At 38.0% G+C, this 70,292-nt stretch overlaps 1 protein-coding gene across 1 annotated transcript; it reads right to left on the reverse strand.

Annotated features, from left to right (window-relative positions):
* Positions 1-3,042: 3,042 nt before the first annotated feature.
* On the reverse strand, positions 3,043-46,663 carry LOC6031728 (zinc finger protein Elbow). The gene is made up of 2 exons (XM_038255657.1): positions 45,261-46,663; positions 3,043-4,551 (listed from the first exon to the last, which is right to left on the reverse strand). Exons 1-2 carry the CDS (start codon positions 45,318-45,320, stop codon positions 3,217-3,219), a joined length of 1,395 nt encoding a protein of 464 aa, XP_038111585.1. The 5' UTR covers positions 45,321-46,663; the 3' UTR covers positions 3,043-3,216.
* Between the last annotated feature and the right edge of the window lie 23,629 nt (positions 46,664-70,292).

The raw sequence follows: 70,292 nt of genomic DNA on the forward strand, positions 1-70,292 counted from the left end.
TTTAAATTTTAGAATTTTAGAATTTTAGAATTTTAAATTTTAAATTTTAAATTTTAAATTTTAAATTTTAAATTTTAGAATTTTAAATTTTAAATTTTAGAATTTTAAATTTTAAATTTTAAATTTTAGAATTTTAAATTTTAGAATTTTAAATTTTAGAATTTTAAATTTTAAATTTTAAATTTTAGAATTTTAAATTTTAAAATTTAGAATTTTAGAATTTTAGAATTTTAGAATTTTAGAATTTTAAATTTTAGAATTTTAAATTTTAAATTTTAGAATTTTAGAATTTTAGAATTTTAGAATTTTAGAATTTTAGAATTTTAATTTGTCGGTTTCTCAGTAAAGCGGTGCACTAGTTTTCAAAAATTTACTTTTTTTGAAACAATTGTATGTTTTGGCTAAAATTGGTATAGAACGGTAAACGGTTAACAAATGTATTTGAAATCTTTTCAAATCTGTTCTAAAATTACCCAAAAAATTATCGAATTCATCAGCATTTTTGTAAACGTAAAGCAATCAACAAATTACCGTTTTGAAAAGTGTTTCAGCTTATATTCGCTAAATCCTGATCTACAATGGCAAATCGCAGAATGTTGCGTTTGAAAACTCGATGATTGTTTTCGCAAGAGTTTGCGTAAGTTTGATTGTAGATGAAGTGCTTTGGGAAAAGTACATTGGTTTTGTTTTTGAAACAACATGCACAGATAGAAATCTTATGAGCAAATCCGTAAAATCTATGTTGACGACATCTCTCAAATCATTCGCTGATGCCTCTGTGCTCTTGTACTAAGCTTACTGATTTTCCTAGAGAGCACAGTGGTATAGATAAAACGATGTCGATTTAGAAAAATAATGCATCTAAATCCAGAAAATTGTAAACGATTTTGTTCAAAAAATTTCAGCGATTTCGAAAACAACAAATGTTTTTGAACTATTTTACGGATTCGCTTACAAGAATTCTATCCGTGTGTCAAACAATGTTCCATTTATGTTTTAGATATTATTTTCAATTATTTCCTTTTTTTTATATTTTATATAAGAATATTTTTCTTCCAAAATTTCTGGGGGGGCACAATGTATGGTCTGCCCCCCCAGCCAAATTTTAGGGGGGGCAAAAAGTACCGTGCCCCCCCAGAGTCGGCGCCCCTGGTGCCAAATATCAGACATATCGATTTTTTTTATTATTAGTTTGTTCTAAAAAACACACCGTGACCTACCTGAATTGAATGTAGCAGCAAACCCCATGTCTAATGAGTTAGCAGGTTCCAGTATTCGACTAACATTCCTTCCATTTGCTTAACTGCAGGCAGTGTTGCGATTTTGAGCGCTCATCCGCTCATGAGCGAGCATTTTTCACTCATTCGTGAGGAGGAGCGCGACGCGAGCTAGCTCACGTTTGCTCGTGCTCGTGTTTGCTCATTTATTTTATGAGCGAAAATGCTCATTGCTCGCGCTCGCGCTCATTTTTGCTCATTGAGCAAAATGAGCGGTATTTTTTTACCTGTAACGGGTAAACGATAATAACTTTTTTTTTCAGCAGAGCTTCGAGGTTGTTTTTTTTATGGAGGCTGGAATAGGCTAATCTTAATAATATTGGATGAAGTTATTTGTCATATTTTTTTGTTTTGAAACTTGTTTTGGAGTCAGAGTTAGGGTTAAGGTGTTACATTAAGATCTGTACACAGTTAAAAAAAACCATAGAAATATTACATCTGGGGAGTACGTCTTTTATGTTAGAAAAATGCGTAATTTTACTTCTGAAAATGTGTAATTTTGCCACTTTTCTAGTGTAATGCAACTTTTTCAGTCTAAATCGAGGTAAAATTATAACATTCAAGAGGTAATATTCAACCTTACAAAATTACAACTTCCAAATGTACACTTTTTTACTGTGCAGAAATAATTCGATTAATAAAAAAAGTTGATAATAGAGTGACACGTGAAAGTGAACTATTTAATAAAGCTGAAAAGTATCTTTTAAGGAACACAAATATGTTTTTTGGTAATACGTTTAGTCATGTTTTAATTCCTGGGCACCTCATCTTGTTTAGTCAATTATTTGTAAATAATTTTGCATAATAAATGTCAAATCTGTGTCTTAGATAATTTTCACATCAATTATCTTATTTATATGCTGGAGTCGATCCAAATAAATAAATGAGAGTTAAGCGTGCTCACAAGTAAAAACATGTTTTAATATAAAAAAATCGATTAAAAATCGAGGATGCTATTTACAGCTTATGTAAGACCTAAAAATTCCGTTCCTTGACGGTTTACTCTAAATTTGAAAGTGAAATAAGCTAAAAAGAGTGTCTGGAATTCTTAGCAAATTAAGACACTTTACTTGCGTGTCAGCCATTTTTCATTTATCGGGAAATTAATCAAAACTTTTCTAAATTATCAAACTCTGAAAAAAATATATAGGCTGACAACATTAAAGTTTCATAAATTTACCATTACCACATCCCCTGAAATCCACCGCGATCAATTTTTGACAGTTCGACGCCAACGAATAATTTGATGAATTTACCGCGGTTAACCAAAATTAAATTATAAATGCAACTTTGATGAGTTCATGTCCCTTTTTCGCGATGAAATTATCTTCAAAAGTGGCAATCCAATTGGCCTGTGCCAGATTCATAAACAATACTAAAAATCTACCTGATTTGCTAATGAGCGCTCATTGAGCGCGAGCGCATGCGTTGAGCATGAGCGAGCACGAGCTACCTGTTAAGTCCTCATGCTCATGAATGAGCGAGCACGGATTCTGGCTCGCTCGCTCATTCGCAACCCTGACTGCAGGCTTGTTGGGAGGGCACCGATATTGGCTTATAAAGGGATCGTCGAGGATTAAGTAAATTATGGTTGGCACTAACTAGTAATTTTTGTTTCATTGTTTAACTTCAACTGATCGCCAATTACGGATTAGCGCCGCACTGACAGCAAACCATGCTCAATTCCAGTATTTGATTTTCGGTCCCACACATTTAAACACTGATTTCGTGTGGAAGATGTGATATAAAGAAGTAGAAACGGGAATTTTAATTCCAAGAAAATAGTTTTATTTTTTAGCCTTCTTTCCAAATATTGTAATAGAGTACCTATAGCTCGTCAATGTTATTTCTGTGACTTAAACTTGATACGAAGAAAAACAGAGTAAAAATATGTACAAACTGATAGCGACTACACAGGGCATGAGATCTTCAGACAACCTCATGGGTGCATATTATTTGACCCGTTTAAACGCGCTCCGTAGAACGCGTACGGAGAGAAATACTGCGCTAACGATGGATGCGGCATCGGCAGTCCGGCCATGGACGGTGGCAGCGGCAGCGATGGCTTACCGTACGGGTGGTACCGCGCCGAGGAGAGCGGACTCAGAGGAGGTGTCGGGTAGGTTCTTTGGAACAGTGGATGAGTGGGTGGCAGCGATGCGGCGGCCGCAGCTGCAGTCGCCGGATTGAGTAGAGCCTCGGACATTGATGCAGCGGCGGCATGTTGCGTTCGGAGGTGCTGGAACAGCTCGTCGGAAGCTGCGAACCGTTTGCCGCAGTAGGACGAATCACTTCCGATCCAGTTGCACACGTAAGGCAGCTGGGAGGCCGCGGCCAGGGCCGCAAGCTGAGCATGTGCGTACATTGCAGCTGAGGATTGACTTACGGTGAGGGACGCAGCCGCTGCGGCAGACGATTGGTAGTTTTTGCTTCCTGGATGATCACACTGAGTACAACCCGCGGGGCAGCCGGACGATCCGACTTTACCCAGCATGTGAGAGCTTAAGGCACACCCGGTACAGTATGGATCTCGACACACGGGCATCAACGAATCAGCAGCCTTCATTTTGGAGTAGTTGTAGTAGGAGTTCATTGTGGCTGCTTTCAGCATCTGATGGTGGGGAGACATTAGCGCACTGGCGGTCATTACGTCCATCGGGAAGCTCCCGTACGGTGAGTAGTAAGGTGGACCAATGGATACCGAAGTTGGAACCGTTGAGGTTGCTGGCTTCGGAAGGCTTTCACTGCTCGTCGTACTCCTGGTTGCGTTTTCGGCTTTGGAAGTCGAAGCGTACTCTGTGGCCATATCGTTGTGGGCCGAATTCGGCGATTCTTTGGATGGGGTTCGGTTCGGACTTGAGTGACGCTCCTTGGCACCGCTAGGAGTTCTTCGGCTGTTGTGCGCCAGCGAGGGTGAAGCTCGTGACGACGTTGCACTTTGGTTCGACTCACAGCGCCCATTTGTGGGAGGTTGCGCCGTGCTGGTATTGGGATGTTTTGGAGATTTGTTCCTTGTAATAGGTTGATGGCGTCCGTCTTCCGGTTGTGACTTTGCCAGATCGTGCACCACCGATGAGGTTGATTCGTATGGCTTAAAGCTTGACTTGGGTGTATCGTTGGATGATCCGCTCGACAGCGTACCCGGAGACAACTTGTCGCGACTACCCTTTGTACTCTTCTCTATGTTGGCTAGCAGCTTCGGGTTGGGTGAATCCGATCCGATGGCACTACACGTCTGCGCCAAAAGCGCCAGCGGGCTAGTTTTGGAATCAAACTGCAAAAAGAAAGAGAAAAGGAAAAAGTTCTAATTATAAAACTGACAAAACGACTTTTCGCGCAAAACTGAAACGTGTTTATGTCTTGTAGGTCAGTCTGAAAGATCATCGAGTGACACCTCAGTGTCTTGCGAACCTTCGTGGTGAACGGACACTAGAGCTGCGGTATTTTTTATTACCTAAGCTCATGGCCTATCTACAATCACTTAGCTTAGAAAATTAAACTTAGCTTAGGAATTTGAATCAATGGAAATGAATCTGAGTTTCTACAATGGAAAAGTAATCAAATTAGAAACTGACGTTTGGTTTGGAAAATTTCAAAATCTACGGTAAGTTGACGTTTCCATATCAAAGGTAAACAAACAACTGCATAGCAACGTATATCATCCCAGCAAGTTTTCTAAGTTGATTGTGGATGACGAACGTAAGTTGCAGACTTTCCTAAGTAACTACTTTACTTAGATGTTCTAAGCTAAGTGATTGTAGATAGGCCATCAGAGTTATTTCAAAACAAAATTCACAGTCTTTTTAAAGACTACCTGAGTTATTTTCCAAAATTCTAAACAGTCTTTTCAAGACTAACCCCACCTGAAATTTTGTTGTATTTTACAAACGAAGCCATCTTTTTAAGAGAACTTTGCTTGCAAAATGCGTCAAAACAAAGGTAAACGCAAATCTTCTGAAGATTTGGTCGTTACGTCGGTGAAGCGTTTGAACGCTAAACCGGCTAACGGAAACAGAAAAGAAAACAGCCTCTTCTGAGGTCTGATTCTGATTCTGAATGTGAGGTCAATCCTCCAATTCCATTGACAAACAGTTTCGGTGTTTTATCCGAAACTGATGACAAGGAACCTTCTCCTCGTACTGAGCCTTCTGCCGTCGAGAAACGAGTAAAGGCTCCGCCAATTGTAGTGACTTCCGTCTCCGATTTGGCCAGCTTTCGAACGCAACTGAAGAATTGCAAGGAAACTTGCAATTTGAAGGTTTCGTTCCAGCTTGGTCGAAGAGGAGAATGTCGCTTGTTGACGGAATCTTTACAAGATCACCAAACTTTTGTTGGTTATTTAAAAACCACAAACACAATTTCTACACGTATGAGACCAAGAATGCTCGTCCATTCAAGGCGGTCCTGAAAGGTCTCTCCAACGACTTGTCGGTGGATGAGATCAAAAACGAACTTAAGGTGTTGCTTGGCTTTGCCCCATCCCAAGTAATACCAATGAAGAAAAAATCAAACGGGAATATTTCTCGCTTTGGTTTGACTTCACAATTTTATCTGATTCATTTCAACAGAAATGAAATCAACAATTTGAAACTTTTGGACAAAGTTCAGTTTTTGTTCCATGTACGGGTAAAGTGGGAGCATTTTAAGAAACATGGCGGTAATGGCCAGAATCTGACCCAGTGCCGGCGTTGCCAGGCATTCGGTCACGGTACTGATCATTGCGCCATGGTTCCAAAATGCATGGTTTGCGGGGATTCTTCTCACGACAAGGACAATTGTCCCGTGAAAGAAGTCACCCAATTTAAATGTGCAAATTGTGGTGGAAATCACAAATCAAATTTCTGGGATTGCCCCATCAGAAAAAAGGTTTTGGATTCTCGTGCTAAGCATCAGCCGAAATCGAAACCGAAATTTTCTCAAAGTCAGGTTGTACCTGCATCTTTAAATCAAACGTTCGTGCTGTCTCACTCGAACAATTCTAGAAATACCCCTACCGTGGAAAAGTTAGGTAACAACAATGGCATTTCTTATGCTAACGTCGTTTCGGGTTCGGGTTCATCCACGAATTTTAAATCCTCTACCAATCTTTCTGAAATTGGGCAGGTACCTCAAATCTCATTTGAAAATTTTTCTGCTGGCAACGCTTTGGGATCTTCTGATCTCGGCGATGTTACGTTTGAAAAATGACTTTTTGCAAAACTCACTGTTTGGTTTGATTCAAACAATGAGTAATGCTACATCCATGATGGAAGTAATCCAGATTGGATTAAAATTTGCGAATGATGTTGTTCTTACCCTGAAGTTTAATCATGGATCTAAGTAATTCCATCAATATTATGAATTTTAATGCTCGCTCTTTAAAAGCGAAAGAAAATGAATTTTTCAACTTTTACGAGTTCATAACGTGCATGTTGCTGTTATAACCGAAACATTTTTAAAACTGGCACTTATTTGAAAAGTGATCCAGATTATAAAGTTATAACTAATAACCGAATGAATCGAAATGGCGGTGGAGTTGCAATAGTTATCCACCGTAGTATGACTTATAGCACGTTACGTGACTTTAAGTTAAAAGTTATTGAAAGTTTGGGCATTGAACTTGAAACTTCTTTTGGAAAATTATGATTGCAGCTGCATATTTGCCATTCCAATGCACTGGGGAAAATAAAAATTATTTCAAAGGGGATTTGAATAAACTTACTCGGCATAGATCTCGATTTTTGATCATCGGTGATTTTAATGCCAAACACCAATCTTGGAATAATTCAAAAGTAAATTCCAATGGTAAAATTCTGTTCAGAGATTGCACTTCTGGTCTTTATTCGGTTTTATACCCGAATGGGCCAACTTGCTTTTCTTCTGTTAGAAATCCATCAACAATTGATTTGGTTTTGACAAATCAAAGTCAGTATTGTGGTCCTTTAGTGACTCATGCTGATTTTGATTCTGATCACCTTCCAGTAACTTTTTCACTTTCTCATGAAGCAGTTACCAGACCCAATAGTTCTGTGTTTAATTACCACAAAGCTAATTGGGACAGGTATCAGCATCATATTGAGAATAATTTAAATCATGATTTTGTTTTAGAAACCAAAGCTGATATTGATTCAGCCTTGGAATCTTTAACTAATGCAATTTTGGATGCTAGGAATATTGCTATTCCTAAAGTCCAAGTCAAATTTGATTCTCCCATTATTGATGACGATCTTCAGCTTCTGATTCGTCTGAAAATGTTCGCCGAAGACAGTATCAACGTTCTCGTGATCCTGCACTGAAGCGAATTCAAAAGATTTGCAAAAGGTTATTGACCACAGATTCACTCTCCTGCGAAATGAAAAGTTCGCAAGAGATGTCGAACAAATTAAACCTTATTCCAAACCTTTTTGGAAACTTTCAAAGGTTCTTAAGAAACCTCAAAAACCCATCCCTTCTTTAAAAGATGGTGATAATATTCTATTAACTAATGGGGAAAAAGCTCAAACTAATGGGGAAAAAGCTCAAAAGCTGCTCAGCAGTTTGAGAGTGCTCATAATTTCAACTTGAATGTTTTGAGTCCTATTGAAAATCAAATTTCAATAGAATTTCAGAATATTGTTGAACAAGAATTTTCATCAGATGAAGTTTTTAATACGGATCTGAATGAAATAAAATCTATTATCAAAAAAATTAAAAATATGAAAGCCCCTGGTGAGGATGGCATTTTTACATTTTAATTAAAAATTACCAGAAGCAACTTTAAGTTGCTTGGTCAAAATTTTCAACAAATGTTTTGATTTGGCATATTTTCCCAGTAGTTGGAAAAATGCCAAAGTAATTCCGATTTTGAAACCGGATAAAAATCCTGCTGAAGCCTCAAGCTATCGGCCCATTAGTTTGCTTTCATCTATTAGTAAATTATTCGAAAGAATAATTCTTAATAGAATGATGACGCACATTAATGAAAATTCAATTTTCGCTGATGAGCAGTTTGGATTTCGCCTTGGGCATTCAACTACTCATCAGTTGTTGAGAGTTTCAAATTTAATTCGAAGCAACAAATCTGAGGGCTATTCTACTGGCGCTGCTCTTCTAGACATAGAAAAAGCATTTGACAGTGTTTGGCATAAAGGTTTGATTGCGAAATTGAAAAGGTTTAATTTTCCGATTTATATCGTGAAAATTATTCAAAATTATTTGACGGATCGTACTCTGCAGGTATGTTATCAGAATAGCAAATCTGATCAACTACCTGTACGTGCTGGCGTCCCTCAAGGAAGCATTTTGGGTCCAATTTTATACAATATTTTTACTTCTGACTTGCCTGATTTGCCCCAGGATGTCAGAAATCACTTTTGCTGATGACACAAGCATCTCCGCCAAAGGCAGAAGCCTTCGTGTCATCACAAGAAGATTACAAAAGCTTGGATATTTTCAATTCTTATTTGAAAGAATGGAAAATTACTCCAAATGCTGCAAAACTCAACTTATTATTTTCCCTCACAAACCAAGGGCTGATTTTCTTAAACCAAAAGTCATCACATTATAAAGATGAATGAGGTAAATTTAAAGTGGGAGGATCAAGTGAAATATCTTGGACTTGGTTTTGACAAAAACCTTACTTACAAGGATCACATTGAAAGTATCCAGGTTAAATGTAACAAATATATTAAATGTTTGTATCCACTTATAAACAGGAATTCTAGACTTTGTCTCAAGAATAAACTGTTAATTTATAAACAAATTTTCAGACCTGCCATGCTTTATGCTGTGCCGATCTGGACAAGCTGTTGCTTAACCAGGAAGAAAAACTTCAGAGGATTCAGAACAAAATTCTGAAAATGATTCTGAAACTTCCTCCCTGGTTCAGCACCAGTGAACTTCATCAATTAGCCGAAGTTGACACTTTGGATGTTATGTCCAATAAGATAATTGATGCATTTCGACAAAAATCATTGCAGTCTTCAGCTGCATTGATCCGCTCTTTATATAGTTTATAAGTTAGTTTTAAGGTATCCCTTTTCCCTTTTGTACATGTAGGACCTCCTACATTTGAAATCACTGAATAGCGAAAGCTACAATATTTCATGAATAAATGAAAGTTGCTAGTATTTAAAATTGAGGTGAAAAGTCATCGTTTGTGATTGGACACTCAATAATATTTTAACTGAATGAATGTACATGGAAAAGAAATTTGAATAAATATAAATTAAAAAAAAAAAAAAAATCGAGTGACACCGACTGTCGGCATTGCGGCGTCCCAGGGTTAAGTAAAACTTGTCAAGTCATTTGATATGGTGGTGTCCATCAACTAGACGAGACAAGACGTATTCCGTGATATAGGGTTAAACGAGGCGATAATTTGACTTTTGATCATTTTCCGCTTTGATTGTGGCGCGCCGGCAGCCTCTTTCTTTTATTTCATCACATCTCTGAACTGAACGGACCACATAATGACCGCTCGTTGACTTGCTCGCAACCCGACCCCGGCGGATGGCATTAAAGCGCGAACAGGCAAGGGACACACAAATAAAGTTATTTCCATTTCATTCTTGCTCTTGGCGGCGGCTGCGGCCGAGAAAAAGATTTGCCGCCGGCTCGGGACGACTTTCGGACACTTTGGAGAGCGGAAACACTGACTGTTAGTGAGTGACGGTATTTTTTTTTTGCGCAATCTTCACTCTTTGCTGTGTGCGAATCCACAACCCGAGCGAGCGCCGACGACGACAGTTTGGACAGCTGACGAATGACGGTTGGGGCTCGTGAAGGCGTGAAATTAAATTGGACAGCACGGAGAGGGAAACAAGGCTTCACCCGGCCACCACCGGATTCTACAAAGCAGCATGGCCAGACCGGTCGACAGTTCAAAGCTAAGCCTGTCAAAGCGAGCTGTTATGACATTTTGTTGGATGACGAGATTTCGAGTGTCAGAAACTTATTACATGCTGCGGGATGACGACGATGATGATGGCGGTGTCGCGGCAAAGGTGATCCTTGTCACTGTTTCCGACTGACATCGTGTGTCCCGGCCTCAGGTATGACAGGATGAACCGACTTTTGGTAAGTGTTAAGTCATCAGAACGTTGTGTAATATTAAAATTGGTTCAATATTGGATCTATAATTGTAAATCATTTTTTTCTAATTTACCCAAATTTGTTTCATACTGTTTTGCAAATTGTAAATTTGTAATGTTAAGTTTACTGCCCATGATCGCAAAAATTACCTATATGTAAAAACAGGAAATTGAGAAAAACACAAGACAAGTTTGTCCCATACATAAGGCTACGCGTTAAGTTTTTCCGAAACAAACTATTTTTTTTAGATTTCCAGAACAAAAAATTACATATTTTTTTCAGAAAGGTCACACGACTTTGAGCCAAACTGCATCAATAATTCCAAATCTGATGAAAATGCCCCCTTATTTTTGTTACCCCCATAGATAAACAATTTTATTTATTAGCACAAAATCATTCTGTCGGTAAGACCGTTTTCAGGGAGCCCAAATCTATCAAACCTTGACGAAGCTGAAGCGTTTACTGACACCAACAACAAAAATTGCAAGTTGTGTTTTAATCACTTGGTAATGTAACAGAAAATCAACTCCTCGAATTTTGATAAATGCGCTGAACTCGGATTTGACCCATTCCAATCTACAAAGTGAACACACATTCCCTGTCACATTAACACCTAAACTATTAAGCTAGATATACATTCCCTCTAGTTTTAGAGCTTTAGGTGTTAATAAAGAAATGCTAATTGGTCGCAATATTGGATATTCTTATATAGATCTATAACCCACTGAGAATTTTGGCTCGAGCCTCGATTAAGGATCGTGCCAAAATTCTCTCTGAGAAGAAGCAGTCTTTGAACGACTTTGAGCTCAACGATCCAAAATCGGGGTTTTTTTTTGATTTCGTAATTGGATAATACGAATTATGAATAATCGACTCAGAGTTTTACTTTAATTGTTATGCACATTATTCTGAATGCTGTCCGTACAAATTTTCAGGGCTTAGAGGCAAGGCGTTATATTCTAAGCTCAGACCGTTAAGATCTACAAGAACTAAAAGTTTTTTGATACCGCAACATTCGACTTTTTATTATAGTCAATCTTTCTTTGCAAGAGGGGTTGTGAATTGGAATCAATTAAGCATTAGTATAAAAAATAGTCATTCTTATAGAAACTTGAAAGAAAACCTACTGTCCGAACTCTTCAGCGTTAATTAGAATTAGGATAAAGAGAAGCATAGTATTAATTTAAATCCCGCATTCTGCACACTTTTTAACAAATTATGAGGCTAAGCCTTAATTTACATTAGGCCGTTGCAAATATTTTTCAAAAGTTATGTAGCCTCCCCACCTTTTCAAAGTTGGCCTGAATGATCAGGGGACAAAAAAATATTTTTTCGAAAAACTTTTAATGCAAATTAAAGTTCAATCAACTGAAAAAAATTTCCCCGCGTTTATAATCTTATATAGCGCGTTTGAACTCCTTTGAAAACATTTTAAATTTTCATGAAATACCAATGTACAGTCCCACGAAAAGTTTTTTATTTGCGAAAAAAAAATCTCTTTGCCTTGATATTTTCAAAACTAATGATTGGAAAGCAACTGTACGCCTGTAAAATGCATTTCAAAACACTTTTTTCATCCAAATGTTGAAACCTAGTCTTGTAATTCCAATTTTTATATTTTTTTGCCCCACCCCTCGACTTTGGTCAGAGCCGAGGGACATAAACTTCAAAAAATATTTGCAGCGGCCTTATTTGAATTAAATAAATAAATAAATAAAGGTTCCCGTGGTCAGAATGAGATAAAATTTGGAATATAGCCTAATGATTGGTGAAATATATAACTCCTTTATTTCAAGACCACTTGGGCCATTTTAGAACCCTGGGGCAAATGTGAGCAAAATCGGTCAACATTAGGGTGACAAGAAAATTGAAAATCTCAAGAGATACCCCCTGGTATGATTCTTTAGGCAATAATAAGTAACTGTGCCAATTTTGAGCCAAATCGGTTAAGGTTTTATCGTTGAAGATTATATGGGGAAAATCGCGAAAATGTATGGGGAAAACATCGCTTCAGGATTTAGGCTACAGGTAGCGCAGGTCTCGCCCCAAATTGCCCAAGTGTGAGATTCTTGTAGGAAATTAAATTTCCTACAACTTTGTCGCAAGGTGCAAGAAGATCCGAGTTGATCCTGATGAGTTATTAGCAATGCGATGAAAAGAAATCGAAGAAAATATTTATTTTTTTAAATCACCAAAAATTAGGATTAACACGGATCGTTTTGCACCGTTCGACAAAGTTGTAGGGAATTACAGCTTTATCGCTGTTTGGCGAGGAAGCCGAAAACTGGAATATATCGATTGCGTTCAGTTTTATTCATGGTCCCTGGAGAAGCCCTGAAATATCCCCCTAGGCGGTCAAAACGTCAGTCATCTATCCCATCACTTCTAGTGAAAATAACATAAGTAGCAAAGCTAGTTGGTAGTTCCTACAATGTAAACACAAATCACTCGAAACAGATATATTTCATTTCGGTTTTTTCGGTCCATTTCATCTCACATTATGCGGCTGTCTTTTGCGGCAGACACACTCACACACATACATTAAGAACAACAATAACAACGCACTAAGCCGGGAGCATTATGAAAGGGAGTGACGGCTCAGCTCAGTGGTTCAGCTCGGCAAAGTGCTCTGAGTTGGCCGGGTTGGTGGCGGATGATCAAAGGCCCGGAACGCCGAGTAAACAAATGCGATTCATCCGCACCACTTTCGGCGCTGGTTGTGGCCGCGTACGTCCTTCATGGCCACATCGGATCACCACTCCTAGTGGGTCGGTTTGGGCGGAGCGCGCTCATAATACATATTCTGTGAAGAAGATCCATCCATCGTACAGAGAGAGAGAGTGAGAAAGCAAACTCGCTGAATGATGAGTGATGAAGAAAAGGAGAAGCCGCGTCACTTCTTCTTCTTCTTCTTCTTCTTCTTCTTCTTCTTCCAGGGATCACCGGCGGACCGCCCGGGAGAGCATAAAAGCGCCGTCGCCGCCGCTGCCGACAGCCGCCATCACTATCGGCCAAGCCGCCACCGACTTTTCACTTTCAACGCCCGATTAACCTTTCTGCTTGCCGCCGCCAAACGGTGCGCGATTGATATGCGCTCTATAAACATCGTAATACAAACTTGACAGGCTACCAGGTTGATTTCCTTTCAGAGTTCAACGCGTTGGTTTGGTTGGAAGCAACGCGCGCCCACAACGAAGATTAATTGGGAGCTGACGAACGGATGGACGGACGGAAAATTGAGCCGAAAACGACGCAGTGATGAAAGTGGTGCGGTAAATTAACTCGTGTTGGTAGTGATGAAGAGCATCCGGGAAGGCTTCCCTACTGAATGTTGAGGGATATTTTATGCATATCTTATTGCAAATTCGGAACCCACTGTCAAAAAAGAATCTTGAAAAATGGAATCATGGAAGTCAGGTATTTTTGAGGAGTCGAGCCCCCCTCCCCCCTTTGTCACATCTTGTCACACCTACGATAACCCCTCCTCCTCCCCCCCAAGAGCGTACGTTCGTGGATGACGCCGAATACTAAAACATTTCACGAATAAAGCGGTTTTTGTTGATGTTCATTTTAATAATAATTCTTTATAAAAGGCAATACATTGATAAATAAATGGCAATTACTCTACAACAGTGTGCTCATACGAGCGAGATGAATTGTTTGTTTACATCCAACGTTACGTCGATTTTAGCGATTTGAAAATGTATCAAAATTTATCAAAAAGTAATACAAATTGCTGAATCATTTTCGAATCGAATGGAACATTATTCGGCACGATCCGATTTGGGGGAAGGAAGATATAAGCGTTTGAAATCTTACAAGTTATTTCTGGGCCTGCGGCCCGTTTTTTTGGAATGGCACTCCAGTACCTTTGAGAAGGACGTAGTCATCGGCACTCAATAGCACTTGATAGTTTTTCTAAGGCCATGGCTTGGAAAAGGCACCATATCAATTTCTTTTGTGCCAAAAATATGTTTTTTTCAATGCACTATGAGGTTCTGAACGACCAAAACCTTTATCTTCACTTATTCGCGAGTTTTAGTGATGAAGTGCTATTTGAGTGCTAAATAGCACATTTAGCACTTGAAGTTTTTGTGACATTCAAATCATTATTAATTTTTTGCTAATCCAAATTGCATAGTGAACAACGATTATTAAAAGCATCGAACTAAAGCTTGTTTTGATGCACAATGAGCAAAGATTCACTCTGCCGGTTTACGAAGGCCATCATCTCAAAATGTGGTGAAGTGCTATTGAGTGCTGATGCACGTCTGACCACGGGTGCTTAAAATTACAAAAAAAGCTTCCGCTTGAGGAGCTGCTTGGGATCATTTTTCTGTGTACCCTAGGGGGCACTCGCATGGATTTTTTAAGATTACGGTAATTGTATATATAACCCGGCCAAATATAGAACCACTTTCTGCCAATTTGTTGATGTTCTTGGCTTTCCTAGGCAAATAAACAATGCTCAAACGATTTGTTGCTCGGAAATTTGGGCATTTCAAACAACAAATACTTTGAACTTTGTTTATTTGACTTAGAAAGTCAAAAAAAAGATATCAAATCTACGCCAAGATCTTTAAGAAGTAGCTGGGTTACTTCTTTTTTTTTGTGATCCATACCTCCTTGTCGAAAAACAATAATAATCGAATTTCTGGCATTGCAAAGTTACTCCGACCCTCTTCGATTTGCGTGAAACTTGGTTCTAAGGGTTAATTTGTTTCCTGATTACAAATCTGAGGTGTAATTTTGATATCTCTTGACTGAAGAGCTGTACGGCCACTTTAATTTTTGAACATTTTGGTGTCTAAGGGACTTTGGCGTAAAATTGGACGCTCGATTTGACGGCGTATTCAAAATTGTATTTTTTATCGATTTTTTTAAACCTATGCTATTTTTCATAACTCATCTGATAAAAAACTTTCCGATATCCGTTTTCGATTTTTCAAAATGTGTTGGGTAGAAAGTGGCAAGAAGTCGGCGCAGTGCGCTCACTTGATCGAAATTCGGTTTTTTAATTAGGGATCATCGTAATTAGGGTACGATGCTGGATTTGTGGAGAATTGTGAGTCTCTATCTTCAGTTATAAATTTCCACACTTCACTTACTTCCTTAGATTCAGATTGTGTCATAATTTATTCTCCTTTTCACGCGCGGAGCAAGAAACCATATAGATGTGCAGGATGCTGATGCTGAGATTGTGGCTAATATTTTATAGATGATTTATAACATCAATTACAACCTTCACAAATAACTGACATTCAGTAATCATGAAGAAAAACTGGTTTCGTTCTACTAAACTGCCCCTGTTCGCATTTGCATCACTTTTGAGTTAATGATCCAGTTTTGTTCAAAATCGAAATATATCAGAAAATCCCAAAACATCCGGTACTTTGCTTTAGAAATCAGGGATGTGGGATGAGAAATGTGGGACAAACTTGCCTTGCGTTTTTCTCAGTTTGCTGTTTTTGCAAATGGGACATGTATGCCAACATGGGTAGTAAAAATCAGTTACCGATTTTTTTTATTTGAAATCTAAAATTCAAAATACTTTTGAAATCGGCTGTTTTTTTATGAGCATATAGGAAATATGTTTCTAAATTATAAAAATATAACTCATATCAATTTAATAGCGAACAAACTTAAAGCTTTTACTATGGTACAACGTAAAATCAATTTCCTCAGCTTATAAGAACAACAGGCCTAATGTTAATAACCAACTAAATTGTTCAAATATAATTTATGATGGCAGGTACATATAGTTTATCGTTTTTCGAGTTTAGATATTATTTTTGCAGTTATTCGCTCGAAAACGCAACGCTTCATCGAATGCTAATTACGTGCCCAAAAGGTGTTAACAAACCAATTAACACAGTCTGCTCGCATGAGTGCGGTCGGAATGCACTGCAGTTATTGAACACTGATTGCAGACACCCGATAATGAAGCGAAACGCAAGCTGACTGCATTGTGTGAATGAGCTGTCGTACAAGGGTTGAACTTCCACCCGCGCTCATTCACACTCTTGTTTGGCTTTGGTTGCTAGACTTTGAAGGCAAAAACGGCACTTTGAGCGGGGGCTCAGTTCAGTGTATTGAATTTCCTGAGACCGCCGGCGAACATGCCTTACATCAAGTTCACACGCGGCTCCCACAGTCAGCTCCAAGTCAGAAGCGATAAAAAATTACATCACTTGTTGATAGACGAATGATTAATGTTTTCCTTTCAACCTAATTGTAAGAACTGAGAAACCGCCGTCGTGGCGGTGCAGCGAGTTGTTTATTTCTCCTTCGAATAAATCATAACCGATATTTCACGGTTCGCCGAGGCTGATTTCCTTTAATCTATCCTGGCGAAAACCAAAACCACAACCGACAGACAGACTGGCCGACCCCGGCAAATCTTTCCACGGTTTATCGCACGCGTCAATTTCACTTGCCTTGTGGTGTGAAGTTTCCGTTCCTTTGGCGAATGAACGTGCTGCTTGTTGTAGAGCAGTTCTCTATGAAACAGCAATTTTTACTATACTTTTTTGTATTATAACCTCAACAACACTTAACATATGTTTAGAAAACTAAGTTCCATCGAAATCAAATCAAATCAAACATAAAATTTGCAAAAATGTCTTACTTCTTTACGAACTCGTCAGCTGTGTGCTATCTTGTGACATAAAACATTTTGGTCGAAAATGAGTTAATGATGACGTTTTGCTATACTTAACAAACACTACAAGATGCTTTAATCCGATTTTGGAAACTCGCTTCCGTTTCCCGGATATCGCAATACACACTTGTGACATAGACCAATTTATCATCAAAATGATTGTGCACACTTGTGACACGTCATACATGTTGTTGAAAAATGTGGAAAATTTTTCTTGTTTTTCACAAATTTATGTACACACATACTTTCTAAAGGCAATGCAATCTTTTGTTTTTGAAAATATACTGATTAAGTCGGTAAAACTATTGATTTAAGTCTATTTTAGTTTGTATGGAAATTCTGTGCACACTTGTGACACGTAGTACAATTTTACTTTCGAAACACACTTGTGACACGTGGTTTTCAGATTTTTGATCACATAATTTACTGTATCTTTTGACTGGTGTAACCAAATTAGTTGAAACTTGGAGCGTTTGTTAAGCGATAGTATACAAACCGATTGCTTCAAAAAGTTTGGCTCAATCATTCAAAGTTTTGAAAATATTTATTATCAAACTTTAAAAATCGATTTTCTCGAAAAGTACTAAATGGTCGTTGTCACAAGATAGCACACAGCTGACGATCTGTTATCATGATAAAACCTTCAAATCAAGAGTTTTGCCTTCCTCACGTTACTGAGGAAAGGCTATAAAATCACTCGAAAAATGAACTTCTCAATTAGAGCTCCTAGACCCACCTTCATGTATACCTATCGACTCATAATCAAATTCTGAGCAAATGTCTGTGTGTGTGGTGGGATGTTGATCAAAAAATTGTCACTCGATTATCTCGACATTGGCTGAACCGATTTTGTCCGTTTTGGCCCCATTCGATCCGTCTTGGGGTCCCATAAGTCGCTATTAAAAATCATGCAGTTTAGTTCAGTACTTCAAAAGTTATGCTTAAAAAACGATTTTAACAAAAGTCCGGAAGATTGTAAAAAGGGTGGTTTTTGTAAGAAAACCCGTCATGCTATACATTAGAATGGTATTTAAAAGACCTTTCCAGCGCGTCCAAGACATTGAAGATCTGACAAATCTATCAAAAGTTATAAGCACTTAATTGTTATTTATACGCTTTTTGCAGGCCGGATCTCAGATATGTTCATGAAAACGTTGTCCGGATCTCTCATGCGACCTATCGTTGGATAGGTATTCAAAAGACCTTTCCAAAGCGTTCAAAACATTGAAGATCTGACAACCCTATCAAAAGTTATATGCAATTAAGTGTTATTTACGCACTTTTTGCATTTTGGATAACACCCTTTAAATGTGAGGAAGGCGCCAACCACCTAAGAGTGGATTAAGTAACGTTTTTTTTCTTGAAAAGGTCCTATAAACGTGGGCCTCGTGGCGCGGTGGTTAGCGGCTTCGGCTGCCGATCCCTAAGTTGCCAAGGGGCGCAGGTTCGATTCCCGCCTTATTCCCCTGGCCTTCTATCGGTCCATTTGCGTAAAAGAGGATTTGGGTGACTCACCACACATAACCTTCGGACGCCTAGGAACTAGCAGAAACTGGCAACAGAGACCACAAAAGACCCGGGGGTCGTTAAAGTGGATTGCTTTGCTTTTTTGCTATAAACGTAGGAATGCCAATAGCTTATAGGACCTTTACAAATTTACTCTAGAAATGTTCAAATTGGTCCATTATACTTTAATAAATTCTTTATCTATAACTGAAATACCTTATATTATAAAATTCTGTTCGAACTTAATAATTTAGTTTCAATGGTATTTTCTACAATTCATATATGTGTGCCATATATTTTAAAATGCCTTTTTTCACCTTTATGGAAAAAAAATATATAAATATCGCTTTTACAGAGAACTGCTCTTGTAGGAATGCATGTAAGTTCGTCTGTTTGCATTGCATTGCCAGTGCGGCGACTACATTGATGTTTACACCTCGGTTTGCTGAATTCTTATGAATTCGAACCGCCAACCGCGGGCTGGGCCGGCCGCTTTCCAAACCTCGGAATTAACAAGTCATAAATTTAATGCTTATTAATGAAGCGCGTTGTTGGACTGAGTTTGCTTGCCTTTATTTATTCCGCCATAAAACAGCAGAAAGTTTATGAAATGGTACAATAATCGTTAATGAGAGATTCGTGTTTTTCGGCCCCGCGGGCAGTACAAATGAGGCGAGGAAAGATAAAAGTCGGGCCGAACGTGGGCGGGTCGTTTGATCTATCGGTTCTAATTACATAAACTAATTAACTTTCATTGAAATAGAACGCCCTGGGTCGGTGCTGCGGTCGGACCGCGTGGTTTTATTTGTATACACATCCCAGTCAGTGGAGGTACGTGTAGTTGCATGCTTGGAAAGTAGAGGGTGGCATGAATGGAACAGCTCAAATTGATGGTATGTTTTGTGTACAAACATTCTCATTCACGCTGGTTCTTAAAATTTCATGTTGGTGATGACGGAGCGAGGATTTGTTTTGCTTTTCATTGCGCCTCCCCCGTTGTTGGTCGGTGTTGGGTGCAATTTGTGTGGAAATCGATGGTTTTGGAAGGTGGCGTGAGAATATCTTGTTATCTTTTTTTTTTGAGAATCGTTTTTCACATATCTTTTGGTACACATTTTATTTAAAGTTTTTGTCACCCCCTCCTTCCCTAAAAAATTGACCCAAAAACCAGAAGGCAAAAAAAATTCAAAAAAAAAAAAAACTCCAAAATTGCAATGGAGATTTATGTGCAATCAGCTGAAATCAATTAAAAATGCATTCCCCTGCGTTTAGAATTATTTTGAGGATGTTTGAGTTGATTTAAAAATATGTTGGATTCTTGAAAATTTTCGTTGTTTAGTATCGCAAAAAGCTTTGTTTTCGCTAAAATTATTGTGTTCGTCAAATCTTACGTTTTTCTGAAAACAAATGATTGCAAAACAACTGAATTAGTGTAAAATGCATTTTAAGACACTTTTTGCATTCAAATGTTTAGACTATTGTTTTACATTTTTTTATTCCCTTAATATTTGCATCGGCCTTTTTAAATCATAAACATGCACTTGTTATTGAAACTTTATTAATAAACTGATTTTTATAAACGCAAAGTTTGTCAGATGATTGTTACTTTATAATATTTAAAATATATTTGATTCTTAATTTGCAACAGTCTTCCGTTGATGAGCTTTGCAGTTAAAACTTACTTTGCAAGAAAGCATTTTAGAAATATTTGAAACTCGGTGTAAAAAAATAAATAAAAAAAAAATCAAATAAATGAAAAATAGAATAAATAGTTTGGCTGAGTCACTCAACATATTTTTAAAGCTTGAATTGCTTGGTAAACTTTATAACCGTTACACTGCATTGCATTTTTCTGTTTCGCTATTAATACAATCACTTATCGAAAATAGTACATTGCAGGAGACTTGAGACCCTGAACTTTTTATAGACTGATTTTTTTTAAATTTTAGAAAAAGGATTTCTCAAAAATGAGTACTGAGCTCCATCAGTGAGGAATTAGTGTTGTAGATGATGTTTAATTACAGTTTTATTTGTTTTTAAATGTTATACAAAATTTCAGTTTTTGCAGGCATGTCTAAAATTGACCTTAAATGATTATGTCAAAATATTGTCTATTGTGTGATATTTTGTGACGACGACCATTTAGTACTTTTCGAGAAAATCGATTTTTTAGGTTTGATAATAAATATTTTCAAAACTATGAATGACTTTTTCAATGAAAAACCTTTTTTGATGCAATCGGTTATACTATCGCCAAACAAACGCTCCAAGTATCAACTAATTTGGTTACACCAGTTAAAAGATACAGTAAATAATGTAAACAAAAATCAGAAAAGCACGTGTTACAAGTGTGCCTTGAAAGTAAAAATGTACTACGTGTCACAAGTGTGAAAAGAATTCTTATACAAACTAAAATAAGCTTTAATTAACCGACCTAATCAGTATATTTTGAAAAACAAATGATGGCATTACTCCTAAAAAAATGTGTATCAACAATTGTATGACGTGTCACAAGTGTGCACGACGATTTTGATGAGAATTTGGTCTTTGTCTTAAGTGTGTATCGCGATATCCGGGAAACGGAAGAGAATTTACAAAATCGGTTTAAAGCATCTGGTAGGGTTTATTAACTCATGTTCGACCAAAATGGTCGTTGTCACAAGAGAGCACACAGGAGACGATATATTGTTTTAAAACTTCAAATTTCAATCAGGTGCTATCAAGTTGATTTAAAAAACTGTTAAGTCCTACACAATTCAATCCTACATTAGTATTCAAACAGCCATATTTGAATCATCCTATATGTGAACATTCAAACTTTACATATTGTTCTTAATCCAATATCATAGAGAAAATCCACTACCTTGTTAAGCTTGGATTAATTATTAGCAAAAGAGAAAACACTTTCAGCTAGAAATATAGTTCAACGCTAAACTTCTGATAAGCTGAGTGAGAACAAAATAGACACATTCCCCCTACTAACTCAGCAGTGAAATCATCCGATCGTACAAAGTAGCGCAGCTTCCTGACGATGTTCAATTTATAATAACCGTCAGCAATGCGCCAAAAGGTTGCGCGATTAAATTCTCCTTTCAGCTGTCATCGTAAACGTTAATTTATGACTTATGAAAATGAAAATATAATACCAAAAACAAGATTTACGTCGGTCGTGAAACACCTTGAAGTGGTTTATTCGCTGGCAGCAACTGGGAGCAACTCCATGGTGGGCAAGGCCTGCTTGGATCCGATGGCTAGTCCGGCGATGGTTGGTGGGGTGGTGGCACCAAAAAAAACCGCCTGCTTTGACACGATCTCCTTCGATTCGGTGCATTTGGTTGCATGCACCACCGGTACCGCTGCACCTTCGTAGTAGGCCAAACTGACTGGCTATGGCCGCATATCGTGATCATGGCTCAAATTGGATGCTAATTTATTCAGCAGTGCTGCGTTTCACAGTCGGTTGTCGGTCCGCTGAGCTCTGTAGCAGCATAAATGCCGCCCCGTCGTATCGGTATCTACTTATTATGATCGTAAAAATCTAGTTACGTTAATTGACACATTTTGATTGATACGTTTCGTGTGTAATTCAATTAAAGTGCAGACCAGTGGAGTTGAAATGTTTTTCATTATTTTTTTGCTGCTACTGCTAGACATCTTGTCAGTTATAGTATTCGTGGTGGTTGAACGGGTTTTTGGTAGGGTGGTTATTTAACTAAGTAGGATAAGAAGGGACCAAATTTAAAAGTATTCATATAATTTCGTCCTATTTGACCAACAGGAAAGTGCCCCTCGGTAAACAAACGTTTATGCGAAGTTCGATATCGGAAGGTTTTATTGACACTTCGGATAAAGGAATCATGAACAAAACAACTTTTCTCACTTTTAACACAAAATACAAGTTTAGCGACCGATTTAACGGCGTGTATCGTACATGTTTTAACCTAAGTGTAAAGGCACGGCACATGAAGAGGGCACCGAATACCTAAATTTACACCAAAATCAATTTGTAGATCTGCGCAAGAAGGATCATTTGCTTTCAAAAGAACGCAAAAATGTTGCGTTGTTCCAGAGAAATCGACAAAATACACGCCTGGGCGTATTCGGGGGTTTTAGTGTACACATATTATCCGCCTCGGGATTCAAACCGGCGACCCCACTATTCATAATCCAGTGCGTGGATTCGATTCATCCACACAGGCAGACTGGTTGGGAGTCGCTGAACTTAAATTTGACTTTAAAAGTTTTAGTAAAAAGAATCTTAAGAAGAAGAAAATTAAATTGTTTATGAAAAGAAAAAAGACATTGAGTCTAAGTAAAAAATCGGCAAACCTGGTTGGTCGTATCCTAAGAGAGCATTTTTCACGACGCTGATGATAATAATAAAATGATAAAAGGACTTTAAAAACAATTATACAATATGGGTAATTCTCTACCAACTCACACGAAATCGGGAAAAGTTGCCCCGACCCCTCTTCGATTTGCGTGAAACTTTGTCCTAAGAGGTAACTTTTGTCCCTGATCACGAATCCGAGGTCCGTTTTTTGATATCTCGTGACGGAGGGGCGGTACGACCCCTTCCATTTTGAACATGCGAAAAAGAGGTGTTTTTCAATAATTTGCAGCCTGAAACGGTGATGAGATAGAAATTTGGTGTCAAAGGGACTTTTATGTAAAATTAGACGCCCGATTTGATGGCGTACTCAGAATTCCGAAAAACGTATTTTCATCGAAAAAACACTAAAAAGTTTTAAAATCCTCCCATTTTCCGTTACTCGACTGTAAAAATTTTGGAACATGTCATTTTATGGGAAATTTAATGTACTTTTCGAATCTACATTGTCCCAGAAGGGTCATTTTTTCATTTAGAACAAAATTTTTCATTTTAAAATTTCGTGTTTTTTCTAACTTTGCAGGGTTATTTTTTAGAGAGTTTTAATGTTCTACAAAGTTGTAGAGCAGACAATTACAAAAATTTTGATATATAGACATAAGGGGTTTGCTTATAAACATCACAAGTTATCGCGATTTTACGAAAAAAAGTTTTGAAAAAGTTACTTTTTGCGTTTCTCTTTGTTTCGTCGTCCGTGTCTGTCGCGGGTGACCATGAACGGCCATGATCGATGACGACCAACTTTTTCAAAACTTTTTTTCGTAAAATCGCGATAACTCGTGATGTTTATAAGCAAACCCCTTATGTCTATATATCAAAATTTTTGTAATTGTCTGCTCTACAACTTTGTAGAACATTGTTACACTCTAAAAATAACCCTGCAAAGTTAGAAAAACACGAAATTTTAAAATGAAAAATTTTGTTCTAAATGAAAAATGACCCTTCTGGGACAATGTAGATTCGAAAAGTACATTAAATTTCCCATAAAATGACATGTTCCAAAATTTTTACAGTCGAGTAACGGAAAATGGGAGGATTTTAAAACTTTTTAGTGTTTTTCGATGAAAATACGTTTTTCGGAATTCTGAGTACGCCATCAAATCGGGCGTCTAATTTTACATAAAAGTCCCTTTGACACCAAATTTCTATCTCATCACCGTTTTAGGCTGCAAATTATTGAAAAACACCTCTTTTTCGCATGTTCAAAATGGAAGGGGTCGTACCGCCCTCCGTCACGAGATATCAAAAAACGGACCTCGGATTCGTGATCAGGGACAAAAGTTACCCCTTAGGACAAAGTTTCACGCAAATCGAAGAGGGGTCGGGGCAACTGCTGTGTGAGTTGGCGGAGAATTACCCATATTATATAATTATATTTTATCTGTGTTGGTGTTTGACTCTAATCAATTACTATGGAATGTTTAACAAGGTGTTGTATTTTGCACATGAGCAATTCTCTGAGATTTCGGTCATTTGATTTTTTTTTTGTATTTTTTAATCAGGCCTAAACTTTTTTGGTGCATTCGGTATGCCCAAAGAAGCCATTTTGCATCATTAGTTTGTCCATATAATTTACATACAAATTTGGCAGCTGTCCATACAAAAATGATGTATGAAAATTCAAAAATCTGTATCTTTTAAAGGATTTTTTTGTCGATTTGGTGTCTTCGGCAAAATTAGGTATGGATAAGGACTGCACTGAAAAAAAATTATACACTTGACTAAAATCACTAATTTTTTTGTTTTGTAATGTTTTAGGGGACATTAAATGCCAACTTTTCAGGAATTTCCAGGTTGTGCCAAAAATGTTTGACCGAGTTATGAGTTTTATGAATTAATACTGAATTTAATATTAATACTGAAATTAAAAATAAATGTTGCAATCAAAAAGTACTTCAGCGAAATTTTGATAAAGTGCACCGTTTTCAAGTTATAACCATTTTTAGGTAACTTTTTTGAAATTAGTCGCAGTTTTTCATTTTTTTAAATTAATGCAAATTTCGAAAAAAATATTTTTGAGATGCTGAGAAAATTCACTAAATTTTTCCTTTTTAAAGTTTGTTGATACGACCATGAGTTGCTCAGATATTGCAATGAAAATGTTTAAAAACAGGAAAATTGATGTTTTCTAAGTCTCACCCAAACAACCCACCATTTCCAACGTCGATATCTCAGCAACAAATGGTCCGATTAAAAATGTTAAAATATGAAACATTCGTGAAATTTTCCGATGATTTCGAAAACAATATTCTTTAAATTTTCAAATCAGGACTAACATCTCAAAAGGGCGTAATATTGAATATTTAACCCTTTTGATATGTTAGTCTTCATTTGAAAATTTTGAAAATATTGTTTTCGAAAAGATCGGAAAACTGGAGAGTTATTTTGACCGAATTTACATGAATAGGAATTTTAAAGGCTTGTTTGAACAAATTTTAGACACTTAAGCTGAAATTTAATCAATTTTTACGGGATTGGCATATCTGATAGGGTGTATCAAACTCTACCACATTTTGGGAATTTATTTACGTCAAAAGCATATCTTTGTGTGATTTTAAATTTATGGAATTAAAATAAAAACAACAAAATCATAAACATAGCAAAGAGACACCCCGTCCTATCCCGACAGATCGTGTCTGTGAACATTTTCAGCTGCGTGTGAGTGGTTTGATTGACATCACGTTTCACAAGCGTTATGTTGGAGGTGCTCAGCTCTCGCTGCAACAACATTAGCACACGTATCACTCGTTATGGCATGTAACGTTGACGGTGATAGTATCTCGAGGCTTGTTTTAGAGCCTAATTTGCCATAAAATGTGTGTTGACTGCAATTTACAGCCTCGAAGTTTAGCTGTCAGACCCGCAGCTTTTGTGTGACCAATAGGGCGATATTTTGGCTTTTCAAATATTACTCTCAAGTTGCGGCAAAAAAGGCCCTGCAAGTCATAGTTTTCTGCACCACGCAAACATTCCGTCGGCAACAGAATGCAAAGCAATTCCGACAATTTGTTCAGCATTTCGCATTATTTATGACTTTTAATAATTTATACGGTGTATGGAACATGTTATGCACGTTCGTTTTTTAATTGAAACACAAATTGAAAATCGTCCAAGCCTTACTACTGACACACATTCGCACTCCACAAGCATGCTGCTGCTGCGGTCGGAATAAGTTGTTAAAAGCGCTTTGGGTTGGTGCAAACAACAAGCTGCCACTGACTTTTGCTGGTTAGTGCAATAACGACGGCGGCGGCGGCTGCGGCGGAAAATCCACACAAACGACAACACGCGCGGCGAACGGAGGAAACATAATCCGCACAAAAGCGCAATATCAATAATACACAATACATTAACCACTCGATATTGTCTGGTTTGTGAACGAGAAGTGCATAAAGCACACACCGACACACAAACCGACACCCATTCTGCCGTGCGAGTGTCTGTGTGTATGTGTGCGAAACCGAAACGACGAGACCCTTTGCATACAAAAGCCATAAAACATCGCATTTAAATAATATATACGGCCATAATTTATTGATAATAGCTTTTAATGTGGCACATTCAACGGTAGAAAACTGCAATATATTAATAGATTTTATTGAAATCTCTGCCGTATAAATTATTGGATAAACGATGCTGGCGACGAGGCTTCCGGAGAGGACTTGGAGTCCCACGGTTTGTGGCCATTGTAGTGTGCGCAGTGGCCAGAGGTAGAATGGATGAAATATTGACCACGCCAATGAGCGCGCCCGGTACGCGATCATATTCGCGTCTTTAGCGCGGGCGTGCAATCTTTCAGCGATCGCTAACATTTTCACACTAGGTGGCATTTTCGCTGATTGCAGCTACAACTCACAGGTCCATTTGGGGTCACCCTCCAAGCAGGAAAGCCGTCGTTTGGAGTTGGGATTTCGTTAAAAAATATAAGAATTTGTTATTAAACTTGTTTGATATTTGATATTATGGAATTGTACAGCCCAACTACAATATGTTAAAATCAATCGGTTTTCCAAATTTATGAACTTTTTAGACTCTAATGACTTTTTTTTTATCATAGAAAATCATAGCCGAGAGAAAAAAAGATTACATGAAATTTTGGAGGAATGGAACTGACTTGAAATTGTAATCTTTTGTCCATTCTATTTTGCAACTTTCACTCTTAAATATTGAAACCATGGTATGAAATTTTAATATTTGTTTGAAGAGTTGAGGTTGACCATATTACAGTTTAGCTCAAAAATGTGCTAAAACATTTATACAAAAATATAATTTACTTAAATAACAATAAAGCTTTTAAAAATTGAGATCTGCGAACCCTGCTCAAAGTTATGACCACTTATGTGGTACGTATCTATGTGTTTTTAAAGCTGGATCTAACTAATTTGAAACTATGTCATGATCCATCATCTGATCTATCGATAAATACTCGGTGGGATAGGTAATTTATAGACCTTCCAAATGTTTTCTCAATTCGTAGAAGATCTGGCAACCCAGACCACTTAAGTGACTGCCTACCAGCGACTATACCGAAACAGGACCCAGGGAGACGACTCCTACACCTGGACTGAGCTAACGACCTAACCTTCAGGTTAGTCCGGGGCCAACATTTACTTCCCGTCCGACGGAAGGCGTGATCAGACAAATCTCGTCTCGAAAAATGCCACCGGGACCTTCTGGGATCAAACCCAGGCAGACTGGGTGAGAGGCAATAACGCTTACCCCTAAACCACGGGTCCCGGTTTCTAGATGATGTTACGATTTTCTTTTTGCTCTCCTTAAAAATTACAAAAATCATTTACCAAAACTGTTTATCGTAAGAAATTTCAAAAATTCGATAGTTGGAATTGATTTTCCAGACAATTTTACTTAAAAGTCCCATATTGGACCATTGTCCTAAGTTCAATCCTTGTGAAGATACAGCGGTTTTAAAAATAAAAGTGTTGAACAAATAAGGGTTTTGGCCATTTCTATACGACGTAATGATATGGATGGTAACAGCCAGGATAGTTAATAAGCTTACATAAATAATAATACCAGTAACGAATTGACTTTTTTTTTCAAAAAATAGTGCATGAACCTTGTGTGGTCTACCCCAGTACATGTTTTAAAAATAATAATCTTGAAAAAAAACCTTACCAGTTGGAGGATACATAAAAAAATGAAATCCTACCAATGTCACTCCAGTTTACGGTACGTATTTATTAACAAATTTAGTAAAAAAAAACACCACTATTGCTTTGAGGTATGCATGATTTTCAATTTTCAGGCTAGAAAATAAATCATTAATTCACAATTTCAAACAATTATTAAGCCAGATGAATTGGTGCTTAAGAATCGAACAGAGGCCCATCGATGATTTATGCCGCTTTATCGAAAATAAAGTCTCATTCGACCAATTGTGCCAAAGCCACGCTGCTGCCCAATGATGATGGGTTGGGCCCCGTTTCTGTTATCGATTTCCCATTGTTGTATCCCACGGCATGAATTAAAATAAACGACCCAACTGTCATTATCTGTGGCGAAACCAATTTGTTTTAATGAATGGCGGTCATAAATCATATGATTTATGGGTGTTTACAAAAATATTGCCATTTTTACCGCTCACTTCCAGACCCCAGAAATGAGCTGTGAGAATAAATTATTTCATTAATTCGTCATTTATATTCATTTGGTGGCGCGGGCAAACCGAAAAGCAGCAGCGGCCGACCCTGCCAACAGTTTGTTGGCGGCAGTCGAGAACCAAGCCAGTCCAATCATTCTCGACACTGCCTGACGGGACTGGTTGACTGATTGAATGGCTGACTGACTGACTGCGCAAGTTTTGAATCGTTTCGGTGTGTTAATGGTGAAATTCATCAATAATTATTACCGCGCAACACGGTGAAGGCGTAACCAGACGAACGAGAATTTAATTCAATAGCTTCATCAGCAAGGTGATGCTACACTCCTCCGCAAGGCCGAACCCTAAATTTATCTAGGAAGAGGTTTCTTCTCATGACGACGTCGTCGTGCTATCTTGTCGCACCCGCCATTTTGACGTTCCGAGAAAAACGCGTTTTAATGTTTGACCTTGAATATTCAAAAACGAGAGCACGCAATGTAAACAATAACAAACACGTTTTGTTTGGCTCACCATTCTGTGCACTGTCCCAAAGTTTGGTTGAAGTTGGTTGCTGGAGTCCCGAGTTATAATTACAAATGTTTACGGTAGTCTAGCTTGCACGTGCGACAAACGCATCCTGACTTTCCTGGCCTGAAATCCCTTTGGCCTTTTGTCGCACTTACATCAATTTCCATGGAGTGACAAGATAGCACGACAAGATTGAAACTACTTTCATATGTAAAGTGACAAAAATGCACGGAGTTTTTTCGGTTTTTGTTGAATATCTCAGGATTGAAATCGAATTTTGGGGATCTGTGAAGGTCAAAAGGTGAGGCATTGTGAGCTGCACAAAATGGCGTTCTTAACTCAATTTGGCCCAAAATGCACGTACGACAAGTTAGCACGATGGCGACGATGAGAAGTTAATCTACACTCAGTCTCATGGAAAAAGTCTATAATAGGGAAAATAAATAAAAAATATGATTTAGATCAACAAAGTCTCTCTCTATTATGCATAAAGAAAAAAAAATGCTTTGAAAATATTATAAATGTATGATAATAAAAACAAATCATGATAAAACATGCTGTAGGTGTCTTGAAGATCTCTTGTAGTACTCCTGAAACTTTTTGCAGCTTGAGTAATTCTCTGAAATTAATGATTTAAAAATCCTGTGGCAATGTTTTTTTTTCATTTCAGTGGTCGTGAAGTCTGCGCATGAGCATGATCATGGTTGACTTCCAAATGAGTTGCTACTCCGTTATTGACAGATCAGCTGAAGTTAAACAATGAAACAATAATAATCAGTGGGAGCCAATAATCCGTTCACTGTTTAACCCCTGAAGATCCCTACTTTATTAGTCAATATCTCCGCCTTCCCAAGAAGCCAGCAGTTCAACAAAAAGGAGGAATGTTAGACCAATACTTGAATTTGCAGACTCTTCAGACATGGAGTTATTAGTTCCATTCCTGGATTGTTATCCGAGCATTCGTTGGTGAAGGTTGTCTGAATCAACATGACTCGTCGCGTGCCGGCGCAAAACGCCGGCAATATTGCCCTACCTGCGGCTCAAGCAGGCAAAAAAGTGGGAATTTCCAAAAGGAAGGTTGAGGCCTCAACTGATGGCCAAAAACCGGGGATTTCCAAAAGGAAGGTGCTTTTGGAAGTGACATCGAACAGCAAAAAGACGAAAAAGAGCGACGGTACTGTACCGATGGATGAGGAGGAGGAGAACTCTTCGTCGCACGAGGAGCAGCTATTGAAGAACAACAAGTTCGCTGGACTGCCTGACGAGGACCAGGTAGCGGAAGCAAAGGAGAATGAAGTGAAACAGCGAAAGGAGAAACTGCCTCCTTTTATGTGCGGCAATCAGCAGCAACGATCGACTTTCGAGCGGGGCTGGTTGAACTCATCAAGTCTGGGAAAGTCCTAGGCAACATTCGTCTGTGTCAGGACGGATTTAAGGTGCTGGTGCAATCCAGGCAGCACTATCAACTGGTCAAGGATTACTTGACCGAAAACGAGGCGGAGTATTTTACCCATGATGTCGTCATGGATAAGCCGTACAAAATCGTCGTCAGAGGTCTGTACGACATGCCAGTGGAGGAATTAGCTGCCGAGCTAAAAGTTTTGAAACTGGATGTGTTGGCCGTGCACAAAATGAGCCGACGCAACAAAGACATCAAGTACCGTGACCAGCTCTACCTGCTGCATTTGGCTAAGGGATCGACGACGCTTCCTGAGCTGAAGGCAATTCGAGCGGTTTTCAACATTATCGTGTCGTGGGAGCGATACCGACCAGTGCATCGTGACGTCACACAATGCTTCAACTGCCTGGGTTTCGGGCACGGAGGTAAGAACTGCCACCTGAAGCGTCGTTGCGCCAAATGTGGTACCGATGCGCACATCACATCCCAGTGCATCCAAGATTCGCTGGTGAAGTGCCTCAACTGCAACGGTGAGCACTCGTCAACCGACCGAAAGTGCCCCAAGAGAGCTGAGTTCGTGAAAATTCGGCAGCAAGCATCGACGAAGAATCAGCCTCAGCGTCGTAGAACTCCTCCAGCCCTGGTGGAGGAAAATTTTCCACCTCTTCAACCGCGACGCCAGGTCCCGAACTTGGCACCGTTGCCGTTGGATCCCAGGAAGAGAGCTGAGATGAATCATCCACGGCCGGGTTCCAGCCAGGAGCCGAGAACGCCACCACCGGGCTTCAGCCAGGAGCCAAGACCAACCCAAGAACCAGCAGTTGAGGAAAATGGTAATGATCTTTACACCTCAACCGAACTCCTCAATATTTTCAAACAGATGTCCGCTGCACTGCGTGGATGCAAAACCAAGACCCAGCAGATTGAAGTGCTGACCTCGTTCGTCATCCAGTATGGATCGTAGGTCCCTCAAGCTGCTGAATTGGAACGCTTGCTCCATTAGGAGGAAGAATTTAGAGCTGGTGGATTTTCTTCGCGAGAAGGAGATCGACGTAGCCGCCATCACGGAAACTCATCTGAAGCCCGGTGAAAAAGTTTATCTGCAAAACTACAAGATCGCGACGCAGCTCGATAGGACCACCTCTGAAGGAGGAGGTGTGCTTGTCGCTGTTCATCGTGATCTCAAGCCACGCCGGCTGCCACACTTTAAGCTGGACATCATCGAGGCCGTTGGAGTGGAAATTCCCACTTCGGTTGGCCCAGTACTCTTCATTGCTGCATACTGTCCACGTCAGGTGAATGCCAGAGATGGTTCAGCAGCAAAACTGAAGAGCGATATCCAGAAGCTGACACGGCGGAGCGCAAAGTACATCATCGCTGGTGACCTCAACGCGAAGCATGAAGTTTGGGGCAACAGCAGGAGGAATCGGAACGGAGTGATTCTGCACAACGATCTGCAAAACGGATACTACAACGTTGTGAGTCCGGATCGTCCAACGAGGGTGGCTCGGTCTGGGAATCACTCAATCATCGACTTCTTCATTACCAATATGGCTGAGAACGTGGCTCATCCTGAGGTGTTTGAAGAGTTGAGTTCTGATCACTATCCGGTGGTTGTGGAGGTTGGAGCTTCCGTTACTCCGCAGCGGCAACCAACCCGGAAAGATTACCACAACGTTGACTGGCAGCAGTTTCAGCAAGTGGTAGACAGCAACATCGACTATGATCAACACCCGGAAACTTCTGCTGATATTGATCGTTCGCTGGAGGTGATCCAGCAGGCTATCAACCAAGCAGAGGCTGCCAACGTTCGAGAGGTTCCTGTTAATTTTAAGGTAACTGATATTGACGTAGATACTAAACACTTGATTAGACTTAGGAATGTTTATAGGAGACAATATCAACGGACTGGGGACTATGACAAAAGATTTCAGTGAACAATTTGAACAAAATCATACAAGACCGACTTGACAATATCAGAAATCAAGAATTTTCAAAACATGTAAGCCAGCTTGGGAATTATTCAAAACCATTTTGGAAACTTTCAAAAGTTCTTAAAAACAAACCAAAGCCTATTCCTCCTCTTATTGTTGAGGATTCTCCTTTGATTACATCCGAGGAAAAGGCAAATGCACTTGGGCTTCATTTTGTTAGTTCACATAATCTTGGCGCTTCCATGACCAGCCGTAAAGAAACATCAGTTGCCAATAGTATTTCAACAATCAATGACTCTACCTTTGAATTTCCTGCAGATTCCCATGTTTCTGGTGAGGAAGTCAAAGTTGCAGTAAAACAAATGAAAAATATGAAAGCTCCTGGCTTTGATAACATTTTTAATCTGGTGTTGAAAAAACAGAGTGATCAGTTCTTTCAACATCTAGCCAATATTTTCAATAAATGTTTGCAACTTGGTTACTTCCCCACCAATTGGAAACTGGGCAAAGTCATACCAATTTTGAAGCCTCAAAAAGATCCAACATCGCCAACAAGTTATCGTCCCATTAGTCTTTTGAGTAGTCTGTCCAAACTCTTTGAGAAGGTCATCTATTCAAGGCTTTTGGATTTTACCAACGATAATAATATAATTTTGAATGAACAGTTTGGCTTCCGAAAGGGACATAATACTGCTCATCAGCTCACGAGAGTAACTAAAATCATCAAGCAGAACAAGCTTGAGTCTAAATCAACTGCTATGGCTTTGTTGGATGTTGAGAAGGCTTTTGACAATGTTTGGCATGATGGTTTGATACATAAACTGTATTTATACGGTTTTCCAATGTATCAAAATTATCCAGCACTATCTTTCGGAGAGATCGTTCAGGGTTTTTCTGAATGGGATTGCTTCTGGATTATTCAACATTGATGCTGGGGTTCCCCAAGGAAGTATTCTTGGCCCACTTCTGTACAATATTTTTACATCTGATTTGCCTACTCTTCCTGGTAATGGTGTGTTGTCACTTTTTGCTGATGACACTGCCGTTATTTATAAGGGTAAAATAACCAGATATTTAGTTGGCCGTCTTCAGAAGGGTCTTGACGTTCTTTCCGAATACTTTGGCGACTGGAAAATTCGCATAAATGCAGCCAAAACTCAAACCATCATTTTTCCACTTTCCAAATCGGCCAGATTTGTCCCAAAGGATGATGTTTTGATTAAAATGAATGATGTTTCGATACCCTGGTCAAAGGAAGTTGTCTATTTAGGTCTCATACTTGACTCGAAACTTTTGTTTCGGCAGCATGTAGATAAAATATTGAACAAGTGCAGCATTCTCATCAGGTGTTTGTATCCTTTAATTAACAGAAAATCAAAGCTATCTTTGAAAAATAAGTTAGCAGTTTACAAACAAATAATTTACCCCGTTATTGAGTATGCAGTACCTGTTTGGGAGTGTTGCGCTAGAACTCATAAATTGAAGCTCCAGCGTGTCCAAAACAAGGTACTCAAAATGGTTTTGAATGTTCCTGGCTGGACAAGATCAAGTGAGGTTCATGAATTAGCAGAAGTAAAAATGTTGGATCAGAAGATTCAAGAAAAATGTTTGAAATTCAGGGAAAAATGTGCTATATCTGAATACCCCTTGATTCAAGGATTGGTTTAGTTTATGGTAAGATTAAGTTAGTTTTAGGTTAGGTTATGTTTTCTTAACATTTTTTCCTCATTGTACCTAGTGTTACAAAAATGATAAATCATATACTTTTAAAGTTATAAAAATGAACAGTGTTTAAATCACGAAAAGCAAACTAAAGCTGAAGAGCCACAGCTGACCACTTATTATGTAAACCAAATGTAATTATTATAAGAAAGATTCAATAAAGTATATTTAATTAAAAAAAAAAAATTAATTAGTTCCATTCCTGACGACACCGCATGAGACCGTTGAATCCACAGCACCTCATCCAAGCATCACTTGAATAATATGTTTCTTTTCGTCTTGTTAGTTGGACAAGATATTGGTTTTTCGATGCCTCCCGAGCTACAATGCTATGGGGAGGACTTTTATCATATAAACCCAACGTCGAGCCTTTCGAGCTACGATGCTAAGGGAATGTCTTTTAAGCACTAAAACACTCGCGCATTTTGAAGTCTAATACAAATAATTTGCACCAAGAGCGAGTTGTGGCGCTATAACCACGGCAAATAGTGTCCAGGGCATTCGTGGAAATACAATGTCCCATCCCAGAGGGTCCCGGAGTACCAAACCTTCTTATCATGGTGCTCCCAACGAATACAACCAAATCTCGGAGCGTATGGTGGTGTGTCCCCACGCTTCTTCCTCCCCTGTCGATTCAGAATTGTGTGGTTGTTCCAACACTCATTGCTCAAACTCAACCCAATTACGAATCATCTCTGCGATACGGCTTTACGCAGTAGGCCTGGCCGCTTTAACACTTGTGATGTTTCAATGCATTCTCATGCAATGGCGCACTACAAATGTTAATAAATGACAAGAAGAGTGCTAGGCGTCATCTAACCTAAGGCACTCTCCAGGATCCCTTCGAAAGATTGGCTGCGCTAGGGTCTGATTAGATTAGATTAGATCTAATATAAATAATTTGCACCACGAATAACTCGACGACCCAATCGTCAGCGTTCTCTGTTCTGAAGTCTGTTCAATGATTATTTTTATGTGCATACCTGTAAGCCAGTTGGGTTTAATGTTTTATCGAAAAGGGTTATAAGTAAAGCTAGAAAATTTATATTGGACAACTTTTTGCAACGGACTGTATCTGCCCGACAAAGCTCATAAATAATTTACGGCTAACTGTTACGGATAAATTGCGCTTGAAAGACATTTGTTACGCTTCCGTTGAAAGGCATTCTATATTTTCTTTCTCCCAGAATCGTCGGAATTTCGGTTAGAAGCGGGCGTTTCAAATAACTCACAGCAACATGACTTAATTTAACGGCGAATTAAACCTTCGCCTAATGTTTCGACTCTTTTTACTGGCCGTGGCGTGGTGGGGCGAACGTGTTAACTGCTGCATGGCGAAGGATTAGACTTTTATTTATTCTCAAACTGCTGCTGCTGCTGGCATCGTGACAAGATTGCCACACAAACATCAAAGCCGCGGCTCAGTGAATGCTCTCGGCGAGATTTGAGATTAGTGCTTTCAAAGGAACATACACCAGATTAACTGCCATCAGCGAAAAACAAAACTGCCAGCTTGTCTGCTCGCGGTCGGTCGTGGTGACGGCGACGCAGAAGATTAATCAAAATTTATTGACCGTCAAACATTTCATCTTGGCCGCCCCAGCTCAACAACGACAAACGGAATCTCGGCGAGCCTTAAGGCGGATGCGCACGAATTTGAGCCAAATGGATTTATGGTTGTGTTTGCTCATTAGCTGTGTAAATTAATTAAGTCGAAGTTAAAGTGTTTCGCTAGGCAAAGCGCACCGAACTGTTTGCTAACGCTGACTGTTTGTGTGAATTTGGTGTGGCATTTATTTTCACCAAGAATTTGATCATTTTATCAGCTATTTATTTGCGCTATCATGTTTGTTTTTTTTTCGATTTGTTATTTTTTTGACCATGGGTGAAACATGTGCTGAGAGTAATTTTTTAATCTCAATAGAAAGATTTTTCTGGTAAAAAAAACAAAAAAATTATCCGCTCTACAGCATTGCATTGGCGTTCTCGATTGCGAGATTCCTACTCGAAACTAGGTATGCGAAACCCTGATTGTTGAAGCAATTGCAAACCTCTTTTTACACCTGAGCAGTTCTCTGAGATTTCGGTCATTCGATTTTTTTTGTATTTTTTAATCCGGCTGAAATTTTTTTGGTGCCTTCGGTATGCCCAAAGAAGCCATTTTGCATCATTAGTTTGTCCATATAATTTTCCATACAAATTTGGCAGCTGTCCATACAAAAATGATATGTGAAAATTCAAAAATCTGTATCTTTTGAAGGAATTTTTTGATCGATTTGGTGTCTTGGGCAAAGTTGTAGGTATGGATATGGACTACACTGAAAAAAATGATACACGGTAAAAATTTTTGGTGATTTTTAATTAACTTTTGTCACAAAAACTTGATTTGCAAAAACACTATTTTTAATTTTTTATTTGATATGTTTTAGAGGACATAAATGCCAACTTTTCAGAAGTTTCAGAATGGGCAAAATCTTTGACCGAGTTATGATTTTTGAATCAATACAGATTTTTCGAAAAATCGAAATATTGGTCGCAAAAATTTTTCAACTTCATTTTTCGATGTAAAATCGAATTTGCAATCAAAAAGTACTTTAGTGAATTTTTGATAAAATGCACCGTTTTCAAGTTATAACCATTTTGAGGTAACTTTTTAAAATAGTCGCAGTTTTCATTTTTAAATTAGTGCCCATGTTTGCTCACCTTTGAAAAATATTTTGAAAAGCTGAGAAAATTCTCTATATTTTGCTTTATTGAACTTTGTTGATACGACCCATAGTTGCTGAGATATTGCCATGCAAAGGTTAAAAAACAGGAAAATTGATGTTTTCTAAGTCTTACCTAAACAACCCACCATTTTCTAATGTCGATATCTCAGCAACTATAAATCCGATTCACAATGTTAAAACATGAAACATTCGTGAAATTTTCTGATCTTTTCGAAAAAAATTTTTTCAAAAAATTAAAATCAAGACTAACATTTCAAACGGGCGTAATATTGAATGTTTGGCCCGTTTGAAATGTTAGTCTTGATTTTAAATTTTTGAAAGTATTTTTTTCGAAAAGATCGGAAAATTTTACGAATGTTTCATATTTTAAAATTTTGAATCGGATTTGTAGTTGCTGAGATATCGACATTAGAAAATGGTGGGTTGTTTGGGTGAGACTTAGAAAACATCAATTTTCCTGTTTTTTAACCTTTGCATGGCAATATCTCAGCAACTATGGGTCGTATCAACAAAGTTCAATAAAGCAAAATATAGAGAATTTTCTCAGCTTTTCAAAAATATTTTTTTCAAAGGTGGGCAAACATGGGCACTAATTTAAAAAAATTATAAACTGCGACTATTTTTAAAAAAGTTACCTAATAATGGTTATAACTTGAAAACGGTGCATTTTATCAAAATTTCACTAAAGTACTTTTTGATTGCAAATTCGATTTTACATCGAAAAATGAAGTTGAAAAATTTTTGTAAACAATATTTCGATTTTTTGAAAAAATCTGTATTGATTCAAAAATTCATAACTCGGTCAAAGATTTTTTGCCCATTCTGGAAACTTCTGAAAAGTTGGCATTTTATGTCCTCTAAAACATATCAAAAAATAAAAAAAATTAAAAATAGTGTTTTTTTGCAAATCAAGTTTTTTTGACAAAAAGTTAAATAAAAAATCACCAAATTTTTTTTACAGTGTATCATTTTTTTTCAGTGTAGTCCATATCCATACCTACAACTTTGCCGAAGACACCAAATCGATCAAAAAATTCCTTCAAAAGGTACAGATTTTTTAATTTTTACATATCATTTTTGTATGGACAGCTGCCAAATTTGTATGGAAAATTATATGGACAAACTAATGATGCAAAATGGCTTCTTTGGGCATACCGAAGGCACCAAAAAAGTTTCAGTCGGATTAAAAAATACAAAAATTAAAATTGAAGAAAAAAGACCGATTTCGTAGAGAATTGCTCACCTAGCTTCCATCCACCCCGGTATTCGAACTGACGACCCTTGAATTGTTAGTCCAATTGACTACCAGCGACTCCACCGAGGCAGGTAGACCGGGGCCAACGTCTCGAAAAACGCCACCGGGACCTTCTGGGATCGAACCCAGGCCGACTGGGTGAGAGGCAATTACGCTTACCCCTACACCACGGGTCCCGGCACATTTTTCTGGTATCAATACCAATTAATGGTATTCCTGAACCCTGTGAAATTAGTCTTAAGGATTATGCATGAGCAATATTTGGTATCATATCATTTCTGGAGCAACACGAGAAAAGGGCGGATAAGCGTTTTGATAGCTGGAACTATTTCGCAAATTCCAAGCCAACAATTAACTTTTTCACAAAACTCGATGTGCTGTGGGTTTTGTTAAATAGTTACCTGTTGCCTCTAAATTTGCCAAAATAGCTGTCAAAATGCTTATGCGCCCTTTTTAAATATTGCTCCAGATTTTAAGGTATTGTTTTGACATTGCTAATTGCAAACCTTGTCGTTGATTGGATACCAAATTAAGATATTTTTCTTGTATTTTGAAATGGTTATTTCTTTTTTCGTCTCAAAGCGAATGCTTTATTGCATTGAAACCCGAGAATTTCAAAATTGTATTTTTTTTATTTTGATACCCCTAAAAAATCGAATATTTGTTCAAAAATTAAAGTGTCCATAATCCAATTTGTTATTTATTGTTATTTTGCTTTATATAGCTAGAACATTGGGAAATTTTGACAATTTTTTAAAAGACATTATTTGACCGTACGAAAATTATCTAAGTGTATAAAACGGAATATTTCAATATATTTTTTTATTCCATGAGCTTTGGATACTTACAAACATTTTTCAAGATCACTTTTTTGGTGATTTGCTCACGGGGATATTTTGTGTGGTTTTAGATAATTTTCACAATTTTTCGAGCATTGATCAAAGTTTGTAAGCCGTCAGCCAATGTTAACTGATTTTATTCAACATTTGAAAATATGCAATATTTGATTGGAACCAATCATTTTTTTTAAATAAGCTATTATTTAGAAAACAATATCAAACTCAAAACCATTGCAAAAATAACATGTCTCAGAAATACCGAATTGAATTACCAAGAAAATTTTTTTTCTTTGTAATCGGATTTTCTTGTAATTATTTTTGATAGCAGAAAGAGTTATTTTACAAACATATCTCTATTCAGCAATTCCTAACGAAAACAGCATGATTCGAAAAAAATATTCTTCGATCGGGCTCAAATTTTTTCTGGGGGTTCCTTGGCCGAAATAATTAGACCCGTACATTTTTGTTTGGCCATTAGGGTGACCTACGCAGTGTTAGGGTGATCCGTAAAATGACAATTTTCGTCGATTTTCGCAAAAAAACAAATATCTCCGCGCCATTTCATCCGATTTTGTTGTCTTAGGCGCAAAAGAAAGGTGATTAGATTTGATATTTGTGAAAAACAGTAAGAAGTTCCAAAAATCTAGCTTAAAATTTGAAAAGGTCGTATGAAAACTTAAAATGCAGTTTTGAAGGTCTCGGGACCAAAAAGCCTATGGCTAAACATATTTTTTTCAGATTCCTCGGAAAGTTTTACATAACATATCAAAAAATGACGAAGTTATGTTTTCAATATTCTGAGATACGATTTTTTGAAAATAAAAACTGAGTAACTTCAAAATTTCAGCGATGACCTATACATGTTAGGGTACCAAAAGTTGCGTATTACGAAAATTTTGGTACCCTAACATGTATAGGTCATCGCTAAAATTTTCAAGTTATCGCAGTTTTAGCGAAAAAAGTTTTTTGACCGTTTTCGTAATTTTACCATTTTTGCGCGTGGCGCGTCGAAAAACCCAGTTTTTATTTAGAAAAATTGTAGCCAAGAAAATTGAAAACAATACTTCACCATTTTCTGATATATTATGTAAAATTTTTCGAGAAATCAGGTAAAAATATTTTCAGACATAGGCTCATTGGTCCCGAGACCTTCAAAACAGCATTTTAAGTACGACGACCTTTTCAAATATTAAGCTAGATTTTTGAAACTTCTTACTATTTTTCCCAAACAGCCAAACTAATCACTTTTCTTTTGCGTCTAAGACAGCTAAAATCGGATTGAATGATTTTTTGAAAAAAGTGGTTTTTGTGAAAAATGACGAAAATGACAATTTTTCGTAGCACCCTAACACGGCGTAGGTCACCCTAATGGCCAAACAAAAAAATACGGAACAAATTATTTCGGCCAAGGAACCGCCAGAAAAATGTTGAGCCCGATCGGAGAACTTTTTTTGAATCATGCTGTTTTCGTGGGGAATTGCTGTATTATTGTTTTGTGTTACTATAACAGCTAATCTGGATGTTTTAATGAAAAGTCCTGACCTCCTGACAATAACAGAACTTTAACACTTCCAGTTATTTCCATCTGCTCGGGTAAACTGGATTGAGAGTTTTTTCCTTCAAAACCCATCGAGGTGACAGGACTTTTGCCAACCCTGCCATATTCCTGTAAGAACTAATCCACAACGCATACCAACTTTACCGCTTCTTAATAGGTTAAGGAGGGCGGTATGCTTTGGTCTTAATTTCGCTTTCCTCGAAACGCCACCTTCATCGCCGGTCGACCCCTCGGGCGTACGTAACTTTCGCATGAATCGCGTTTTGGTGCCCCAGCCCCGGTATTGTGATTATAATTTATAAACACACTTTCACATATTTTACCCCGTAATCTGCTAATTTATGGTCTCTTTTAAAGTCAACCTTGATGATTGCACACGGGATTGGAGCCGCAGGGCGGTGCGCGGCCGTCGGAACATGGGTTTCTTTCGGCATGGTCTCTTTCCTTCTCTCGTCCGTCCGTTGTTGGTTGCGGCCAACGCTAGGTAGTTGCCAGCGCAAAAAAAAGTACCGACCGCAGCAGAGGGGCTCGTTTGTTGAATTTATTTATTTATTAATTTTATTTGCGTTATTTATGGTATGTTGCTTCTCCGATCGTGGCTCGAAATTGCACGTTTCGTGTCATTTTCAGCATTTAATGAATGTCTTCCTTTCGGCATGAACGTCGTCGTCGGTGAAGTCGTCGCCACGTACAATCCAAACAAAGATATCATCACTTTTTACAGTCAATTGAGAAACGGTTTCTCACATTTTGAGCAGCTCTCCAAGTTGGGTCGGCTCGCCGAGTTTGCTAGGGAATATGATTGAATTATTGCGCCGCTGCCAGCACAACTGCCGCTCCCTTCTCGCGCTTCTGATCTCGGCTCTAAGTGGCGCGGCGGCGTTGAATGTCAACTGACTTAATTGGCCCGACAAACGGAGTCAAGGTGGTACCCAAGCTGTGTGTGCGGCGAGGCGACCCCACAATGTCTCATAGCAGCGCAGAGCCCGCCATGTCATGATTTATTGCTCGTGACCGAATACTGTCAGCGATTAGTGTTCGATTGGACGTTAATTCTTCGACTCCGACATCATCAACACGTCAATTAATCCGCGCTCGCGCATCGAGTCGCGTCGGCCCCAAAGCCAAAGACTTAATCGTATATCGCAGCGTAGCCTCAGCTCAGTTGCCTCAACAGTCTCCGGAGTAAAATATAAGCAGAAAAGACACTGAGTCGGCTCAGGCCATTTATTACACGCGAATCTGAATGCAAGCAAGAGCAAGAGCTCCTTTTGCAGCACAGGAGTAAGCCCCTAATGTATTGAGAGAATAGCTTTGCTTGAGCGCCGTGTGTATTCTACTTTTCCAACCGATCCAAACGTTCCGATTGAAAAGCTAGCAATTTATGGGTCGTATATATGCGCCCTGATTATGAATATAAAATTTATTTAATCCTCTTAGTGCCTATAAAGACGTTTCTAATGGGTCATAATTTAGCGGGCGGCCAGATTTGATCTCCTTTTGCCGCCAGGATTGGTGGTGGCCAGTGTGGAACGAACGAAAACGATAGGTTAAACAACGGCCAACGACACTGCTAATTTGTGTCAATAACATTTAGTTCCCGAATGAGAGGTTGTTCGAGTGGCCGTTAGGAGGAAGTTAGACATAATTCAAATGTGAATAAGTGTTAAGCTCGATAGCTTATTACGAAGATTCGAATCTTATTTTCTTAATCACATTGTTGATCAGAAACTATAGGGGAGAGTGGGAAGACTTGGTCCCTAACCCAAGTGTTTATAATAGGTACAAATATGTTGATTTATAGAAAATTTTGCGGATTTGTACTAAACAAAACCAAAATTAAACATATATTTTAGTTGCGACACACATAATTTTTCTAAAAGTTGTCCAAAATATCAATTTGAGTTCTTTATTCGATTTTAGTAAAAAAATCCAAATAAGATAAAGGTGTCATTTTACAATCAACAATCTCTTGTTGAACTTTTTAACTTTTAAACAGATATACAGTCCAACCTCGATTTTCCGAAAGCTTTGGAAAAAAATCACTTCGGATAATCGAATCACGATTTTTTTCGTCGTCGTAGTTTTGATTGTTGAGATTAATTTAATAGGTGATCAACCAATCGTATTTGATATTTGAATTACTTTAAAAAATTAAAAAAAATGGTTAATGATTCGATTATCCGAAGTCCCTTATACACTTTGGGAAAATCGAACTTCGGATAATTCGAGACTACAGTCCAGTTTCCTATGTCATTGTAGAAGATAACCTACTGCATTTTTAATTATTTTTAAAAAATGTTTCGTTTTCATTTTTGCGAACATTTTTGAAACTGGTTGGATTAAGATCGTGTTTTTCACCAATGTGAAACAGGTCGTATCGAGGTGCACCGATTTTGATGAAAACTTTCAGCGTTTGTTTATCTATACATGAGATAAACTCTTGCCAAATATGAGCCCTCTACGATAAAGGGATGTGAGGTAAAACGTGCATTGAAGTTTGAGGCTAAAAAAAACAAGAAAAAATTTCTCGCATTTCCGTAAAACTCAATCAATTTAAATTCTCTTAGTTGCACTCGACAGGACTTTTGAAGAACTTCAAAATGTGCCATAAACATTCGGGATTGATTTGACCTTTTTCTCATAGCTCCTGCAAATTACGGCTAAAAATGGATTTTTTAAAACCCCAATATCTTTTTGCAACAACCTCCAACACCCAAAAGTTAGGGAATTTCATGGACTATACTGCCCATGTTCGCATAAATGTCCCATATGCAAAAACAGCAAGCTGAGAAAAATGCAATTGAAGTTTGTCCCATACATAAGGCTACGTGTTAAGTTTTCGCGAAAAAACTGGATTTCCTCCGGATTTCTGGAACAAAGAATTGGATGTCATAGGCTCTTTTGAAAGAGCACACAATTTTGAACAAAACTGCATCAATAACTCGAAATCGATGAAAATGCATATGGGACATTTATGGGATCAGGGGCAGTATAATCCTGTGGTAATAACTTTTTGGCCGATCGCAGTTTTTTCTCATAGTGTCAAACTTGGAAACTCTATGGTAGCGTTGTTTGCAACGCCGCGATTCCAAATTTCTACGCACTTGAAATCAGGAAATGTGTTTGGAAGGTTGAACTTCGATTGGATTGCAGTTGTTTGCGCCATGATAATAAAGTGAAATGTGACTGATTAGTCCGTCAAAACAATGGGTAATAAAGAATGATTTATATGGTTCATAATCACCACCGATGATTAGGCGTAGACGAGTGTAATTTGGAAATGGAGTTGCTTTTTTGTATAGGGAAAAACTGATTATTTTTAATCAGCACTTCCTGTGGCCCCCCAATTGCTGCTGCTGCTGCTCACTTGTAGCCGTCACTGGAGCCCAATTGCTCGACGCTTCTTGTGAGTTTGAACGAAAAGTGAAACGGATGGCCCACTCTGTATGCCATTCTGCTGTCGCCGTGATGGATGATAACAAACGATCCCGGGAATAAATGTGCTGTGGCAATCCCATAAATCACTCCAACTGCCATCTGACAGACAGTTGCACCCGTTCCGTTCACCTCGCCCCTCCCCCCTTTCCCCTTCACCCAACCCGGCGAAGCATGACATTCTGGCCTCAGTTCAAGTGATCCAGCGGCAGCTAAATGCCAGCCGGTAATAACAAGAGCAACTCGCAATGTGTCATTAAAAAAATTGCGCTACCTCGTGGACAGGGATGGATTACTTTTTCGCTAATTAGAATGAATCGAGTTACGATTGGAAAGATGAACACACCCCCCAAGAGTGACCCAGCCGTGTTGGATAGAGTTTATTGTTGATATAACGTGCCTTTCTTATCGTTCAGGTGTCATTTATGGCAATTTGATTGATTGAAACGCTTTTATATCAATCATGTTATGTGTAGTAATTTTGTAGTTTGTTTAAAACTACATGGTTATTTTAATTAAAATATTTTTTTTACGGATCACATCAACCAGAGTCTGGTAAACCCAGATTTTCATAACAAACATTTTAGTATTTTTGTATTACGAAATTACCGATATAATTTTGAATTCATTCCGCATTTAATTTGCAACGAAAAAATTAAACAAATTTAGACTTCCGTGAACAATTTTTTTTCAAAGGGAAAGCTATTTTTCATTTGCATATGTTTTTATACTGTCATCTTTGCATAATTGATATTTGGTTTAATAGGTTGACACATAGGTTGTTCTGAAAATTTACTCTAGAATTGACATAACTATTGCTTTCAGCATACAAGCAAAAACTACTTTACAGGGATTTGTCAGTTTGGGTAACACAACTTTTAAGATCAGATTTTTGTCTCCCAAATAGAATTATTTGCGATTGTGAAACAATACCTTGGAAGTATCGAGCTGTCAAACGGCAACATGGAGATAAACTTTTTGGGCAATTGCTGTGAAGTTTACCATGGCACTTCGAAAAGTTCAACTCCAAAATTTAAGAAAATTTTGTTCAAAATAATAATTATCATTATAAATCTTGTTTTTTGGTAAAATCTTTTGAAAAAATGAAACCCTGTTTTGAAAGCTCGAACTCAGAGAGTAACATTTCGCCTCTTATTGATTCAAGCATAACAATGTAAATGAGCCAATGTCGGTTAATAAAAATTCATTCATTACGGACGTGAGCAGGATAGACTGCTTGTTTACGAAGTCAGCCCATTTACATTGTTTTTTCTTGAATTGACCCTTTTTATGAAGATGGCGCCTTAGTGGAACAGACATAAATAGCGATACAATCGAAACAGATCTGAAACCAGTTTCAAATGAACTCACCGTGTTCGGCAACGGAGACAAGTATTCCGGTCGAATGTACTGATTGCTGGACGTCAACATTGTAGCGGCCGTTATCAGCACCTGGATCTGCGATGTAGTCCTCCTGGTCCTGGTTTTATCAGCTCGCGCAGATTCGTGAGAACTTTCTCACTCGCTTGCTGCTTTCAGGTGATTAATGCGCTTATCACAGGGACCACACCACGAGCTCACTGCGCACACTGTGTAAAGTTGAAGTAATTCCCGTAAATCAGCGTGCCGTAATAAATCTGATTTTCTCGCTTGTTATTTGTTTGTTGTCACTTTTGCTTTCACTTCACACAGCCTGACATGTGATTGCAGACACAGGCTCAGAGGGTGGAGGATGATGATGATGGCGCGCGCAATAAATTGGCATCGCACCGTATTTTTCACACACAGCACAACAACACTTTGATATGTAGCACAAACATAAAATCACTGCGCACTGTAGCCCGAAGGAAAATACATAAATTTATCCATAGCAGCAGCGGCAGCGGCGGTAATCACGGCCATAATTTCATTCACACTGCGGAGAGCAATATTTTCCGCTGGATCTCATTTTTTCTCATTGTATCCAGCAAGTAGGTGAGTGTGAGGCAGCCGAAAACAAAGCGAAACACAGAATAAAAACTACATAAATCACTGAATTATAATCCCCTGAGCTAGATTTATATCCATTTAGATGCAATAAATCCACATTTAGTTGAAGTTATGTAAATTAATCCGTAATTTTTTCGTCTAGGTTTTTCCGTTGAGCAATTTAGCTGCTGTATTTTATACGTTTTATTGCGGCATGATAGTAAACGTTCGTAATTTATGTTACTGCTTTACACTACCGCAACGTTGTTGGATCCGTTCCAGTTGTGAGTCCGGAGCAGTGCCACAGCAATGTAGCCATAAACTGCCAATTGTTGATGGCAATAAAAACAATCATCTCATATCAGCGGCAATTGCTCCTCGGGTTCTCGCGGTCGCACATATTTTCAATAAACGAACCCGTGAGAGTCCACGTCGTCGTCGTCGTCGTTACACACATTGGCATCACTGGCAGCACTCTCGTTCAAGAGACAATGACCATTCAGCATCATTAGGTTTCATTGTCCATCGTGTGTCCATTGGGGAGTAGAGTCCGTGCGCGCGGCGTTCCACGTGGACTGCACAGCGTGGTCGGTCACGAGCAGAACTGTGTGTTGTGACTGGTCGGGCGAAACGGGTTCAACGAAATAAGCCGGACTCGGAGAGCAGCGCCACGGACCGACGAAGACCTAGGAAGAACCGGTGCTACTCAGCAGGGTGATTAATAACATTTGTGCGCCCCTTAAACGATCCCCGCACAATAACTGACAGCGACTAACAAAAACATGCGACTACTAGTTTTTTCCGCTCGCGCAAACCAACTGTGCGAAACATTCTCTCTTGCTCTCAGCTCTCCCACTGCATTGGCAGCAGCAGAGCAAGTCGTCCTCGCCGTGTGCGTGAGAAAGAGTATGGCTGAGCGAGAGAGCAGTGTGGAGAGCGAGCAACACGAGCGCTCTAACCACGACAGGGATGCCTGCTCCTTGATACGTTTGATGACAAAAGTTTTGAACCTAATCATTTCAAATGTAATTTTTACAATCAGAACAGCGTAAACAGTCGGTACAACTCTGTAAAAGCTTTTAAAAATGATTTTTACATGACAAACTTGTAAGTACAATGACCACAAAATCCGCACATCTGGCACCCCTGCCCTGCCCTGCGCTACTACAGCTCCTTGCAGAGTGGGGGCTTCGAAACGTAAACAGAGCGCTTGCTGGAACTGGAGCTGGAACCGGTCTGCCTCCCCCCTTTCATCTGTTTCACCAACACATCCGTGTTTGCGTTGGAGCGTTCCGATGGAGCAGTGTTGCAGCGTGGAGCACATGGCGTCCGAGACTTGTGGTGTTTACAACCCACACACACGCTGATAAAATTCCTCCACGAGAGAGCCTCAGAGAGGGAGAGCGAGCATAAGTGGATCATTTCACAGCTGGTAAATTTCGATTGGAACATGCGCTTTTACGGTACGCGCCATGATTGCAACGTGTTGATGTATGTGACGTCAAATTTATTATGGCCGCTTGGAGTCGCTGAGCAGCCCTGCCGACGTATGACTCTTTGTAGTTGTTGGCTGGTGGTGGCGGCGGTTTTACACCTCGTTTTGCTCACACCACAATAACAAACGAACGCCACACCACGCGCGCTGACTTTGGGGAGGGGGCTCAGGTCTGAGGGGGTGGTTGGTTAGCTCGGTTGGTGAGAATAATACATTTTCGCACAGGCGAGTGAGGCCAGCGGGTTAAGTGATGATTGCCCTTTGCTGGTCTCGATTGTTTTCATTGTCGGAAAAATGAGTGCTCGTGGGTTTCGGAAGCGAGGGAGGAAGTGGCTCCATTGAAGACATGTGTTAAGTGTAACAGCTTTTTACATCTAGTTCATATCAGATGTGTCATGTTGAGGGACCGTGGAGTTAATTTTATATCAGTTTGTATTTGTGTATATTTAATATTGTCTCTACTTGATTTTACTTTTATTTTATTTGGTATATAGTATATAATGTACACCCAAAATTCAGAGTCGAGATAATCGTTCTCTCAAAATTTATTGAGGGCTCAGTGCCAAAATCGATAGAATAATGGTACCAACTCACACCATCATAACAAATGAGTTCATTCGTTAGTTGAATCAATAAATCTCCAACAAGTGTCATACATCGACTTCTGTCTTCTCCTTGGTCACCAAGCTGTGGTGGCCGAGGCAGCTAAGTCATTGGATTGGTTTGTCAAAGATCTCTGGTTCGATTCCCGTTGTCGACACTTTCGGTTTTTTGTTTGACGGATGAACTTTTTTTGCAAATGAACCTCGAGAGAATAGTTCTATCGCCCATCTCGAGCTGTGTTCTCTGCGTCCGTGAATGGTACCACTATTCTCTCGACTTGAGACCATCATTCTCTCGGACTAGCGCTGCCAGTTTTGGGTGTATGGCATGTATAAGGCAACCAACTCTTGCTGAGAAAAAATCCGTACACTTTGCCGATATGACACCATGGTACAGTAGTTGTTTTTTTTTAGGAATTATTTAGACAAATTAAATTAAATAAATTTGAGAATTACAAATAAAAAACTGTGTCATTTTTACAGCTAACAAATTTCACAAAATGCTATCAGAGTGCTTATGACTTGCACGTTTAAAAGTATTCATAAAAAACCGTGATTTGAATCAAATCATTATGGTCTTCATTTTTTTAAACGATTAAAAGTTTACGAAATGTCAAGTTTACTTTTACGAATGATATCGTTCTCTGTGTTTTCACGAACACTTTTCCAGAGTTTTTTTTTACTGAACAGGTCCTATAACATGTGAAACACAACAGTTAATAGGACCTCTAAAAAAACTCTTGATTTGTTGGTTCAAATGTTAAAGGTTTTCACAAGTTTTAGAAAGCCTTTGGATCTTTTAATGGATAAATATATTTAGTAAGGAATGTCTGAAAGAATAATTCTAGAGTGTTTTTTTTAAATGGTCCTATTAACATATGAAGGAAATAAAATAAAATAAAGAATCATGTTTTAATTGAGAAAACCCCGGAAAACTCTCCCTTTTTAAATCAAACTCACAGTTAAATTATAATGTCTAATTAACAAAAGCTTTGTCCAAATAAAAAATTCCAGCCTGTTAAAAATCCGCGAAGAGGGTTGAAAATTCGAATGGTAAGGAAAAAATCCGTACAGTTGGTAGCCTTAGGCATGTACATAATGTAGTAATTTGTAATTTGTATATTTTGACAAGTTTAGAATTTAGTCCTACTTATTTCGATCCATATCAACATAGATGTAAATAAATTATTTTACAAGACTTTTCTGTGGTACACTTCAGACTCGATTATCCGAAGCCTCGATTATCCGATGTTTCGATTATCCGAAGTTCGATTATCCTAAGGTTTGTAATCAAACCACGAAAATAATATTTTGCGTCTTTTTTTTATTTTCTCGCTTTTAACATTCTGTTTTCTGTTAACCCGAAACGAAACTATTGGCACTACGCCCCCCGGGGCATGGCCTTCCTCTAACGTGGGATTTCTGCTCCAGCGCCTCTGACGAGACAGGAGAAACCGGAACCGACATTTTACTTCACCATCCGATAGAAGCTCAGTGGATAAGGCGGGAATCGAACCCGCGTCTCATAGCTGTTAACCCATTTTAGTCAAATTCGATTTGTTTTATGCCTTTTAAATAAGAAAATGTATTACTTTCAATATTTGATCACCATCTCGGTCGTTATCTCGGTCGCCATCTCGGATTTAAAAGTTCTTAATCACATTCGCGTAGTTTAGAGGTCATACTTAACCTGAACAATCAAAAATATGACATCAAAAAAAAACATCGTGATTCGATTATCCGAAGGGAAATTTTGCCAAGGCCTTCGGATAATCGAGTCTAGACTGTACTTGAAAACGCTTGTTAGGAAATCGCAGGTTTTGTTATTCCCTAACTGTATATTTAGAAAATGGTTTTGGTGTGGTATCTTCAGCAAAGTTTTTTGTGTAGATAATTCACATTTGTTAATGCACCATTAGACAAAGTGTAACATAAGGTGAAATGTAATACCTCTTAATTTTATTGATTTATTACATCCAGTTTAAGAAGCTGAGCAGATTTGTAATCAGTGATTTTTCGAACCGATTTTGAAAGGGGGGCGTTATAAACTTAAAAACAAAATATTTGCAACGGCCTAAAGTGTTTTATCAAATTCCTCTGAAACAGTGGGAAAATTTTGACCAATTTTTACGAAATAATTATGTTGCGCCAAAATGATGTCTCAAAACTAATGCTTTCTCTGAAACGGGAAATTTTAAACCACCTAAAGAAATGACTTGAAATTGTGGAAAATTTTCTTAGTCAGGTATTATTATAATATTTTTTTTAAATTTGGTATTATTTTGGTATTATTTTTGGTATTAAATCCTCTGAAACTATGGAAAAAAATTTACCAATTTTTACAAGATAATAAGTTTTGCGCTAAAATGACTTGATACCCAAAAATGTTAATGCTGATTTTCACATTTTTTGATACACCCACTAAAATTTTTTTTTAAATCGTTGAAATTTCTCTCAGTCTCTCAGTCAATCGACAGATTTATGAATTTTGATGAATTTTAATCCAGTTTCATTTTGATAACACTTATTTATCAATCTTGTTATTTTTCAAAAGATTCAAGAACTTCAAGCACAGCCCGTTCATCAATGACAAATCGACGTCGTCGTGCTATCTTGTCGCACCCGCCATTTTGACGTTCCGAGAAAAACGCGTTTTAATGTTTGACCTTGAATATTCAAAAACGAGAGCACGCAATGTAAACAATAACAAACACGTTTTGTTTGGCTCACCATTCTTTGCATTGTCCCAAAGTTTGGTTGAAGTTGGTTGCTGGAGTCCCGAGTTATAATTACAAATGTTTACGGTAGTCTAGCTTGTACGTGCAACAAACGCATCCTGACTTTCCTGGCCTGAAATCCCTTTGGCCTTTTGTCGCACTTACATCAATTTTCATGGAGTGACAAGATAGCACGACAAGATTGAAACTACTTTCATATGTAAAGTGACAAAAATGCACGGAGTTTTTTCGGTTTTTGTTGAATATCTCAGGATTGAAATCGAATTTTGGGGATCTGTGAAGGTCAAAAGGTGAGGCATTGTGAGCTGCACAAAATGACGTTCTTAACTCAATTTGGCCCAAAATGCACGTACGACAAGTTAGCACGATGGCGACGAAATGCATTCGATGTGGTGAAGAATATCACTAAGAACAACATGGAATCATCAGGTGAGTAGATTTGGCTGTTGAATATGGATCATTTCCGTTTTTTTTACTAACTGCAACTGCTGCACTAAAAATGGTATGCAAATACCAAATTTTGGTATTACTTTTGCAAATACCAGCGACCAAAATGTGCTCTTGGTTGCCCAGTAATAGATAGTAAAATACTATGAAATCATACCAAAATCATGCATGTGGAAGACCACGGGAATACCAAAATCTGATTTTCCAAGGGCGCGGGAATACCTAAAAATAAAACCATGGTAATACCAAGTCCCGCCCGTGTGGATCTATCGGACCGCGCACTGGACTCACAATCCAGAGGTCGCCGGTTCGAATCCCGCGGCGAGCGCTCTAAAATTCTTTGTGTAAATATGGGTATTCGGCGCCGTCGCTCCGTGCCATACTTTCATACACTTAGGGAGCCCAAGGCGGCGAAGTCCTTGTAGATAAAAGGAAGACACTAGTGGTTGGTACTAGCAATGGTGGCCGACAGCAAGTCAACTTCGTTTTTAATACCAAGTTTTGGTATTCAAGCAGCGTTCAAAAATCCAGAAGACCTCAGCTTGGTATTGAAATGGTTTTATTTTGAGGCATTATTTTACCCTTGGAATAACATGATTTGGTTTTGTTGTGCCCTTCCACATACAGGACTTTGGTATGATTTCATGGTATTTTACCATCTATTACTGGGCAACCAAGGGAACATTTTGGTCCCAGTTTTTTGCTCAAGTAATACCAAAATTTTGTATTCCCGTGTTATTTACCCCTGCTCGGGGAGACTTGCATGGAGGTTTGTTTTTGAAATTTATTCAGAAAAAATAACATATAGAGTTCAATTTGTTTTGTGGTGGTCATCAATGTGTGTAATAAGAATAAATTTTTGTTCATGATTTATCCAAGCTATGTTAGTTTTGTTTAGAGCGTTTGTGATGCTAATTGTTTTGTTTAACTAAAAAAAGTCAGACACGGCGTCATCTGAATAATTGCATTGCATTGCACTTTTGAAATTATGGCTTAAATGTTCAGCTCATGCTCATTTTTTGGAAAAAAGCCCAATAAAAATTATGATAATTTATACATGAGCCATATCTAGGGCTAGTGATTTTTCGCGATTTCACGGATGCTGCGTAATCCGTGAAATTCGCCTCTGGCCGTGAAATTTGGGAAATACCGAGAAATTTTAAAAAAATAATTGATAAATCGTTTCTCAAGCTTTATTTTTTTAATTGAAGCATTTTAAGTAAAAAAAGTATTTCATATCAGATCTACAACTATTTTTTGACGACGTTGTTCGTTAGAATTTTCTTAAATTATTAATATTTCTTAAATTTTTACAATATACGTAAAAACTGCTTTTAATATAGTTTGACCTGATCTTTATCAACATAATAACATTTTATTTTTGTAAAAATTAAGGAAAGCAAAAGAAAATCTTTATAACACCTATTTTCAGGATTCTAGTTTTGATGAATTAGAGGTTCATGACGCGCTTCAATTTGGAGGTATTTAAGAAAATTTATTTTATAATATCTTAATCGAGGTTTTTAAGCGAAGATGGCGTTCGATTGGTGAACGCCCGAAATGTCAAAATCACGCAGTGGTACCAACATTACGGAAAAAGTTTGCCATGGCATGACAGCCACATTTTTTTTCTAATGTTGGTGCTACTGCACGATTTTGACATTTCGGGCGTTCGCCATTCGAACGCCATCTTCGCTTAAAAACCTGGATAAAATTAAAACAACTGAATCAGAAATTCTTGACTTTTTTTTATTAGATCCTATAACAAACAAATGTTAACATAGAATGTATCTCTTTCACAAATTTTTACGTTTATTTTGATCAGTTTTTAGAGTACCGTGAAATGGTCGTGAAATTTCAATGTTTTGTAATTGGCATGCCGCGTAATTTTGATTTTTTTTTGCCGTGAAAAATTACTAGCCTTAGCCATAACATTGTGTTAAGATTCTTTCCTGATTGGACTGGCATTTTATTCAAATTTAGGTTTGATATTAAGATGAAATTTTGATTTAAATCAAAATGTATTTAAGTCTACTCTTGAATTTTGGCCAAATCACAACAAGCAACTGTCCACCTAAGCGCACGTGTTTGTGTCGTCAATTTTTCCCTCTTTTCTGTTTGTATCAACGAGTCCGCGGAAGGGAGTGGGGGTCTCTCTGTCGCATGTCAACCGGTCGACCGGGCGTTACGCTTGTCGGTCGGTCGGAGTGGTTTGCGCCACCACCAGCCCAGCACCACATCACCGTCGAGCATGTGTCGGAGGTGTCAGCGGGAGGAGAAAGTTGTCACCACGCCAGGGCCAGAGAATAGGAAAAAGGAGAGAAAATGTCAGCAGTGTAGAGTATCATTTATATTAAGTGACAGTTTTTGCAACAGAAAGCGACACGTAAAAAATAGCAATATGTCATGTTAATTTCGTTTATAATGTACACGATCCATTCTGGGGGTTTGGCTTTTTAGAGGTTCTCATTCTTGTGACCATAGTCGTTCCTAAATAACGAGGTGTGTTGTGTCTGGCGGGCTGAAATATGACTTATTGGCACAAAGAACCCCACATCGGACAGATTTATAATGTTCAAGCTAAAATAAGAGAATAAGCTAAATATAAATAGAATGCAAATTCATAATACAAAAGTATTTACATTTCAATTTTCATTTAAATGTGAATGACCATGGGTTTCCATTGAACATACAACGAAAAGAAGCGTTCTAGTTCACAAATGAAAAATTTTATTCTTGGACAAATCCCTCAGTAAGTTTTTTTTTAAACCAGCCCTGCTTCTATGTTTGTACTTTTGTCACTAGTTTTGCTGGTGCGTGGTTGAAAGTCTCTCGCAGCATGTCACTGTCGTCAGGCATGTCAAGTCACGCGCGATGTTTGGCATGACATGTGTTCGTTTGCTTGCTATTTATCTAGACAGCATAACAGAAAAGACCGACAATACGAGACGCAGCGCGCTGGGATAGAAGAGAAAGACAGAGTGAGTGGGAGAGAGAGGTAGAACACCGCCGGTGAGTTTTCATTTTACTGGCTGTCAAGTTGTTTATGCTGTGAACCAACATACCTACATGTACGTAGCTACGTGTACATCCGACCTTCAATGCCCACACTCCGCTTGGCACCCCGTTTTTGCCTGTCGTGATGCCCATCAACATCATTCTGCCATGTATCACAATTTCAATTATCACGTCGTGGAATCTGCCTCTCATGACTCGACCCGACTTGGTCGCATGCATTTCGTGTAAATGGGATTCTTTTGCCTTCCTCACTGAGGTAAGGCTATAATCCTGCTCTAAAAATGAACTTCGTATAAAAACGTCGTAGACCCACCTTCATGTATACATATCGACTCAGAATCGAAAACTGAACAAATGTCTGTGTGTATGTGTGTGTGTATGTGTGTGTGTATGTGTGTGTGTATGTATGTATGTGACCAACAAACTAGCTCATGTTTCTTGGCACTGGCTGAACCGATTTGACCCGAACTTGTTGCATTCGACTTGGTTTAGGGTCCCATAGATCGAGTTTTATACAGATTGAAGTTTCGATAAGTAGTTCAAAAGTTATGTATAAAAATGTGTTTTCACATATATTTGGATCTCACTTAACTGTATGTAAACTATTTCCGGGTCCATCATCCGACCCATCGTTGGTTAGGTAATCAAAAGACCTTTCCAACGAGTCCAAAACATTAGAGATCTGGCAACCCTGTCACGAGATATGGCCACTTAAGTGATATTGATGTACTTTTTTGAAGCCGGATCTCACTTAAATGTATGTAAACTATGTCCGGGTCCATCATCCGACGCATCGTTGGTTAGGTTATCAAAAGACCTTTCCAACGAGTCCAAAACATTAGAGATCTGGCAACCCTGTCACGAGATATGGCCACTTAAGTGATATTGATGTACTTTTTTGAAGCCGGATCTCACTTAAATGTATGTAAACTACGCCCGGGTCCATCATCCGACCCATCGTTGATTAGATTATCAAAAGACCTTTCCAACGAGTCTAAAACATTGAAGATCTGGCAACCCTGTCTCGAGATATGGCCCCTTAAGTGATATTGATGTACTTTTTTGAAGCCGGATCTCACTTAAATGTATGTAAACTATGTCCGGATCCACTATCCGACCTATTGTTGGTTAGGTTATCAAAAGACCTTTCCAACGAGTGCAAAACATTGAAGATCTGGCAACCCTGTCTCGAGATATGGCTCCTTAATTGATATTGATGTCCTTTTTTGAAGCCGGATCTCACTTAAATGTATGTAAACTATGTCCGGATCCACTATCCGACCTATTGTTGGTTAGGTTATCAAAAGACCTTTCCAACGAGTCTAAAACATTTAAGATCTGGCAACCCAGTCTCGAGATATGGCCACTTAAGTGATATTGATGTACTTTTTTGAAGCCGGATCTCACTTAAATGTATGTGAACTATGTCCGAATCCACCATCAGACCTATTGTTGGTTAACTTATCAAAATACTTTTCCAACGAGTCTAAAACATTGAAGATCTGGCAACCCTGTCTCGAGATATGGCCTCTTAAGTGATATTGATGTACTTTTTTGAAGCCGGATCTCACTTAAATGTATGTAAACTATGTCCGGATCCACTATCCGACCTATTGTTGGTTAGGTTATCAAAAGACCTTTCCAACGAGTGCAAAACATTGAAGATCTGGCAACCCTGTCTCGAGATATGGCCTCTTAAGTGATATTGATGTACTTTTTTGAAGCCGGATCTCACTTAAATGTATGTAAACTATGTCCGGATCCACTATCCGACCTATTGTTGGTTAGGTTATCAAAAGACCTTTCCAACGAGTCTAAAACATTGAAGATCTGGCAACCCAGTCTCGAGATATGGCCACTTAAGTGATATTGATGTACTTTTTTGAAGCCGGATCTCACTTAAATGTATGTAAACTATGTCCGAATCAACCATCCGACCTATTGTTGGTTAACTTATCAAAATACCTTTCCAACGAGTCTAAAACATTGAAGATCTGGCAACCCTGTCTCGAGATATGGCCTCTTAAGTGATATTGATGTACTTTTTTGAAGCCGGATCTCACTTAAATGTATGTAAACTATGTCCGGATCCACCATCCGACCTATTGTTGGTTAACTTATCAAAAGAACTTTCCAATGAGTCGAAAACATTGAAGATCTGGCAACCCTGTCTCGAGATATGGCCACTTAGTGATATTGATGTACTTTTTTGAAGCCGGATCTCACTTAAATGTATGTAAACTATGTCCGGGTCCATCATCCGACCCATTGTTGGTTAGGTTACCAAAAGACCTTTCCAACGAGTGCAAAACATTGAAGATCTGGCAACCCTGTCTCGAGACATGGCCACTTAAGTGATATCGATGTACTTTTTGGAAGCCGGATATAAAAAATAGATGAAACTTGTGTACAGCCATTGTTGTGAGGAAGGCTCCAACCACATAGGTGGATTAAGTTAGTTTTTTTTTGCTCCTCATCATCATTCATCCTGGTTTGTGTTGTCACGTTGACATTTTGTGACATCTTTGCTTCTTTGTTGTGGATTTTTTTGTCCTGCTGGATGAACTACATTTTAGGTCCTTTCTAGTGGTTTCTGGTAATAGGGTTTTCCTATTGGTTTCCTCGAATAATTACTTTACTACTCTATTATGAGTTGAACTAGCACTGGTTGAAAAACTCTATAATAAAGAATTGAAAGTTTATGTTCTGTTTTGCTAAGCATTCAGCACAATAACAGCATAAAAATGGCATTCTGGCAGATAACGTCATGATTCGAAATCCGGACACTTAGTAGCATATCATTTATTTCTGTTATAGCTGACAAAAAATCATGTAATAAGTTGGAAATGTAGAAATATAATCAGGATGTAGTATAAACAATCAGTTTTAAGAGAATGCATACAAAATATGTCTTTTCTAACAATTTTTCATCAGAAATTAAAAATTAAAATGAAGGAGCGGCTGATTGGTCACGGTGTTTGCTTTGTAAGCGAATGGTCCTGGGTTCGATTCCCATCTGCTCCCAACGAGAAAGTATAGGAAATATAAATCTTGAAACTCTGAACGTGAACGAAAAATCAAAGTCGCTCGAGTCGGGGTTCGATCCCCCGTCCTTTGGATTGGTAAGCAAAAATGCTAACCACTAGGCCATCGCAACTTGGTGAGATACGACTGGAATTAGGAATACTGTTACTATCAACTATATACGCGCTGGGTCCTTGTCCATTTGACAAGGGTTCGGAAGTTCTAAATAACGTTTGAATCCGATTGGTGCAAACGTTCTTCAGGGCGGGGCTTGTCGACAAAGCTGAAGTACCTCGCGCTCGGCTAGCCAGCGTAGAAATGGGTCACCGACGCTCGGCAGAGCTAACACCTTCCAAATGCCTATGCGAGTTATTTGCATGTATAGAATGTAGATCTAAAAATACATTGAAACAACTCAATTTGTAAGAAGCGACCGCGTGGTCCCGTTTGGTTGGTTGCACACACACACACACAGAAATTAAAAATTAAAATGACTTGTTGAGCTTCGAATCCCGGACACTGATAAAGGCTAATTCAAAATTTGGACACTTTTGCTTCGAATTCCGGACACTCGATTTTGCTAATGAATTGCACAAATTTGGACTGAAATGTTAGTGAATGGCATTCTTTAGCTGTTAACATCAAAACAATCGATATTTTATATGAAAATTTGCTAGAATTTCGGTGTTTCGGACGCGTATGAAATATTTCAGTGAAATGTTTCGCATTTTTGGTAATCTTATAATCTTAATTTATTTAATTGTTTTGACATTTACTACAGCGTTCAAACAAACTTTAAATGAAAGTTGAGATCAGAATTCATCAGATAACACAGATTGGCAATCACAATGCGAACTTATAGCCAAATAATTGATAAAACATGATGAGGTGTCCGGTTTTCGAAGCGTCCGGAAATTCGAATCATGACGTTATATTCCTGAAATTATAGTAAAAAATAACATTTAAAAAACATTAAGCTGATTTAAGAGATTTTTTAAGAAGCGTTTTTTTAATTTAAAATTGTCCTTTTGTCTGTGTTGTACCGTTAGAACTGATGGAATCTGCGCCGAGTTTTTATCTCCCTTCCAAGTATTTATTTCTTGTTTCCAAGCACCAAGGCGGAATCACTGCTTTGATCTTAGTTGGAGGAACAAAAGGATTGTTTGGTTTTCGGATTTAGGATGGCTTTTGATCACAATTTATTGTATGACTACCAGACATCAAATCATGAATCAATCGACAAACGTTTGGTCGGCTTCGTGGTGAGTGAGCAGCCCAAACAAAAACAACGAATAAATCTGTCAAGATTTATAACCATTCGTCTTGAGCGGGATATTTCACTTTAATTTTTATAGTGGCTGCCTTCGAAATATGTTGAATCCTTTTCAAGATTAGATTTCTTTTGTCGGCAAATTCATACCAAACATTTTTGTATGTTTAAGTCTTTCTAAGTCTTTCTTTCAGCATAAACTGAAATACTACGCTATCTCGCTGGTGTGACAATGCATATTTCATCTCTAGTGCCATTGCTGACTTCAAAGCCTTATTCATGCCGACTAATTTCCCAGAACCCATTTTCGGAAACACCTCGAATATTGGGTCGAATAAGCTAAGTCATGTATCCTGTCATCATCTGCGAAAAAAAAAACGAACCTCCTGGTGTGAATAAGTATTTTTTTTTTGCATCTGACTACTGGAAATCTGAACAAAACGAAGTCTCACTGTGCCTAAATTTAAGCTTTCACCCACCAAGGACGCTTGCTCGTTTGTTGTTGTTGTGTGACTTTGCAAAGTGCCGACGTCCTGTGCCCCAAAGGTTGTCAAGTGTTGGGAGGAGGGGTGGACTGGGTGTTTTTTTTTTCCTGCCGCCAGCAACCAGAAAAGCATCACGCAAAACAAACGACGAGATGAATCAGTGAGTCTGTCGAAAGGACGAGGGTTAGACAGGATACAATAAATCATTCATAAAGTGATACACAAATACTCTGCTGTTTTTGCACGCCGTCATGCCCCACTTGCCTTCTGCCAGAGCATCTTTTCCCCCAGGATTCTGAACCCGCCGACAAAGCTGGGCCAGCAATTCTCCAGATATTTGAAACATTTTTTTCAACGTGTTCAAGTTCATGGGGTTTTTGCAACAAATCTATAAAATTTATTCTTGCAATATTTTATAACAACTATGTATATGATTAAGATTCAGACAAATTTTATAGAGAAAATGTAATGCAACCAGAAATTTCATTTCAATATTATATAAGGAATTAAACTGACGTAACCTTAGAAAAGAAATTGATTGCTCAATTTATGTTTTAAAAAAATTTCAAAATTCGGTCAGAACATAATAATATGGCGAAACAAATGCGGTTTTTCTAAGAACTGCTCCAAAGTATCGGGCAAGTAGAAGCTCATTCATCTTACATGCTTTTGCCACGCTGAAAGGACGATATCTTTCGGTTATGTTTCATGTTCACAGGGACGAACTAACACAGGTTTTTCCATCCAAGTTCAGTGGGGAGGGAGGGGGGTGGGGCGGATTTTTGGCTCATACAACCGCTCCTCTTGTGATTTGTTTTTCACTTCCTGTCCGTCACCACATTATGTTGGTTCTGAGTGGTGATTACGAGATTGTTACCCTAGATGTTCATGTTTTTTTCGGAGTTGTTGACTCAGTTAGGCCGTTTTCAAAGTTTATGTGTTTTTAATTTCGAATTTTAAAATATTATATTTTCATCAACTCTGGAAAAAAACAAACTAATGATTGCTAAACAACTGGAATCGTATATTTACACTTATTTTTGTTTAAACAATGACATTCTATTTATTATTTCTACCAGTTTTTTCATCCTTATCGACCTCAACCAATGCCAATGTCAATGAGGGTCATAAGCTTAGAAAATAAACAATCTAATTAATGGAAGATTTTCAACGCAATCTCAACATTCCGAATCAACATATGAGAATCTCAGTATTTTTTTTTTAAGTGTAGAATATTGTGGTTTGGTTGAACGTTTTAGCCGAATGCATTACTATGAGTACAAAGAGACGAATTGCTCCTTTTAATTCGGCTGTATATTTTAATATCTTGACAGATACGTATTTCGTCTACTGCTTGCAGACTTCATCAGTGTTCTGTTTTCAACTACAGAACAGAACACTTATGAAGTCTGCAAGTAGTAGACGCAATACGTATCTGTCAAGATATTAAAATATCAAATATCGTATCTGTCAAGAATATAAAATATACAGCGGAATGAAAAGGAACAACTCGCCTCTTTGTAGAATATTGTTACCAGAATTTACCAAAAAAAAAAAAAAAAAAATGAACAATGATCACCAATTTGTAACCAGTCTGTTAATCACTCAACAACTGTACGCCAATCATCTAGTCAGTGTCCAATTACCGCCGATGTGTGCAATAAATCACTGAAAGAAACCATCATCGGTAAAGGACTTGACCCTATAATGGGACTAGCACCAGTTTTTTCGTCTTTCGTTTTCGCCACCAAACCGCTACAGTTTTCATTCTCTCAAGCGTTACCCAGCCCTAAAGTCACAAGTCAGGGGAGGAAAACGGCTGGATTTATTAGCACCATAAATCAAAATCTTTAACATTTCCTGTGCCATTTAGTGTAATAAAAACTCCCTCTTCGAAAAAAAAGCGGCAATAAACTATAATTTTCCCCATACAACACTCCTCGTGCTCTCGATTCTGGGCTTTTCTGCTTGCTTTTTTATTGCGGTAAGATGATTGGTGGGTAGTAAATAATGGTCTTTTTGTAGAATGTGTTCTTCCTTGCCCTCGTTAGAGGTGCTGGCCTAGCCGGCAAGAGTGGTAGTGAATTTTGGTGCATCTATTTAATTTCCGTCTTATGTTTTTTTTTGTTTAAACTGTGAGAATATCGCATCAAAAACCGCATTAAAAACCGATTTGCATACGATTGAAATATATTTGATTTCAATGAAGTTTCGTTTATTTGTTCATAAACGCTTTATTAGAGTTTCGAATAATTGCACTGTGAGCTGTAAAATTTCGACTCTTTTCGCCACCACTTGAATTTAAACAGCTGTTGAAAGTTTTTCTATACACAGAAAAAAATCATGGTAATATTACATCTGGGAAGGGGTACATCTTTTATGTCATAAAAAAGGATTAATTTTACCTCTAGAAATGTGTAATTTTACCACTTTCCTGGTGTAATGCCACTTTTTCAGTCTAATTGAGGTAAAATTACATCATAAAAAGGTAATATTCAACCTTCCAAAATTACAGCTTCCAAATTTACATTTATTTTTAACTGTGTAATTGAACTTGTTACATGCAAAACCAAATATATAATACAATTTATTCACAGGCGGTATCAGGCTCCGATAGAAGGGGGGCACTCGCATAAGAAAATTTTGATTACGGTGGACAAATCAGAGTTTTTTTTAAAGGTTTTATAAACATATGAAAGACAATAGCTTAAATATATTTAAAAAAAAAACTCTGGAAATCTGGAACAAATTTCTATCGAAGGAAGTGGGGAACGTTCCCTTCAGGCCCCCTCAGGTACCGCCAGTAGATTTAATACCAAGCAAACATAAAACTTTCAATCTTTTTTTAAATTTAAATGCGTTCTTCTGTTTTCTCACATTTGTTTGGGACTTCTGAATATTTACAAACTTTTAGATCTAAAAGAAACAGTTTATAAATCACTCTTGAAACTTTTATGTGATGCGTACCGGAAAAGTTGATCTACTTTCATTTTTGGATAAAAACTTTTACAAGAGAAAATATCGCGCCCGCTCCAGCTTTCCTTCTATGACACACACATCAAAAAGTGATTTATGAGCCCGTGATAAATCATAAATTTCGTCGAGCTGACAAGAAAGTGAATGGCGACTAAATCATCAGCGATTAGCCACATATATCTACACAACACCCATTTCACGACCGCGGTAGCAGCTAAACAAACGACGACGACGACGCTGACATCGGATCGATAACGATGGAAAAACAAGCCCACATCACTACATAAGTCATGCCTTCACGATGATTAATTACTGGAATCAGTCCTGGGCACGCATTAGTACAAATGTTGGACCTGGTCATCGTGACTGGAGTGAAAGAGCCGGCCAAAATCTCATTTACACTCTCGTCGAACGTCCATCATGTCCATGCCCGAAGCGTCGAAAGCGAAAGAAGAGGGGCCCATCAGGAGAGCGAGAAAAAAAAGAATGTAAATGGATAAATAAACAAATAAATAACAAACATCATTTATCAAAAAATATCCTAACTGTCAAAACTAACGGCATGTTAGGTCGGTTTCTCACTGCCTGCCAGAAGTGTGGCAGAAACCAGTGTGAATTATGGCCTGTTGTTCCTGCCGCTTAGTCGCGTTTGCACCATATTCTCCAGCCTGCTCTCCCTGGCCTCGCGGTGCGGCGGAGGAGGTGGCAATGGCCTTGTAGGGGAGAGCGACCGATAAAACTATGTATCGGTAGTGAGGCTTTTGTTTTCAATTTTTTTCAACGTAAAATTTCATCCGGGGGAGTTGTCAACTCAAACTAAAGCTCCAGTTACAGAATTATGATGAAGCGACGTTAGCAACGACGTTTTCGTTTGAACTCTTATTGTAGACAATTCTCTACAAAAATCTGATATGGATTTAATTCCTATTTTGACTAAAACATTCCACGGGGCTTCCCTATGTTTAGGGCTACTGATTTTTCACGGCCATAAATTGAAATTTCGCGGCATAAAAACCAAGTTGACTTAATAGCTGTTGGTTATTATTGCCATTCCAAACCACTAGTGTCTTTCTTTTATCTAAACTGAAATAAAAAAAAGTGCCAAATTCCTAAATTCTAGGAATTTTGCCTCCTTTCCTTATTAAGTAATCCAAAAAAACCTGATTACTAAATAAGGAAAAGTATTTGGTACTTTTTTTTCAGTGTACAAGGCAAGGACTTTGCCGCCCTAGGCTTCTAAGTGTATGAGAGTATGTCATGGAGCGATGGCGCCGAATACCGATATTTACATTTAGAAATTTTGAGCACCCACCGCGGGATTCAAACCGACGACCTCTGGATTGTGAATCCAGAGCGGGGTCCGATTGATCCTCGGGTGAGACAAATTCACGCATGGCAATTACAATACATTGGAATTTCAAAGGCAATTTCTCGATACTCTACATTATATAAATTTAACTTTTGTCCCTGATCACGAATCCGAATTCCGTTTTTGGATATCTCGTGACGGAGGGGCGGTACGACCCTTTTCATTTTTGAACATGCGAAAAAAGACACCGTCATCTGGGGTAAATCAGGACTACAGTCTGAATAGGGACAGCAGTATTGAGAGCATTTAATGGTTTTAAAATTGGAAATGGATGTAGGGTAGGGTAGACATCAATGAGACACTTTTGGTTTTTAACATTCAACGATTTTTGTATTTTTTTTCATCAGCGTGGTTTGATGAGCTTTTTGTTGCATTTACTTTCTATTAATGTGTTCTAACATTGACCAAAATATGGGATTGATATTACGTCTACAGCCCGAGTTATTCAACTGTCTCATTGCAGACGCACTTGGCAGGAACAATGAGACAGCTGGGGAACAATGAGACACTCTACGAAAATTAATAATTTTGTAGTAAAACATCATGTTTATGTATTGTTCCGTTGCAGGTAACTTGCCTTAATTATTTTAAAGGAATTTTACCAACTAGAAACTTTAATTAACAAAAGTTATACTAAAAAGTAATTTAAAAGTAATTTAAATTTTGTAAAATCCATATATTCATACCAAATAACTTTATATTTTTTTGTAAAATGGAGTTAAAATTCAATAAATATGCCAAAAATCACTTACAATTCATGTTTTGAAAGAACTACGTAGATTTTGATAGGTTTATTTAAGAAAAATAAAAGTGTCTCATATTTCCAATGTGCTGAAATGAGTGGGAAACAATGAGACAGCCCTGGATTCTGGGTATATTCTTAATTTTGGCCAAACCCAATGAAGGGACATTGTAGCCCAAAATCTAAAGAAATGATAGTTTTGGTGTTATAGGCAGCCAACGAGCGAAAAAGTTTTTTTGTCCGTAATTTACTTTTACACCACAAAATCAAACATTTATGAATAACTTTGCAAGGGAGCGTCCATAACCAAAGCCACTATTATGGCAGACGTGTATCCAGTAGACACACTTTTTCTCCAAATATGTGCCTGATTGGTTAAAACTACGTCTTGTGATAGCCATTTTATCATTGTTCCCCGTGTCTCATTGATGACTACTCTACCCTACACATTTTGTTGGTCTGAGTCTGTACTAACCGAAACCAACAACATTGTGCTACTACATGGTTAAAACTGTTGTCCCAATTCGCCCCAGTTGACGGCATGTTTTTCAATAATTTTCAGTCTGAAATGGTAATGAGATATAAATTTGGTTTCAAAGGGACTTTTATGTAAAATTGAACACCCGATTTGATAGCGTACCCGGAATTCCAGAAAAAAAGTTTTTTTCGTCGAAAAAATCACTAACAAAGTTAAAAAGTACATTAAATTTTCCTTAAAATGACATGTTCCAATTTTTTTTTACAGTTGAGTAACGGGAAATGGCTGAATGTTTAAACTTTTTTAGTTTTTAGTTTTGATGAATAATACTTTTTTCAGAATTCTGAGTACGCCATCAGATTGGGCGTCCAATTTTACTTAAAAGTCCCTTTGACACCAAATTTCTATCTCATCATTGTTTCAGGCTGCAAATTATTGGTCGTACTGCCCCTCCATCACGAGATATCAAAAAATGGACCTTGGATTCGTGATCAGGGACAAAAGTTACCTCTTAGGACAAAGAAGCCATTTTGCATCATTAGTTCGTTCATATAATTTTCCATACAAATTTGGTAATTTTGAATGTTTGGCCCGTTTGAAATGTTGGTCTTGATTTTAAATTTTTGAAAATATTTTTTTCGAAAAGATCGGAAGATTTCACGAATGTTTCATATTTTAACATTGTAAATCGGACCATTAGTTGCTGAGATATCGACATTAGAAAATGGTGGGTTGTTTGGGTGAGACTTAGAAAACATCAATTTTCCTGTTTTTTAAACCTTTGCCTGGAAATATCTCAGCAACTAAGGGTCGTATCAGCAAAGTTCCATAAAACAAAATATAGAGAATTTTCCTAGATTTTCAAAACTATTGCTTTCAAAGGTGGGCAAACATGGGCACTAATTTAAAAAAATGAAAAACTGCGACTATTTTCAAAAAAGTTTCCTAAAAATGGCTATAATTTGAAAACGGTGCACTTTATCAAAAATTCACCAAAGTACTTTTTGATTGCAAATTTGATTTTACATCGAAAAATGATGTTGAAAAATTTTTGCGACCAATATTTCGATTTTATGAAAAAATCTGTATTGATTCAAAAAATCATAGCTCGGTCAAAGATGTTTTGCCAATTCTGGAAATTTATGAAAAGTTGGCATTTGATGTCCTTTAAAACATATAAAAAAATAGTGTTTTTTTGCAAATCAAGTTTTAGTGACAAAAGTGAAATTAAAAATCACCAAATTTTTTTTACCGTATACGATTTTTTGTCAGTGTAGTCCATATCCATACCTACAACTTTGCCAAAGACACCAAATCGATCAAAATTTCCTTCAAAAGATACGGATTTTTGAATTTTCACATATCATGTTCGTATGGAAAATTAAATGAACGAACTAATGATGCAAAATGGCTTCTTTGGGCGTACCAACAAAGTTTCAGCCGGATTAAAAAATACAAAAATTAAAATTAAAGAAAAAAGACCGATTCCGTACAGAACTGCTCAGCGTTGAGTTAGCCGTGCGGGTTGGGGCGTGAGTTTAGGTAGCTGGATATGAAGTAAATTTCAACATAAACAGAGATAAAATTCAACATTTTTTCTGATAACAAATCTGTCATCATTCCCAGATGTAAATATTACAATGTATTTATTTTTAATGTGTGGTATACTAGCCCAGATAATGTATTATTGACATTTTACTGTAGACGTATCTCTCCTAGCTTTATGGCGTTATAGGCAGGGCAGACCATTCCACACGTATCTGCAGAGGTATGAATCAAAATGAATTTCAATCCCGTCCCGTGTAGCGCCACTTACACATACACACACGAGGAGCATTACGGCGGAAGTGCAAAAAGTGACAGTCACCAACAACGTGTTGTTGTGATGGTCCTCCACCACCACCACACCCTCCTCCTCAGACAGGAACTGTGGGGGTGTTTTCTGCCTGCCTGGCAAGTATCGTATTCCAGAGATTGTAAATTTTCGCAGCCTGTGCAAACCAGAAGGGAGGGAAAAAGGGGCGCGGTGCAGTTTCCCATTCCGGGGACTTTTTTTCCATAAGGTTTATCTATTTATCATCGTAATAAATATTTTATTTCACAGTGCATGGGTAAAAAAAATCTGTCGTTTATTGCAACAGCAAACGATTTTTCAGCATTTCGAGGAAAAACTAACGCCATAAAACATGATACTGGAGTAAAAATATAAATTAAAATAAAACCATTATGGCAGAGCGGTGCGGCGAATGGAGGATAATAACTATATATCATTTTTAGCTATTAAATTCAAAAAGTGTTTGTGTGCGGGTAAGGATTTCATATTTATGGCTTTTTTAGTTGAAGCCCGCCACGAAATAAGAACCTATAATATTACTTTCTTTTCACGCAACGGATCAGTTTTGCAACCCTTTTGCACAATTTCCTATCCTTTCAGGGGCAGTCTTTTGTGTCATCTGTTGTCCAGAAAGTGGCTGCAAAGGAAGTTCGAGATACCAGAAAGGAAGAATGGGAAAAAAACCCTTACCACTCATAAAACATGGCATCTAGCAAAGGTGGTAAATGGGAAAATTCAGTCTGTGCTGCTCATAACGATCGGGAACGAATTTGATGATTTATTTAATCCAATTATCTTAATGACGCAGGACATAAATTTGAAAATCAAATAAAATCTCACACCGTCTGGGCCGTGACAGGCTAGACCAGGCTGGCAGAAGCTTTCATCTTCTGGCTGAATTGATTTCACTGACTTATCCCTTAGGGGGTTTTCCAGCGAGGTGGTAGGGTGTCTCTCTTTGCATTTGCACCCTTCAGCTCGTTTGAGATTTGTGTTTGCTTTTGGACGATTGTTACAATTGTTACGGATTCATTTCGAATTTTTACAGGGGATTTTGTGGTTTACTCGTAGATTGAGTGAGACCCTCGTCAGCAGGGTGAACCCCTACCAGTTAGGCCACCAGCCGAGCATGGTTAGGGCAGATCATCCCGGGCCACGTTGTTGGCAGCCAAAAATCACTTCAATCATCGCAACCAAACAGAGAGAAGGGGAACAAAGTTGCACTGCGGACGTCGCATAAACCCGTTTATATCCGCAAATAATTGCCTCAATTTTTCAGCCATTAGTTTCACGTCTAGAATAAATATTCGGATTGTCGGGAGTGGGCCATATCCGGAGGGCACGCAAACATCCGTTGCGAGCAGAATTATGATGACGAGCGAGCGCAATTTATTATTGTCGGTAGGATTTGCAGTTGAGTTTGATTGCGAGGCGCATACGTGTGACATGTGGCCTGGCACTAATTCAGTGAGATACCGAATGTTGATTTGATCGATGACCCGCAGAATTGGGCATTAGAGAAGTGGAAAATTGTTTTGTGGAACGATTTTTCTGCGTGAAAGGAGATTGATGAAATGTGATTTTTTTTAACTATTCGCTGAGTATTTTGCTGAGCACATTAAAATAAAAATATTGGGCAAGTCTGATATTTGGCGCCATAAAAAAGGGTTTTTCCCGGAAATTTTCGGGTGCATCGCAGTATTTCGTCGAAGGATTCAGAGCAAATATTTTTTTGAAGATTTTATACGATACTTCTTCAGAAAAGTCGCTGAAAATAGATGGATTCGAGTGATATCCATCAAATTTCTTATGAATATGTCTTGAGGTACTCTCAATTACATATTTGACCTTTAAAATTTTTCCAATCCAAATTTACCAGATTTCAAGCTTTCTTTGAAATTACTACGTATTCGTAAATTTGGGGTACGTTTTTAGGTGGGAAAAGTTATCCTACGGATGGTTATCCTAGGAATAATTTATAGCGCTATGGCGGCCATCTTTATGGCATGCGGGATAACTTGTCATGGTTATCCCAGGAACAATTTTTAAGAGAGATTCCAAAAAATCAAAAAAACGAACAATTAACATTACCTGGACATGTTTCTTGGCAAAACTTAATGCCCTACATTCCTGGAGTATGAAAATTTGGATGTGAATGAAAAAAAATCCAGAAATATTTGAACTTCAAATATTTTAATTCAAATATTCAATAAATTTGAAAATCCTTCTAGGATGGGACTCTGGGTCATTTCCTGGACATGTATTTTGGTAAAACTTGTTGCCCTACATTCCTTGAGCATAAAAATACAACTTGGCATGAGGCCATGTGGAGGAAAAAAATTCCAGAAATATTTGAACTTCAAATATTTTAATTCAAATATTCAATAAATTTGAAAATCCTTCTAGGATGGGACTCTGGCTCATTTCCTGGACATGTATTTAGGCAAAACTTGTTGCCCTACATTCCTTGAGCATAAAAATGCAACTTGGCATGAGGCCATGTGGAGGAAAAATATTCCAGAAATATTTGAACATCAAATATTTTAATTCAAATATTCAATAAATTTGAAAATCCTTCTAGGATGGGACTCTGGGTCATTTCCTGGACATGTATTTTGGTAAAACTTGTTGCCCTACATTCCTTGAGCATAAAAATATAACTTGGCATGACGCCATGTGGAGGAAAAAAATTCCAGATATATTTGAACTTCGAATATTTTAATTCAAATGTTCAATAAATTTGAAAATCCTTCTAGGATGGGACTCTGGGTCATTTCCTGGACATTTAGTTAGGCGAAACTTAATGCCCTACATTCCTTGAGCATAAACATAAAACTTGGAATGAGGCCATGTGGAGACAAAAAATTCCAGAAATATTTGAACTTAAAATATTTTAATTCAAATATTCAATAAATTTGAAAATCCTTCTAGGATGGGACTCTGGGTCATTTCCTGGACATGTATTTTGGTAAAAATTGTTGCCCTACATTCCTTGAGCATAAAATACAACTTGGCATGAGGCCATGTGAAGAAAAAAAATTCCAGAAATATTTGAACTTCAAATATTTTAATTCAAATATTCAATAAATTTGAAAATCCTTCTAGGATGGGACTCTGGGTCATTTCCTGGACATGTATTTTGGTAAAACTTGTTGCCCTACATTCCTTGAGTATAAAAATACAACTTGGCATGAGGCCATGTGGAGGAAAAATATTCCAGAAATATTTGAACTTCAAATATTTTAATTCAAATATTCAATAAATTTGAAAATCCTTCTAGGATGGGACTCTGGGTCATTTCCTGGACATGTACTGCCGTTCTACGCATAAATGTCCCATGTCATTTTTTGACGATTTTGACTTTATGACATTTTAAAGTTTAGTTTGACGTGTACTTTAAGAAAAACACATAAAATCTAGTACTTTGTTCAGAAACTCATTAAAAAACACCAAGTATGTTTGTTCCATCGTTGAACTTCTACGCATAATTGTCCCATCAAGTTTTTTCTTACATGGAATCATTAGTTTTACGAAGCATTATGTCTTGTTTACCTGTTGTATATCAAGAAAATCACAAATGAGGGTGATACACTGCTAACGGGGGCAATTAGGGACACATAGGGCAAATAGGAACCTACGGGACAATTATGCGTAGAAACACAGAAATCGGTCGGAAAATTTCAATCGCGTTTTTCTCAGTTGCACTCTTTTGAACATGGGACAATTATGCGTAGAACGGCAGTGTAGTTAGGCAAAACTAGTTGCCCTACATTCCTTGAGCATAAACATAAAACTTGGCATGACGCCATGTGGAGGAAAAAAATTCCAGAAATATTTGAACTTCGAATATTTTAATTCAAATGTTCAATAAATTTGAAAATCCTTGTAGGATGGGAGTCTGGCTCATTTCCTGGACATGTATTTAGGCAAAACTTGTTGCCCTACATTCCTTGAGCA

This window comes from Culex quinquefasciatus, chromosome 2 (genome assembly GCF_015732765.1).
Source record: "Culex quinquefasciatus strain JHB chromosome 2, VPISU_Cqui_1.0_pri_paternal, whole genome shotgun sequence".
Taxonomy (NCBI): domain Eukaryota; kingdom Metazoa; phylum Arthropoda; class Insecta; order Diptera; family Culicidae; genus Culex; species Culex quinquefasciatus.

Excerpts from the sequence above, each read along its gene's own strand:
- LOC6031728 (XM_038255657.1), bottom strand. The coding sequence starts at position 45,320 with ATGTTGACGTCCAGCAATCAGTACATTCGACCGGAATACTTGTCTCCG. Across the intron at positions 4,552-45,260 it reads TGTCTCCGTTGCCGAACACG|TTTGATTCCAAAACTAGCCC; the intron begins GTGAGTTCATTT and ends TTCTTTTTGCAG.